Here is a 72,089-nt window from a genome sequence, read left to right as displayed (position 1 = left end):
ACAGACATCTTTGTTTTTAACCATACAAATCCTGGCGATGAGGTGACTACCATCCACAGCATCACCCTCCAGACTGCCAACTTAACCACCAAAAAGCCACCACTGCTGCATGCTGCAACGCAAAGTATGATTCATTCCTCAGATGTTAACCCTCCCATTGGGTAGGAAGGTCAGTTTATGGGAGGAACAGTAACTCCAAGTACCTTCTCTGCCGTAAGTTAATTCTTTTTGTACCTCCACCACAAAGTGTTGTTGGAGGCATTATGTTTTGGGGGGTTGTTTGTCGGTCAGTTCTATACACATGAATGGACATTTATTTTTTTTTTTTTTGTCGATTATGTCAAACTGTCAGCTCACAATGCCATGATGTACTCTAGACCTCTTGGGAGAACCATGCGATATGGCGGAGACAACCAGTTGCCTTGGCGACATTTCTAGTTGTTTTTGTTTTTTTGGCAGGTTTATCACATACCACTGAAAATATACTGAGAACACCACATTTGCAGTATTACTGTATTTGTATATGAGTAGTCCATGTTGTAGTGTGGTGTAACTAATCAACATCACATCTTTATTGTCAACTACTGTATCCAAAATGAAATATAGAAGTAATCTTTCAAAAGAGAGAGCTGCCTTCCAGGAGCATTGCTCCAAGTCACTGATATTTGAAAGTCAAGGCAGAGATGAAGATGCTAGTAGAGAGACATAAAAAAAAAAGAAGAGAAAGTTGCTTTAAAATGTGCAATAGCGTTTCCAGCAAATCATGTAATATTTTTGGTGTTGGCCAGAATGATTAGCGGAATATGCACAGGGTTAATTAGCAACCAAGAATTCTTGTCGTTAGAAACTTTTTCTTCTATTATAGCATGTTGTTTTATCCCAAAAGTATACATGTACATGTATAGCTGATTAATGCGTTCTTGTGTGAGTTGCTCATATTGGCTAAATGTATCAGTCAGATATGACTGTGTCAGTAGTTTTATAATTACATCCCGAAACAGGATTTAGACACGCAGCAATGAAAATCTCCAGATTGATCAGGGTTCAGAGTCAGTGATAATTCTGTGTACATCTCGCCAACTGTCTCTATGCGGATTTGACCCTTTAAATGAACCATTTCCTGTATGCGTGTGCCCTCATGCAAATGTTTTGTTTTATCACTGAAACCTACATGGGAATATCGCTTAACAAAGCAACAACAACAACAAACAGGCAAGCATACAATATCAAGGTTCACACAATTTTGCATGTGCAGCTCAAACCACTCAAACCAAATGGAATGATTAAAGTGTTTTGATGTTCTTCAGTTAAGTATGAAGAAACAAAAAAGTCTGTAATCAGTTGAGAGAATACATTCAAGTTGTCATCGTGTGCATAGATGTGGTAAGATATCATGCATCTTGCATCATAATTAGCACTTTCATATACACCTGTTTTGACTTTTGATCAATTTTTCTGTGGTAAAAATGACAAAATGACAGAATTAACTCTAGCTTAAACTAGTCTTAAAGTACTTTTTACCATTGGGAGCAGTGTTTTAAAGACTGTCTCTATGCAAATTTGACCCTTTAAATGAACCATTTGCAGTATGCATTTGCCTTCATGCAAAAGTTTTGTTATATCACTGAAACCTACATGGGAATATTGCATTAAACAGCAACGACAACAACAAACAGGCAAGCATACAATATCAAGGTTCACACAATTTTGCATGTGCAGCTCTCAAACCACTCAAACCAAATGGAATGATTAAAGTGTTTTGATGTTCTTCAGTTAAGTATGAAAAAACAAAAACAAAAAGTTTGTAATCAGTTGAGAGAATACATTCAAGTTGTCATTGTGTGCGTAGATGTAGTAAGATGTCATGCATCTGGTATTATAATTAGCACCTTCATATACACCTGTTATGACTTTTGATCAATTTTTTTGTGGCAAAAATGACAAAAACGACAGAATTAACTCTAGCTTAAATTGGTCTTTAAGGTACTGTTTACCATTGGGAGCAGTGATTTAAAAAATGTTAAAGATACCACATTTGATGCATATGTGTAGTACAGTTGTATCACAAAACATCCTACCATGTAAGAATTTCGCCATAAAGCATAAAATATAAGGAGATATCACTAGAGTGTATTTTCTCACTAATCCATAACTAGAGACGGTGTAGTGTAGAAACATTTTCATTGTAACTATTGTTCACATTTTGTATATTTAACAATACTTTACATTAATTATACTGATGTACAATTTTTTGCAATGGTTGTTTCTATCACTCACTCACATGTTAGAATTACATTGTATTTTGAAACACTAAATCTAGGTTTTTGTTTCTTCTGCAAATGGTAAACAATGCCTTTAAGACCCTCAGCATACCATCACACCCATACAAATATCAATAGTTTATGAGTTGAATAATCTCTCTAATGCTACATTTTGATATTAGACCAAAATAAGGTTCTGTCACTGGTCAGTTGATATCAAGAAATTTCATGGATATCAAATGCTCATTCCTTGTAAGTGTAGGCTGCTTCCTCATATTATTTTCATACCACAATGAGTATACGACAGTGAGTAATATATATATACATGTATATGTGTTTAGATGAAGGTTAAAAATGAGACATGGTTCTGAATGAAGTGCAACCACCCACATCACTCCTCCATTTCCTGGAGTGTGTGTGTGTAAGTTCTCTCTCCTCCTTTTTCCTTTATTGTGATGTGATCATTTGTGTACATTAAATTTGTATACTAATTTTGTAACACAGGAAGTATATTTACTTCGCATTTGAAAATGATGCAATGCTTGAAAAATGGGTTTTGATGTTAATATTGATAAGGTACTTAATGAAGCTTGTAATTTGTGCAACACTCCACAATCCAGGTATATACCATATATCAGCAGTACTTATGTCATAATTTTGACCATTTTAATGTTTTGAAAAGCTGCCCGAATTCCATGTCACATGGCAATTTTTCACCTTTCACATTTCTTTGCCTGTCCTCAAATTAAAATCACCACAAACATTTAAGTTCAAAGGAGAAAGAATGACACTAACAACAGTTTTTTTGATTTATCATATGTTTTATTTTTGCAATAATAATCATATTCTCTAGTATTTTACACAATGTACAAATACAAAATTAGATTTTTTGAAATGTATTATAGCTAAGGCTATGGTCATCGTATGCATACATTATGTATGAAATAGTTACAAACATATTGTAGTACTGTGTACATGTCTAATTTTCTTACAAAAAATTGACAAAACATCGAGGGCGGAAGGAATTAATGTGTTATATTTTGAGATGCACTCGAAGACCAATACATGAAACAAATTCCAAAATCTGTCTTCTGAGTTTTCTGTTAATTGTCGTATTCATCTGTGATGTGTATTTCGTTGCCGGTGTGCAAGAACTTTCCCTAGTCATGGTTGAAAGTTCACATGATGCCAGACAATGCCCCCATGTGCTGTGTACAAGCATGCATGCAAAAATAATGTCAGTCAATTATCAAAATATTTTAGTCATTTGTGAAATCACAGGATGCCTTTGAATCAGGCGCAGCTCTGCAACACTTCCAAAATAAAAGGGACGATATGAAATGTCACAACATTTATTGCCGGGAACCACTGGAACTTGATAAAAAACCTAAAATATCCACCTTGTCAACACCGGTCCGATCCATTCGGGCACCGCTGACTTGTGAATAGTTTATTGCAAATGCGTGTCTTCAGGTTACCAACGTCGATTGGTTCATTACGATACTAGTTATCGGCATCCACATTCTTCCATGATCGTGTCTTCATGAATGTCGAACTAGCACAGAGCCTTCCTCGAAATAGAGCATGTTGAACGGTCGTCGATTCCTTCATTTATGATACTCGTTATCGGCATCCACATTCTTCGACGATCATGTCCTCATGGTGTCGAACTAGCACAGAGCCTTCCTCGAAATAGAGCATGCTGAGCGGTCGGAGTTTGGTAGGCACGCAGCACGGTTCGGGGGTTCTCCTTTCCGGTTGGTGGAGTCGAATCAAGTCCTGCATGATAGCGTGGTTGCTGGGGTTGTCACCGCTGTGGAGCGGGCCCGAACAGGTGCCGATACACTTGAACGCGTTAAACTTCTTTGGGTAGATGATCCACTCGTCCCAGCCAATGCGACCGAAATCGACAGACATGTCGGCCCGTCGGCAGGGTCCCGCCATCTCCTGCTCGCGTCTCAGTTTCTCCTCGTGCAGAAGACGTTGTTGCTCGCGCTGATGTTTTCGGAGGTCCTTCTGCTTCTTTCGTCGGCGTTGTTCCTCGGTAGAGCGACGAACCCTCAGCGAATTTGTGGAGTCTCTGAGAAGAATAGGCTTTGTGTTGGCGCGAGAAAACACAACCATGGTGACGTCCTTAATGACCTCCTCAAAAAGGTCGAACTCGGTGACGGGCGATACGACGAAGTCGAGATCAATGTTGTCGGTGACACCATTTTCTAAGTTCTCTGCAGCAAGGAGAGCCTTTAGCACATCCTTCTCGTGGTCAACGTCGGAGTCGTCGTGGGCAATGCTCTTGACGCGCATCTCGATGTTGTACTCCACGGGGTAGGTTGAATCTTTGGCACTCGCAACCCACTGCTGAACGAGGTCGGTGATGTCAAACACCTCGCGGCCGTCGAAGTCGTCGTGATGAGCTAGAATCTCTCGGGAATGGAGCAGACGATAACAAGGGCCGCCGCCAGAGTGGTCGCAGGTTTCGTTGACACGCTGGTGCAGCTGCATGATGAATCCTCGGTTTGGTCTCGGGCTTAGGGTCGAGTTGAGTTGGACACGAAGCTCGGCGAGGTATATAGCTTCATCTGCCGGCTGGTCGAAAGTAGGAAATGACGTCATCCACCTCGTAACGTTCTTGACCGTTGAGTTTACACCTGGAATGAGAAGAAGAAACATTCAGTGGTTAGGTTGGGCTGAAGAAATTCACTGACAAATATAATATCTTCATGTGTGTATGTAAATGCATCATTTGTCATTTAAACTATAAGACAAAGCTCAGACGTTGTCCTTGTGAACAAATTGATTGCACAAATTAACAATGAATTCAGCATTTCAGACCAGACAGAATTATTATCACGCCAGCCAGTGCCGAGATCAAAGCATCAATACGTGAAGTGTGTGTTGAAAGCGTTCTTGCTGCTACACCCCCATTCAGACCCCTATTCATTTAACCCTACCCGTCTCATCCATGAAAAGAGGAACAACAAAAGACGCGCTGTGGTTTCCGAAGCCGCTGACAGAAATACAATGTCCAGACCTTGCCACGATGGGCGACCGAAAGTTATAACAGTGCGTCGTGAAGCGAACGCCGAAGGGAAAGCGCTTCGGTCGGTTTTTCTCTCTTCGCACCAAGCACAAAAGAAAGGCACGAATGGGTTAATGGTTTCTAGCTGAATGGTCCTTTTTAGCTTGAAGGATTATCTGGTAACGGAATAGCTCAGACTAGTTAATTAGAACACAATTTAGAGAAGAATGTGGGGGCTTCGACCAGGTGTTGCGGGAAACCTACTTTCGAGAGATGGAAACAAACTTTACAGTCCGTGTACTTCTAACACAGCGTAGCAAGAGAAATTCGCCTCGAGTTTCACGCACATGATGCAATGACAAGTTAAGAGCGCGACACATCTAACTGACAAATTAACGTCAATATGTGACATTGCCGAAATTTCTGATATCTTTGAAGTAATTTATGGCTTTCGAATACGGTAAACAAACAAATTCTCATCGTGGTCTCTCCCTCCCACTGTGCCCCCAACACACACATACATACATGCAATAGCTAGTCGAACTTACAGGACCCCTTTAACGAAGACGGAAAAGTCGGGTTATATGAAGAACTATACAACCATGTGATGATAATCGTTTGATGTAATCGCATACTGGCGAAAGGGATATGAAAGTCAAAGGCAAGGGATGTAAGCACACATATTGTTGCCATAGATCTCTATACGACACTAAACACGTATGATGAATCAAACCCCACATATTCAGCGATGAAAATAAACAAGTGCATTGTCTGATCGTACTGCAAACATCTTACGGCAAGACTGACTTTTCCCTATTTCCATTATCCAATCTTACCAGTTTTATACGACACAAACACACATTGCAGAGACATTCCGGCAGGTAGCATGTTGATGCGCGACGAACGGACATATACAATACATTTTTTTTTTATTCCAACCGAATCTTTTAAATCATTTTCAATACGGGCGGAGATGAAGGAAAATTCATCATTATCATCATGATAGTAATAATGACAATAATATTAATAACAATATTGATAATGATACAGTAATAATAACGATAATGGTAACGATAATGACAATGATGATAATAATAATAATAATGATAACAATAACATTAACAATTACAACAACAATAGCAGTGATAAAATCTTACCTTTGATGCTTCCTTGGAAACTCCGGACGGTATCGGCACTCTGGATGGCGCGGCACTCGGCAGGGGAAGGATCTAGTAGGTTATGGCCCGTGTGCAGCGACTCGAACAGCTCCATCATGAACATCGACGACGAGTTGTGGTGCTGGTCAACGGCGAGCTCATGGTAGCTGGAGTGAACTAAGGCGCTGGGTGTGATGACGTTCCTCCGCGCTCTCGATGCGGACCCGTGGTGGTCGTCATCCCACGACCTCGGTGGGAGGTGCAAGAACGGTGCGAAGAAGCAATGCGCCGAAGAGATGAAGCAGACAATGAGTGCTCCTCGAAGGATGGAAACTGGAAGCGATTCCATGGTCGATTCCGCTGGTATTATCCAAGAAAGTATCTCCTTCCGAAAGTGTTGGCGATGGCAGTAGATATTCCCGGTTGATGAGTGTTCCTCTGGAGCTTCTGATGCTTCGGCTGATGTGTCACCTGACTGGAATGCAGAACGTGGATGTCTTCCGGGGTCGTCTAACGATGAGAGGTAATCCAGATAAAGCGAATTCTGATGATAAAAGTGATAACTTCCGCATATAACATATGATATTGCGGTAGCAGTGAAATTATAAATGATATGTCACAAGTATTCAAGTATATTTTGAAATGATGTTGTCGCGGTTAGTTTCGATTTGGAAATGACAGAAGTTGAAAGTTTGCCAGACATCTTAAATACACCAGACGGGACCCTCCCAGACAACCCAGTGCATTTGAACCCCAATCAGACAGCCTTTTCATCTTGCCTTGGTTCCACATGCGCGCGCATTGTGCTGGTATCTACATATTCATGACGAAAACCATTGAAGTGAGGGGCGCTAAATGGAGCAACGGTCTCGAGTCGCGAACACAAGGGACTCGGTCCGCACGACAAGTCCTGCATATCCAGTCTAGCTAATTAACATTGAATTGCTGCCTTTGTGACATCCTAAGTACACGATAATTAGTCGTAACGAAACGACAATAATGATACAGTGCAGCAAAGTGTAATGTGTTAGACCACTCCTTTTGAATCCCCGAGTTCCTCAGCTGAGTTTGAGAATGATGTTTTGGAGGGTTTCAGACAGGTTTAATTGGCAGCTTTACAAGCTCAGAGCTTCCATGCGCCTCTTCTGATATGGAGCTCTATATCCTATTTTACTTTTTTTCTTCTATTTTTTATTAGATAATCACATAAAAAACAACTTTGGCACGTAACTGAAGATTTAGTACATAAATTTGCATATTTAATTAGAATTTTGCATATATTTTATCGCCAGCATTTACTTTTCATAATAATAAAGCAAAATTAGCCAAGAGATGCTTAATAAAACCCTTGATGTTTCGCAGAGTGTTTAACTAGCGTTAATCGCTACAGAATGCACAATGTTCATTCTTTTATCCTCACGGCAATATGTTAAGGTTATGTAAACAAAAAGTTAATTTTTCTTTGTGATTTTTATTTTGTTCACAGATCTGAATTGTGTTTCACCTTGCTCAGCGTTTCTTTACTTTCCCTCAATTGTGACAGATGACATTTTCCTATCCTTTCCATCGTTTTTCCTATCATGCCACTAATCTAGCCATTCACATCCATCAGTAATTTTCTCTTTCTTTTACTTAGCTCTCCTTTATTGCCGATAGAGCGTGATGGTTTATTTCAGTAAAATTATCAGAATTTACGACAAGTATTTGACTCCATTGCAGATATTGACTTAACCAAACGTGTTGATGGAAATTAGTACGGTACCGAGAACTTTGCTGGAACTTTGCCGGAAAAATTAGACAAGATAATTATCGTTTTGCTAGGAATTCAAACCTTTCGTATGCTGGGGATAAGAACGACAGATGGGTCTCGCCAACATTAACCAAAAAGAAGAGTTTCAAATGCGATTTAACTACAGTGTATCAAGGCATCAATCACATGTGGTCAACATAAACTATGCACGATAAAATTACTAAAAGTAATGACTAAAAGTAATTTGCGAATAATGAAAAATAACAGACATGAGAAAGATATTGTGAAAAGTGTATCCTATTAACCGTGGACGAACAAGATATGGCGTGTAATATTGCATAGTGATTCGTCATAGGTTTCTTTCTTTGTTCCAACCTCCCTCGTTGCACTGTGTAGTTTTATCTAGTTCATAATGTATACCATGTACCTATCAATCATAACCACCACACGGGCAGCAGAGCGGTAATGGAAACTTGCCTCACACAATGTGTATACGCTCAACGAACCGCATTTCGGAAGTACTTTTTCAAGTTCAAATTTACACAGCATCATGAGAAAGGACGCTTATAAACACACTTATCATCGTACTGCATTTAGTCCAGATAAATCTCTGAATGAATAGAGTGCGTAGAAAGGCGGAAACCAAAAAGCACGCATCAAGTTAAATGGCTTGTGAGCAATAAACGATTAGACAAGCCTCAGATTAAGAAATAATTCGCTTTTACGAGTTTGCATATTTGCAGGATTAGCCCCTACGAAAGGGAAACATGCACAGTGAAGCTGTTTACCGCACGAAAATAATGATTGTTACTGCGACCTGATAACATGTACCTTTCTCCTTACTTCTTAATGAGAAGCAAACAAAAAATGTCGCTTAATGAACCCCCAGGCAGTTGATTATTGGCTGTGTCAACTTCAGGTCAACTTAATGCACGTTCCTTTGAAGGAAGGGATCACTATATGCGTTTATAGAGGATCACGGGTACTATCATTATCGAAAAAGGTCCAGTCTATAATGATTTGCATTTTATAGCACACCATCAGTCTTCATTGTATATAAAAGACAAGATGAGCATATTATGATAAAATTATCAACATGTAAATCATAGCAGTACTATGCAAACTTGGTCTGTATTTGCAAATTTGTGATGGAGATCATACGTCCTAATAGTGAGATATCACTGTCTTATCACTGTAGGCATGTTGGGAGCAGAGGTTGGCAGAATATGATCGATATAGAGAGCGAGAGGGGGAGAGAGAGAGAAAGTGGTCATTATTTGACTTCTTCAAAATAATGATGAATTCAAGTTGTAAATCACGTTCTCTTTTATTGCAACGTGACGCACTAACACTGAAATGAGGCTTGTCATAATGTCAACGCTGAATGCCTTTACGGTGAGCGCAGTGGAAAGCTTCTGTGTCTTCAAATCCGCGCACATTGTGCTGGAAACATCTAAACAGCTCGTAGAACTAAACTCCTCAAAAAGTTCAGCAAGTCCAATTTGACGTATAAAGATAAGTAATCACGTTTTCTGATGTCACATTTGAATGAAATAATATAGTTTTGAGGGAAATATGATACGTCAAATTGGACTTGCAGATTTTTTTCAATTTTTTTTTTAGGAGTTTATATCATCGTCGGAATCTATCACAAAAGTACCTGTCACACTGGGTTTGTCCCTCTCTCTTGAACATGGCAAAGGGTAATTGTGTTCATCTGCTTGCACTAAAAAAGTCACGGTACCGGATTCTATTTTCAACCAATACTGGATACTTTGTATAATATGCGAATATTATACAGTGCATGGGTAATATACCATTACTTAGGGGCTTCCAAAATAATGGGAAAAAATCAATGGGTCATGTTTTTGCTACGTCATCCATATATCTTATTATTGTTAGGCGTACTCAAGCCCCCCCCCCCCATTATGCCTAAAATAGATATTAACCTGAAAATAATAATTAAAAAAAAACAACACGCAAACCGAATAGGCCTAGAGTTAACTGACTAATAAAATAGAGCCTTGTGTCTTAATTAGTAGCTAATCGCATTGGGATATATCATAACTTCTAACATTACACATTATATGCTGAACGTAATGGATGTGAATTGGACAATGTTTCAGGACATGGACAGCTTATTCACGAGATTTAAAGGTGAGTGTATATTGTACATACTACTATACCGTATATCAGCAAGTATGCCTCTTACGAAAAAGATCACCGGTCAAGATGAAATAAGTACCCATATCCATAAGTTTACTATTGCAGTGATCAGTCCCTTTTTGTTTAATTCTTTTTGTTCTTTTCAGAGATACGCAATATGCAAGCAGGGGGTGGGAGGGGTCACTCAGACAATAATGTGTTATGCACTATACATGTAGTTATCCACTAGCGCATCGTCTGAGAAATGAACAGTGAATGGCATCTTACCTGCAAAACATATACCATCAGCCTCAACAGGGCGTGATGGTTGTGATCCCTAATGGTGAAAGCTCGTTTGCCTATAGTTGATATGACACTTGTCTAGCAATCAGTCCATGGGTTCGAATCCAACACCCCTTTTTGTGAAATCGGACTCCTGTAATATCGCTAGAAAAAAAAAAATCCCATTTTCAGGGAAAACCCGAAATCGCACCCTTTTCGACGCTTTTTTTTTTGGGGGGGGGGGGAAGGGGGTGGGGGTGGTTACGCGAGTGAGTAGCAAGTTATATGGAGAAGTTCCCCTTTTGTGTGTGTGTGTGTGTGTGTGTGTGTGTATGTGTGTGTGTCTGTGTGTGTGTGTGTGTGTGTACGTGTGTGTGGTCACAGAAAGAATACCTTAAAACATAATGCACCTGTTGGGTTGGTAAACTGGTCCCACATGATGCTGCTTCTGAGAACGCCATGTTACATCCTGCATGATGCTCGATCACGTCCGGTAGACCTATACAGTGTTTATCTTGTCCTAAATCCCGATCCTGACAGGCATTTATACGGCGAATAAAGCAAGTTTGGGGTCAATCATTGTGGAAATGAGATAGAAACATAAACTCCAAATTTGGTGTACCGGAATAGTACAATGTACGTGCAAATTGCCTCTCGAAAATCATGACAAGCTAAACTCACGAAGCGACTCGGAAGATTCTAGAATCACGCTCAAGAGGTAACTAATGTATATGAAAATCCAGGAGACAGAGTTGTGTTACGGACACAATCGATGACTTTGCTTTCAGTAACTTAACTTGAATTTATTATGATTATACATGTACAATAGTGGCGAGGTGAAACTCCTCACTACGGAGTTAAAAAAGACGACAGCAACATGGCGTGTATGCTGTAAAGTTGCTCGGGCTTTACCGAGGTTCAAACTTTTGTTAGTACAAGGAGATCTGAAGTTCCAAAGCAAAACGCTATCAATGGGCTAGCATTGTTCCAAATGGCAGCTTAATAGTTTCAACACCATGCAAGTGGAACATGGGTTGAATTCGATGTTACTGGCTTTGTTCATGGTGGGACTTTAAAGGGACATTCCGGACTATTTTCATAATTTCACATCATGCAGTACATAAATCAACAGCTCTATGTACAGATTCGTGATATTGTTGTGGTCCTCGAGCAGAGAAACCAATAAATTGAAAATCTTAAACAAATCACACTGAACAGTGTTGATAACATCAGAGCCTCATATATTTCAGAAATGTAGCTGTGCAATTCCATTACAATACCACTTGCTAAACAAGTTCACCTGTGAAGAATCTATTCATGCCTTTTTCTTTTGTTCTGCTAATTCCTTGAGCCCCAGCTCATGCATTCTTATGGCGAGGGTACCATGTCATTATCCTTGTTCATTGCAATTTGTTATAAATTTTGAAAACATTCTCATTCCTCATCCCAATCACTATAAATTCTGAAACTCTGTACTCAGTTTAACTGATTTATAGTTGTTCAAATGTAAAAGCCTGAAAATCATCCGGAGGTCTCCTTTAAAGTCATCATTAAATATCCGATTTTCTCATCTAACCCACGCCCTTACCTCCAATCATCGAGATAGGTCAAAGCCATGTTAGCAAAATCTCTGCTCTAAGGAGCTACTAGTATAACAATTGCATCATCATGAATGAAGAAAACTATTGACAGTCGACAAAGAATATTATGAGTCTTTAGAAATGGAATTCGACCATGTTTCTCTCGTATAGTACATGACTTGTAAAAGGATGTAACTATTATGAGCCAAGACCCCGTTTATACAGTGCGAGGCTCGGCCGCGGCTCGGCCGCGGCTCGGCCGCGGCTCGGCCGCGGCTCGGCCCAGCCCCGCTTCACGGTGTAAACGCGCAAAAGGCCAAATGCGAGACCAAAATTGGCCTCGCATTTGGCCTAGCTCTGGAGGTGGTCTCGGCCTTTTCTCAGTGTAAACGTAAAATGGGTCAAAGTTTAATGCGCGGCCAATTTTAGTCTGGCTTCCAAACCCTCTGCCTGTACTATTTCGCTGTTGAGGATATTAACCCCCTCAACGTTGAAAACTAGTATAGTTTAAGGTGATTTTGTCCTGTAAAGGATTTTTTTTTTTTCCCTTCGGCAAAGGCCTTTGCCCGAACGGCGACTTCGTCGCCACGGAATTCATTTGGCAAAGGGTCTGAAAACCAGACAATACCAAATTGCATTTGTTTAAAAGCAGAGCGCCACTACGACAACATATTGAAAGGTTTGAATCAAAAGCGCGGCCGAGCCCGGCAGTGTAAACGGACAAAATTGCGGGGCTCCGGCCTCGCAATTGAGGCTGGGCTCGGCCGCGGCTCGGCCCAGCCCCGCACTGTAAACGGGGTCTAAGAAAAAAAGACACGGGCACTTGCATGTGCCGCATTGAATGAAGGATAGACCTGCATTGAATGAGAGCACAGAGACAATTCAGTGTGATCAGAAGGTTCGCTGATGACAAAGGTAATAATCATGTTTATCTTTCCTTCACATAATATTGACAATGTTGCATTAAATAGTATTGGAAGAAACATTTGTTAAAACATTGCTAGCAGTGAGTGATGTGATATCCAAAACATATGTTATCTTTTAGATAAACTGGGCCCCGTTGCAAGAAAGTTGCAATCAATTGCAAATAATTGCTAATTTTGAAACAACCATTTTGATTGGCTCAGGGTCTGCCCTATTAAGAAGACATGCATGCAACAATGATTTTGATTGGCCAGTGACAATCAGTTGCAAGTTGCGTTTAAACGCAAAGTTTCTAGCAACGGGGCCCAGGTATACAAAAGCAAATGGTCACAAGTGTGACTTTGCAAGATTTTTTTCAAGGTCATTCAATGTGAGACGAGATAGAACGTATGATAACATCTTTTACCAACTTTGAAATAATCTTGTGTGGTGAGAATAAAGACTTACACCTTTTTCTTCAAGGCCTGAATAATATATCAACGGACATTTCTGAGTGAGAAGCGAATGGTGAGCTGCGAGTTTGATAAAGAGCCTATATTGGAGTAATGTGTAATTGGTTGGTGACGTCAGCGTGTACTACGGTATCCAAAGCTCGGCTGCATTTGCTCCCTCAATGGTGTGCGTGATATGATACGTTCTCTGTAAATGTCATGTGATGAGCAGTCGACTAATCGGCTAATGCGAGAGTGTCTTCTATCTCTGAGTCGCTGCAGCTTGCTGCCATCACACGGGTTAAGGAGACGGGACCTCCTTGACCAAAATGACAGATACCGAGTACCTGGGCACCGTTTCATGATAGTTGTCAGCCCTGACAAGTTGTCAATCTCTGGTAAATTACCATAGTAACGATGAGTGACCGGAGCTTCTCAGCCAGTCAAAACCAAAGATTTTACTGGAATTGCCAGAGACTGACAAAATTGCCTGCTGGGGTCCGTTTCATGAAGTCATCACATAAAAGTCTTCACATAAATCTCAGATCGGTCAAAGTCGCTCATATATAGCTATGAGAGACTTTTGAAGTGAAGTAAAATTACTTTCAAGAAGTCTCTCATAAGCGTGTCTTATGAGCGAAAAGTCTCTCATAATGGACTGACAAGAGGTACGCTTTGGGGCATTTCCCCAAATACGTAATAAAGAAACCAGACGCGTGTTATGATTGTTACAAAATATCCGGTCAATGTGCGCACGCGCTCACATCTGAACGCTTGTTGCTGCCATAGCGCGCAGAGGGCGCATTCCAGCGTGTTTGCATAACCAAGGCGACGACATGCCTTGAAATTGTTTACATTATCCTGCTCCCATGATCAACTAACTTCACTGCGGAATTAACTTAGAAAGTCTGTGGACAATATCAGAAGCTGGTTGTGAGAAGCCGAACAAGCCCGAAATTTCAACTATTGCTGGAAGTGGAGTGAGTAAGTATATAGGACAACTGTTCTTTGAATTTGTTTGTTTGCCTTTTTCCGGATTTGTCTATAGCGACCTCCAGAATATAAAGTGTCGACTACTTTACTTCAAACAGTCGATTCTAACTTTCAAATAAGTGTCCCTTGTATGACAAACCAACTTATAAACAATCTTACCAACTTAAACCGATTAATCCCGTGGTTTGATATTGTTTCATGTAAAACTCGAGTGTTTGTACCTGACGACGGTTCGAATATTCGTTGGGGATCATTCATCACAATCACATTACATCTGATACGGAAGTAGAGGACTGGTCCTGTAGTATTCCGGTCTCAACATAACATACAACTGTAAATCTTCAACTCTGTTGCTTTATGTGCGTTGAGGAGCATGTAGTTTTGAATTTCTGCCCGCGCCAATGTCTATCCAATAAATCTTGGATATTATTAATCGAGGAAGCTTCAACAACACTATGGAGGCAATCTGTTCCAATCGGCAACTACTCTCTAGCTGAGTGCTTCGCAGTTCTATTCTTGAGCGTTTGGTGAAGAGTTTGAATTTATGACCTGTTGATGAGTGAATGGCTGGTTCGAAGAACGTCACATTTTTTTTTTCATTCTTTAATGCATTTAGAGTCTTATTTCATTGCTCACCTGATATTTTGATATATCCATGCAAACTTCTTGTCTGGTCTCGTTTTTGTTTTGTTTTGTTTTGTTTGTTTGTTTGTATGTTTGTTTTAATGCGTCGAGGAGATAAACCTTCGCTCATATTTTTTCCATCTTCTTTCCTCCGAACTTGCGTCTCATCTTTTTATGGCAATCACGAGCACGTGTAGGTTATATACCGACATTATTTTGTGGAATGTGTAGCTTATCTGCTAAGCCGTCGTTGAGGCATCGCTCATTTTCTTAATAGAATCTAGTTTCCACGCAGAGACACTTTTCCTTTTTGTATTTTCTCTCGGGGATCCTTCGAAGTACATTATAGGCCTACACCTGTCTATTATGTTGACCGTTTAAAGGGATCGAAACTTCTTCACACTGTTTGTTCAAAATTTTCACTCGCCACCTTCTTTGCCAATAAAATCCCAGACGAAACCAGCTTGAACGGACTTTAGCATTTGACGCTGATGGCAGAATAATCATCTCTACAAATCAGCGACAAAATGACAGTTTGAGCGTGACCATCACCACTCTCTCCAGTAGATGCCGATGAGTCGATGACGAATGACAGTAATGGCATAGACACGTATCTACATACAGCTGTAGTACATGTACATTCAATGGGAACGTTGTACTGAACTTCGGAAATTTGCAATGATTTCTGCAGGCAAAGCACACAATGCTACGATCTCGGCCACTAAAACTATGTGAAGTCCATCGATCGAAGTAATCCTCTTTGTGGTCTGCATATTGCGTGGCGTCTATACTATTTTGTCAATAACAATACTTGGCTGCAAATGACTAGTTCCACATTCAGCTGACAATACGGTGGTCAAGTTCTGCTAGGGTTCTCAAAAAATTTCTATGATGTTATTTTGTGGGGCGTCACTACGTTCTGTAATCAAATTTCTATGTCTTTCTCAATTCCTGTACACTTCATTTCATTTCATGACAGCTTCGCCTCCCTGATCCTTGCTTCCATCACATCAGAGGGTACTTAGACTGTCCTTGTCATGGAGGAAGGAATGAACGCCAGCGTGTCAACGAGCATTGCGTCTCAATCCAGCGGCTGCACAAGCGACGGGAGTGCTGGGCTTTCCGCTCTATTCAAACCCATTAGCGCATCACTGCCTGAAGATGTTGCTGCCATCGCGCTACCAGCGTCTCAGCCGAGTGATTCCGGGGAATCACTGGTGAAAACTGCAGCCACAATTCCCCTGAGTAATTGTGACGACGTGGGCAAGGAATGCAACGCATTGAGTGACAGCGACGAATGCTCTTCAGAGGCTAGTGACGACGGGGAGATAACGAATGACGAAGGGTCCGTGCATCTCTCGGAGTACGACAGCAACGACGCCATCTCTTTCGTGGAGAGCTGCTCATCCGTCTCCAACTTCAGCGACTCCAGTAGCAGCAGCTGCACCAGCAGCACCAGTAATAAGCAGACCAAACGGAAGAGAAAGAGTAGTAGCTGCATTAGTCGCCGCCGCACGTCGAACAGTGATTCCGAGGATAGCGATTCGGAGCACGAGCCCGCGGCAACGAACAAAAATGATAGTGGGCAAAAGTTCATTGACCTGGGCGAAGAGGAGGTTGAGTCTGTATCAAGTGACAATGCCGATGAAGGTCGCTCGCCTACTAAAGCTGCGACAGAGAGTGACAGCAAAATAGCCTCTACGACATCAAATGATAAAATTGTCAGCATCTGGGATGTCGATGTCGATGATGTGCCGCGAAGACCGGTCAATAAGTCCCGGAAGCTCTGGACCGACCGAGATCATCATGAAACCATGCCCGGACAGCCCCGCGGACAGACTCCTCCGGGAAGGAACACACGATATCTCGGCGCTTCTCACGGATATCAGAGGGGCTATGGCCAGCAGGGCGCGCCCTTTGGACGGTCTGCCTACCCAAATAACTGTCCAAAGTTTCCATCTCATTTTGCCTCCGGACTGGGTAGGGGGATCACGAGGAATGACTCAAAGCGATTCGATGCCAATATGCGGCCACCAGGACCTCCGCAAAATACATCCTGGAATTACACGCAGAACCGCCGTCAGAATAACCCGTATTGCCACTATCAGCAGCACCAGCGGTATTTTGCGATGCCGCGAGGGTCTTATGCCAGTGTTGTTCAGCGTGCACCGCCCACAAGAAATGTACATCAGGATAACCCCACCTCATCTTCACAAAAGGTTCATAATGCGGCTCGAAATCCCAACTATAAAAATAATTCCAAGGAAAACCAGTCGGTACATCCCTACTCGCACACTCAGAGCTATAACCGCGGAAAGGCGACCGCCGCACAAATTCTCCAGCAGCAGCGTCATCAGCAGGCACAATGTCAGCAACAGAACGAAGCGGAAAAACAGAACCAGGATAAGCACACCTCTCAGAACATGAAATGTTGGCAGCCTCCGAGTGGACCGGGTGTCAAACCAATTACGATCGGCGAACAGAGATTGTACATCGTCGAGCCATCATCAGGTAGACCGCTCATTGCCGAAGAAGACCCGGCTATCATTCGAGCCATTCCTCCAACGCCTCGCCCCTTCGTCATGTTCCCTGGAGGAGCCCAATTACCTCTCACGCAGGGAGACGCGCAAGGGGATAATATGATCGTTGGGGGAATCCCCCAAGCAACGCCAGGCGGAACGTGTCGCAATGATAAGCACTGGTCGTCGCAGACAGTAAGCAATGTTGGCTCGCACCGCTTCGCTCAGAGGCCTGCTAGACAGAACTCGTCAATACACAACCGTCTCTCGGCATTCAGCGCACTGCCATACTTATTTTCTTAGTACTGCACCTTGACAGCTGACGCAACCTTGCATTACGAATTGTATACTTACATCATTCTAAAATTGCGAATTGAAGAACGAAATAAGACGTAATGAAATTAAAAGTCCACCTGACCTAATACAAACCCAATTAAGGAAAACAGAGCAATTCAACAGTGATTTTGGATATTGGATATTTAACTATTATGCATAACCACGTGTGAAAAGAGAGGAATTTTACCCGTTTGTTACTGGATAGGCTGTTCCGTCCGAATCGCTGACTCAACACCCTGACGTGGGTGTTCCATACACGCCTGTGATTGATTATTTTATACGAAACAATTCATGTCATATCATAATAATGCGTAATTCGTCCACATCGTCATAATAATTCTGTGTAGGTGATGGTCTCATTTTTCCATGCGCTTGTAGAGCGTTCTTCAGTACCCCATTAACATTCAAATGGAAACACAAAACAAATTAGACAGCACTCCTATTGCAACGTTTGCCCTACACGTTTCGATCGAGAAAGATATAAGCAAGAGACTTAGATACGTGATTGTAATGTTACTGAAAGACTCCTCTCTTAGTACACTATTCAGTCTGATAGTAATGACATCCCATATGACAATCCCACAACACGTGGGTTGAGATTGATTGTGTCTACAATCCCGGTCTAAAATACGAAATGTGCAATCTCTATAACCTCAACTTGGAATTTCCCAAACTATACAAGACAATATAATAATAGAGTTGATAACGTTCCATTGACACGCTCTACACCAGTGATATTAACAATGTTTGTATTGTCGCAATGACAAGGCAAAGTATGGAATATGGAATGTCAGTGAGTAAGCATAGCAAGAGTACATTTCCACATAAGTGTATCTCTTCATAGGTATGAGACGTTAGCACATGCTACTCCACTATAGTATACACTCGTAGGACCTTTATACTTCGCTGTACAGTATATCATGAAACCACGTGGTAAGTCGCCCGCACCATTATCATTGTATTCTGTGCAAGTCACACATTACGCTAATCGTGTGGGATTATTATCTAACTATATGTTGTCTATTATGCATTTACAGATGAAATAAACGATGAAATCATCTTTGTTTCTTCATTATTCGTATTTCATGTCTGCAGAACTTTTCGAATTATTGTTTGTGTCGTCTTTTATCTGTACCTATACGTATTTCATATATTTTACGAATATCTATATGTAATTAATGAAATAGGAATATCAAAACTTCTTCTCATGTTATGGGTACTTATGAATTCAGCATATACAGGGTGACTGATTAGACAAGAATGACAACATAATTTACTATACTTTGTAGTAATGCACAATTGCATTTATAGCGTTCTGTGACACGAACATTTCACAGACTTTGTCCTCCAAGAGGTACGGATTGCGCAAGGGGAAACGAGATATACAACGTAGAGGCGCAACTGCAACAGGATCCATTTTAATCCATCTTATCAAGTTTGTGGAGCCTTTGCTGGTTACTGTATTTCTAAATTGAACCGATTTTTATATTCTGTAAGCAGAATAAGCTCAAACAAAATGAAATGATTTAAGTTTTATTTCAATAGAATCGACGAATGTAGAAATTTAGAGAAAAGAATTGAATTTCGAAGTTCCATATGTCTTTAGCAACACAATAATACTGGACGTAATTACAATCATGTCTTTTATCATTTGGTGAGTTGATGACGTCATTGCCACACGAACATTATTCATTGGCCCGTACACAAATTTATATAGGTTTCCATTTGTTGAAATGAAATGAATAAGAATACATGTAGGACCTATAGTTCCTTGGCATAATATTATACTCATTGCGATGTTGCAATAACTTGGCAATGATGATTCAGCTGATTTGAAGCATAATCAAAATTGATGTCAACATGACTGAGATAATCCAACGCAAGCTTGATTCTGATGACTGACAATGTCGTTGCCTCTGACACAGCTTTAGAGGTAAGAATATTGGATGTAGTTCTATCATGATTTTATGTTCCTTCTCTTGTTGTGTTTTATTCATTTCCTTGTGGTCAGGTTTAAGACGTTTCTTCTTTGTTGGTAACAGAACTCATTACAAGAAAATTTGGCCCAAAAAAGAAGAGTGAAATAGTTATACATTATTGCACCTAAGTAATATTCTTCATCATATGAACGGACATGCGAGAAAATCAATAATAACAAGATCATTATTAATCCATAGAGGGGCTCCACATAGAATGTCACAGCACCGCAGATGAAGTTAAGTCAGAGCACTATCTGTTTCCATTTCCACAGTTATTTCGTTATAATTTTTTTATACCCCTGCTGAGGTCGGGTGGCCGGTCGGGCGGCCGGTCGGGCGGTCGGTCTTTGGCAAAGTCTTGTGGAGCGAAATGCTCCTTCAGATTTTTTACTCAATTAACCCGAAATTTGGCACATGTGACCGCCATTATTAGTAGATATGTGAGACACCTTTTTCGTTAGTTACTAGTAATACGTTGCCATGGTAATGGCAAATTTGTCTTAAGAATCGGACGAAAATATATGGATCGAACTACATGCACGCAGTTTTAAGGCAATTCTGTTGAAATTTGACACGTGATTAATGTAATATGTACATGTAGTTGTGCACGACATCTTTCTTGTGAGTGTCAAGAAATGTGTTGCCATGGTAACAACATTCGTACAGAAATCATGCAAGCTATTTTTAAAAAATCAAACTACTCTCTTTAGAGCATTCGAGTTGGAATTTGGGACATAACGATCGATCGCTGTAATATCATGCTATGTAGTGCAGCATACCTTTTATGGATGTCAACAAACGTGTTGCCATGGCCACTATTTTATATCAATCATACAAAAATTCATTGGTCGAACTACTCTTAAACTACTCCAGTTCTTTAAAGCTTCAAACGAAATTTGGCACACTGTTTGTGTAGCTTAATGCTAAGTCGTGCAATACATTTATTTTCAACAGGAGCGGAAAGTGCGTTGTCATAGTAACTGCGCGTTGTGGCCCTGAGAATCCGGTAAAATCCTTGTGGATCGATCTCCAGTTTTTGACCAATCTAAACAGCATTTTGCACACATGTTGGGCTTACAGACTGCACTGTAAAGGTGTGCAAGACATATTTTCAACAGTATTGAAGAGTGCGTTGCCATAGTTATATTCACAGCGCATTGTGGCCCTATAATACGCATCATGTAAAAGGCTTTTGGATCTTCTGAAGTTTTAAAGCAATTACAACAAAACGGTACACATAATATTGACCTTAAAGTAAAAGTGCAAGAAACATTTCTCATCAAGAGCAGAAAGTGCGTTGCCATAACCACAGCACATTATGTCCTCCAAATCTGGTAAAAGGCTTGCACATCAAACCACCTCTCCAGATTTTAAGCAATTCAAGCCAAATTTGGCACTTGTTCAAAACACCTTTTTTCAACACTAGCGGAAAGTTTGTTGTCACTGAATAGTATATATAATATATAAGCCTACATAAATGGCCCTCAAAACCAGGTAGAAGGCTTGCGGATAGACGTACTCGTTCCGTTTTTGAGCAAGTCAAACAAAATTTTGCGTAACCAGTGATAACGTCGAGCTCAACGTGAAAAATGTGCAAGACACATTAACAGAATAATGGAAAGTGCCTTGCTGTCTGAACAGTGCATTATGACCCTTAAAATCAAATGAAAAGCTTCCTGCTCGAACTACTTCTCCAGGTTTCAAGTGTTTAAAAAAAAATTGACACACGTGTTGACCTCGAATGAAATTTGTGCAAGACTCTTATCGCGGATATCTAGTATATTGCCTTGGTAACAGTGCATTATGGTCCTCAAAATCATGTTTCAAAGGGCTTGCCGATCGAACTTCTCCAGATTTTCCAGCGATTTACAAGGAAATTGGCACACGTTGAAAACTCGATGAAAAGTTGTGCTGGACAATTTTTCAGAAGTCCTGAAGAGTAGGATGTCATGGTAACAGCACACTGGCAAAAGATCACGAAGTTTAAGATCGCGATCTTTAAGATCTCGAAGTTTTGCCAGTATGACCGCAAACATCCCGCGTAACTTTTCGAGGAACTTCTCGCGAAACTTCCCACTCAAACTAGGAATATTTCCCGGACCCTTGCCAGTCATGCCAATCATGAACACGATTAACTGAAACTTTGCAAAGTTTGTCACATGACAAGTACTCAGAGGTGCCTCCGAAGGGCGCGGCCTTTGTGATGGACAGGTGTTCATTGTTACGTCACAATCACTAGCCATCAGATGGCGTACTCTCTCGTCTTTCTTGCGCACGCGCACTAGACTGATCCAAGCTGTTGGTGTGGACGGACGGCGTGTTTTTTTTAGACGGCACAGATTGGGGAAACTAAAAATCTATCGGGGACCCTATCCCTAAACCTAACCCTAATCCTAATCCTAACCCTAACCATCAAACCCTAACCCTAACCCTAACCCTAACCCTAACCCCAACCCTAACCCTAACCCTAACCATAACCATAACCAAAAACCCTAACCCAACGTTTTTCCCATAGGTTTAACACGCGCCATGCCCCAATCTGTGCCGTCTTAAAAAAAATTGCGGACGGACGACAAAAGATCGATAAGATTTCGCTGGACCGCGGCTATTGTGTGTAGGCCTACTCTGAGGTTGGGTGTCCGGTCGGTTGGTCGGTCCTTTGCGAAATCTTGTGGATCGAACTACTCCTTTAGTTTTTAACCCTATTAAGCCCAAGCTATTCTGACCCCTCGCAGGCCCAAGGGGGGGGGGGGGGGGGGGGCACATTGGCCTCCTATATAACTTTTTTTATTATTTGATGTATCATCGTCATATTTGGCACATGGGTAGAGTAACTCATACTCTACATGACCGTACATTTGAATTTTGTCAAGGTCACCCATGGAGGGCGCTGTTTAACAAAATATAAAGAAATACATAAGAAATATGCCAAAAACATGATTTTTCCGTCTAATTTCTTTATCCCCATTATACATGTCTTATTATAGACCAATCATCTTCATATTTGCCACAAATGATGAGCAAGTGGAATCTTATTATTTGTTATAGTTGAAATTTCTCAAGGTCACCACAAGGGGGCGCTATTCATATCAACATAAAGAAGTAGGCCTACATTATGAGACCCGAGATGAAATGTTTGGGATGGGTACATGCAGTTGTGACATTTCATATTTGCATAATAGTGGAATTTTGAGATTGCAAATTGATGATAACTAAACTAATGATATTAGAGGCATAACTTGGGTGAAGGAATAAATATAACACAAAATAGAAGGGCAACCTTTAGAATATATTATTGTTTCCAATTATCTCTATTATATCTATTGTTTTATACCTTTGTCACATAAAAACAAAGGAAATAATAAGAAAAACTTTCCACAACCATAATTACTTCAAGTTTTGCTCCTTCAACAAATTTCAGCCAAGAAACACCCATTTCATACACTGTAATGCTGTTAAATGAAATGGGAACAGAAAAAAATGCAAAATTTGACTGACATGGTTGTCAGTTTATGGTTGCCATGGCAATCAGCAACATCAAATATAGCTAACTTATACATCAAAATGTTCGCAATAAGATTTTAGGAAAAGTCACCAAATTTGGTTGAAATCGTATAAAGGGCTAAGGAGTGGCAAATGAAAATCTGGTAGGGGGCACAATGTGCCCCCTCCCCCCGGGCTTTATAGGGTGAAGCAATTAACCTGAAATTTGGCACGTATACCGGTATGTGACCGCTATTACAAGTGATGTGCCAGACACAACCCGTTAGTTTCGAGTAATGTTTTAGCATGGTAACGGCAAAATTTTCATAATAATCAGACCAAAATGTGGATCGAACTATGCACGCACACAGTTTTAAAGCAATTCAGTTGAAGTTCGGCACATGAGACCATCAAATCCATGTATATAGTATGTCGCTGTGCAAGACACATTTTTGGTGATTGGCAAGAAACGTGTTGCCATGGCAACATCGTTCTTATACAAATCATGCAAAATTTGGGGATCCTCTTTCTCTGTTTTGAGCATTTGAGTGGAAACTTGGGACATAATGATTGTGATTACAGTTGTGCAAGACCCCGGTGCAAGACAAAATTGTTCAAGTTTGACTGAAGTGCATTGCGATGGTTACAGTGCATGACTTGTATGGCTCCCAATTAGGGGAAAAAAAAACCCCTTGTAGATGTAACTTCTCAAGTCTTTACGCAATTCACATGAACTTTGGTAAACTTTTTCAACTTGATGAAAAGTTGTGCAGGACAAATTTATAAGAGTAGCGGAACGTTTGATACCATGGTAACAGCGCATTATGACCCTCAAACCTGGAAAAATCCTTGCAAATTGAAATTCTTCTCCAGTTTGTACACGATTCAGAAAAAAAAAGAATGATGCGCGCGGTGATTACACCGTCATGAAATGTTTCTAGTTTTCCTTCCAAAGAGTAATATATCAGCACTTTGATAACTGAATTCTTCGTCTACACAAAATAATGAATATGAATTATTTGTAGTTAGATATGAAGCCATATTTTACTGGTGTTGGTGCAGAGTTTAAAGAAGATTCTTGTCCTCTGAAATGGTGTAAAGAGGAGAAATTTTCACGATTACGATGAAACGGGGGCACGTTGTGACCATTATCCCCATGCATGGAGTTGAGTGACATCTACTATAGGCAACTTTCCAATAGCGAACTAGGAATGTTAGCTTCATTGGAACAATAGAAGTGTACGTGTGCGTTTGTATGACCGTGTATGTGTATGTGTGTGTATGTGTGTGTGTGTGTGTGTGTGTGTGTGTGTGTGTGTGTGTGTGTGTGTGATGTGAACGTGTTCTAATATTACAATAATTAATCACTATCCTTTCTGCAACCCCCTGGGATGGTCTGCCAGGGCAGGCAACTCTGTGACTGTGTATAACCGATATTAATAGGTCTCACCATCCGCATCACACGAAGATCCATGCAGTGAATTTAAACCTCAGCCTTTGGACGTGTGTGAACGCTTATTCTCTCTCAAAATAAACAATACATATACAATATTCCAAAACATGCGTCTCTAATACATATCATATTGTTGTGTATTGGTCATGAATGACAGAGGCACCCTAAGACCAGATACCTCAATGGAACATGGAACACTTGGAACATAATGAAACCCCTCTCCAATACAGGTTGTTGTGTGATCGAACAGTAGCTGCATCCCAACGTGGGCTTAGAGCATACTTAGAATATGGACCTACATGTGTAGGTCCATGCTTAGAATAAGCCCACGAATGTTGAAACCGAAAGTTCCATCCTCAGAAATTGCATGGGATGAGAATTGGTCGCCTCGTCATGCCCATGGCATCCATTCTCGGGTTTGCCAACATCGATCACGAGGGGAAATAATCAGACGTTGATGGACGTCGCATTCGTCCACCTGCCGCTGACATCACAGACGCGAAGCAGGTCACGTGCATTGGGCAACAGGGAGCTGTAGATTTTTGCGACGCGGACGTTCAGAGGGAGAAAAAAGAAAATAATGGTCTGCACATGCGCAACATTGCTTACCAAAATAGATCTCGCGTCGTCTGAGTTTTCACTGTCGGTTCTGGGCCATTGTAGCGTCTGCTCAAATTCACGACGCAGAGAGATGCACTGATCGTATGGGGCGCCATTTTACTTTGTCTAGGCTGCGTCTTCGCGTAATCTAAAGCTACTTTGCAACACGACGCAGGTAGAGCGGAGAACGGTCAATGCAGTCGTCGTCTGAACGTCCGCGTCGCGCTATCTAAGGCCGCGTTCATGCGAATTTCGTAGCCAGAATCACAAACATGAATCATGATTCAAAACGGCGTTTCAAATCACGGTCTCAGCGGCAGAGCGTTCATGCGGGCTTTCGCAACGCTGATTCTGGCTCTGCTCATCCTTTGCCACTGCGCATCGCACTGCGCAGTTTGACCTTGTCTCTGCAACTCGAGCCAGACCTCCTTATGCCAACTGATCAGTCAGTTTATTATAGGCCTTTACGTTTTTATTTCGGTGAATACTTTCCAATAAGCTGTGGCATTCAGGCTCTGCCCACAGATCGAGGAATAATCTTAATTCTTCGTCTCTCCAATTGTTTCCCTTGGTAGACACAGCGCTGCAGCCATTACTATTATCAACTCAATCGGAGAGTAATTACATGTATTATTATATTAAACAGCTAGGTACTGGCATTGATGTAAACAAACAAGTGCAAGTATGGTACCGAAACACACGATTCATAAGACGTATACAAGCGCGCGAACAGAACAAGAAGCTGTGGGATACCCCATGAGACACGCATGCGCACAGCGCACAATGACGTCATAGAATCATGATTGAAATCACGGTTGCGTTCATGCGGTTTCTGCGATCGTGATTCTGGCAGAATCATGATTCAAAACGCCCCTTTTTCCGCGTTTCAGATCGGCGTTTTGAAACGCATTTAAATGGAAAAATCGCATGAACGCAACGCAACTAAACACGTTTAGCGACTAAACGTGTTTAGAAACGCAATTCTAGTTTCGCATGAACGCAGCCTAAAGCTCCCTGATTTGCAAAGATGAGAGCGTCAGCAGCTGTGCCTCATGACAGTTGTAACACTCACTTATGCTATCACGTTATGTTCAGTCAGGGAGGTGGAAGAAGTTTGTTCCACCTCCCTGGTTCAGTGTTATAAGTTTTGCTTACTTTCGTATACATGTATTGATTAAAGGGATGAGTATTGGTGGATATGAGAATTGGACTTTTCAGTTTTTGCAAGATACCAATAAAACACTTGTGAAATAGTGCAGAGCATACCATTTTAAGAGGACTAAAAGTTTATTTGAGGAAAATCGGGTTTGAATTGACTGAAACATCCAAAAACAAAGTAAAACAAAGTGATCGTAATAAAATGTGGGTCCCACACTTTATTAGAATAGCTCTGTTTTGGATACATGTATCTCAGCCATTTCAAAAACAATTTTCATCAAATAAAGGTTGAATTCCTCATGAAATTACATGCTCTTTCATATTTCATAAGAGATTTCTCATTATCTCACCGAAAAATGTTAGAAACCTGAAATTAGGTCTCAACCAAAACTATACGATCCCTAATAAGTTTTGGGTTACGTAACTAAACATTTCGTTTAAATGCTGTTAGTATGCATGTCAGTACGAATAGAACCGGTAATGATGCTTCACATCAAAACAAATGTATGCACAGGGTGATCATGGAGAAGAGACTATACTACACCTAATATACGATTTTTAAAGGCCCTGTCACACCTTTCCGGGTAGCGTATCCGGGTAAGCTACGCGGATTTGTTGCGAGTAGGGATTTTTCCAGCACGCAGGAGAATTTTCTGCGGGTGGACAAGGATGTTGGCGAGTTCCGTACTTGCGTCTTACTACTATACGCGTGCTATCTACCTGCTACTTGCGTGTATTCCGTGTGACCTGCCTGAGAGCTTTGAAACCGATCCATTTTCAGCTACGCGAAGTACCTTGGTGGGAGTTACCTGCGAGGTGCTGCCGCCAAGGGCCTCCTACTGGTGTTTTGCGTGCACCTCTGCAGGCAACCCCCCGCGACTCACCCGGAACGAGTTTTTGAGCATGCTCAAGGCCTTGTCACATCGTGTCTGGGAAAGCCTTGCAGGTTGACTTGCGGGGAAATTTTTTTTTTTGCTACCCGAACCTCCCAGCAGTTGGTCCGCACCTGACAGTACCTAGCGCGTATCTCGCCCATTGTTGCCCGGAGGTGCGCACGCAAGTCCGATTGATCCGCAGCCAAGTTTTGAGCATGACCAGTAAGAGGCCCTTAGCGGCAGCACCTTGCAGGCAACCCCCACGCAGGTACTTCGCAGCTGTAACGCGGGTACTTCGGAGTTCCCGTATGCGGCCAAGATAATGACATTCTGTGGGACTTCTGCCATTCCTTCAGAAGGATTCCTTCACCGAGTTGTCAGCCCTCACTCGCCTCCCATGCGCCTGACACGCAGGTCACACGGAAGTAGAACGTAAGTAGCATGGGTCCAGCAGGTAAGACGCATGCGAAACTTGCCCAAATCCTTGTCCGCCTGCAAAAATTGTCCTGCATGCTGGAAAATCCCCACATGGGCGCAACAAGCCCGCCTAGCTTGCCCGGAAAGGCGAGACAGGGCCTCTGAAAGTTACTTATTTAGTAACCTTGGGTGAATGAGACTTGCGTGAGCAACCCCTGGTAACTACGGGTGAGATACGTGCTAGGTAATGTCATCTGCGGGTCATCTGCGGGACCTCCGGGTAGTAAAAATTGTTCTTCGCAAGTCGCACGCAAGACTTGCCCGGAAAGGTGCGACAGGGCCTTAAAGGCTGTAAAACAAAACACAGAATGGATCGGCCAGCCCATGGCATGACAATAAAGTAACAATAACAATTGATAGCAATAAGAAATAATGCAAAATAACTGATAATATTTGGGAAACGATAAAGGTGGCAAAATTGATTTTCAAACAAGTAGGGCCTACATGAGATGGAAATTGATATTAAGAAATTAAATGATAGTAATCATAAAAGACAAAAAGAATTACTAAAATGTTACAAGTGTTCAAATCATACTGGGACGAATACTTATTCAAATTGTGGCAACTTTGTGCATGACGATGGTAGTACTGGTCTGGCTGTTGTCTATGCATCAGTGACGTGCTTCAAACAATAACACAAATTTTACATTTTCGAGTTGTGATTGGTCACGTATTTTTGCAAAGAAACAACAACAACAACAACAACAACAACAACAACAACAACAACAACAACAACAACAACCAAAACCCGAAGGTGTGGGCCCTATTGTACATTCTGCGATTGCGCGAGTGGGAATTCCCACAGAATGTAGGCCCACATTACAAAATATTATATTGATTGCCTAACGGCGCCAACGACATTATTGCACTTTGAAGGTACAGGGAGGTGAAACGTAACCAGGTGGGCTCCATGATGGTGTGTACGTGAAAATTAGTAAAGAATAAATGAACGTTGTTTAGAACTGTTCACAGGATTGACTTTGATAGCCACAGAAGACTGTCACTTGTAACGTGTGTTACCACCGACCGAATCACCGAGGCCCTGAACTGGATGAACGCCATCCATACTATCAAGATGAAAAACCAATTTGGAATCTAGCATAGTAAGTATAGGACCTATGTATTGTCATTATGTCACTGTAGACATGCCTGCTACCGTTGTCCCGATTAAGCACATTATGACCGCTACAAAACAACGCTATACAACCCATCCCTACCCCTCCCCCTCCCCCCGGAAAAAAAAAATAATGTGCTACGTAACGTGAATGCAAGACTGCTGCGAAAGTTTAACAGCGAAACCTTGTTACTGTCTAATCTGTTGCTGATGGTGAGAGTAAGGAGATGGGATCATGCCGCTGGACATAGTCAATGACCAATCAACTTTGCGCATTGAAGTTGCTATGCCGTCAATGGCCGTTGTGGTGCAGTTCTCACGATCCACAAGTATATTGGCCCTAAGATGTGGAACAGTCTCCCAAATAATATTAAGCAGTGTGTCTCTATATCTGCATTCAAGAGAAATTATAAAGAATATGTTGTAAAATCATATACGTGCAATAATGCCTTCCTGTAATAATTCCCTTTATGTTAATATATATATATATATATATATATATATATATATATATATATATATGGTTTTCGTTTTGTCTTGTTTTGATTTGTTTTGATTTGTTTTGTTCTTTTGTTTTGTATTGTGTCATTATTGTTACTGTTTACTAGGGAGAAGCCTTGACAGGTCAACGGCCTTTGCTTCTTCCTCCACACTCTGTATTACATAATGATTGACATGTTGTCCTGCATTGTTCATTCTTTTTTTAACCAGTTGTGCAAGTTGTGGAAATAAAACATAACTTTTTCGGCATTCACATCATATTGGTGTGGCATGTAATTACAATTGAAATCACCTAATATAATACAACTCATATGTTCCGAGAGAGCAGAGTCCAAAGTCCTGTCTAATTCGTCAAAGAAATCGACGTGAGAATTCGGAGGTCTGTAAAATTCCCCTACAAGGATGGAAGGCTTATTTGGATAATGCAATTCAAACCAAAGGCATTCTAAAGTAGATGAATTCAAATCGTCTCTTATTTTATAGTTGAATCTTTTGGAAAATCAGCCACACCGCCACCATGTCTTGTACGGTCTCTACGTAATAGGACATAATCATCGATATGCAATTCAGAATCATCAATCATGGAATCACAAAATGTCTCATTCAAACCAATGACATCAAGTGATGTATGTCTCAGAAGTAATCTAAGTTCATCAATTTTAGAAATCAAACTACGAATATTCAAATGGGCAAATTTTAGACCCCTCTTTCTGAGCGGAGGAATTGAACCATTCATCAAATTATTAATTTTACTTTTGATTAGTTCATGTGGTCGCTCCTGAAGAGCATTTTGTGCTTCGCCAGTGTTAACACTATCATTGCAATTCAAATTTTCGGTGCAAACTTTCAAAGCACTGTTAGAAATTGGTTGTGGTTTTGACTTCAATAAACGAGAACCCGCGCAGTGTTCACCGAAGTTAGAGCGGGAGGTTAACAGCATGTTGCCGTCACGAGACGTAGATGATAGTGCCACCCCTGTTGAGCTTTTGTCAGTGGAAGCCACGGGTGTTGATATCACCAACTAAGAAAATAGACTGAACATTTTTCTGAATACAGTAATAACATAACACAACGGTGAGACACAGGACGTGCATGAATGTTATTCTGACTATCAAATCGATCGGTGTTTCGAACTTATAGATACAATGTATAAGTTTTCCGATATAGACCTACACATTGTACAATTTTGCTTTTTAGAGCAAACTTTGTATCCAAACAGATATCTCGAGTTCTACCTGACCAAACTGGGTCAAAATTGCACAAAATGTTTCCAAAGTGTACAAAATCACCTTGTGGGATGATTGAGGGTTTCAATGTCGTAGCTCAGGGCCCTGAGGTGGCTCAGTCAATATACGTAATATCTGCCTTGAATGGCTCAGGTTTGGGCGAGGGTTCAAATCCTATTAAGTGAGTATTGCTGAGCAATGTTACTTTGTCCCTCGGATAGGGCATACAATCGAGGAGCTACAACGGTGTAGCTAAATGATACAATGGACGCCCCGTGTGTGAGAGAGTCAAAATCCAGGCATGTAAAAGATCCCGCTTCTTTCATCTATCGCAAAGACAGAGCAGGTGCAGAACCCGGTGAAGTGGTCCGTCCCAAATACTTTTACACAATACAATGGGATCCCATGGAAGACCAGCATGTGCAGCTGAATATGGGCTATCTCGCCATCTTGTACAGATGAACGATGAAAACAAACAAACAAACAAACAAACAAACACACTTACGATAACATACGACCGCGTTTGGTACGCTTGTGCATGTGTTAAGAAACTAAAGCCAAATATTGGCGATTATAAGCAAACACATCAGTGATGAAAATTTTGGGAAAATCGGGCAATCGACTCATAACTTATGCATTTTTTTTTTACAGTTTCTATGCTGTTATCGCTGAATAAGTATACCACCTAACTTCATGATGCCATTTGGACCACGATATAAAGACAATAAAAAGAAAAATCAACATTATTATTTTCACTTTCATTGCATAACGAAAGAACTCTTGACTTACCTCTTTCAGAAAGCGCGTGATATTACCCTTAGTGTCAGTAATAAGTTGATGGAATGTGTACTTCTTGAAAATAAGATTTTTTTTTAATTCTCCTCATATTTTCTTTGTTGTCCATAACGACGTCCTGAGGTTACTGTAGTAGTCTTCTTGTCCAGCAATGAAAGCACCGAAACTTAAAAAAAAAAATCTTTTGAATCGATTGTCTCATTTTCCTCAAACTTTCACTGATATTATTTTGTTCTACTATAAATTCTATGATATTACTGTTTTCACTCAATCCTCCTTGATAGTTGACTTTTGGTTTTTCTATAAAAAAAAAGAAAGCTTACTGTTAATGTTTCTCTGTATATCAACCCAGAGCGATCGCAGTGTCAATGGGCGACAACGTCTAGTATCGCTGCGGAAACCCGACTACTTTCCGATATTCGATGTAATCTAAAAGTTGACATGTTGGAAAATATGTTGTGTAGGTTTAAGAAATTGTTTAAGAAATTCTAAGAAAATTACAACTCTGCATAAATGTGCTGTTTTAGGCTAGAATCTTGCAAATGACAAAAATGTAAAACTTTTGTTCATTCTATATACAACGGGGAATGCAACAAGAGCAAAGAGAAGATTCATACGATATCTGCCGTAGTGAAAACACTTCGGATGAATTCGGGAAAATTCGGCAAAGTTTTTGCTGACGTACTGTATAGAATGGACCAATCAAACAGCAGCAGACTATTTTGCCATAACTAAAAACAAAATTCATAAGTGCATTCATTGCTACTGAAGAAGAGGTTAAATTACCCCGAATCAGGCTTATTGTGATATTCTTCTAAAGAAAAAGTGGCACAGAACGCTAATGTACCAGTGCCCAGATTAGAAAACATCACTCGAAAGGCATGCATATTTAAGTTTTTAGAATGCATGGGCCATCGCATTTTCGAGTTTGAAAAGCCCGCCTATAAGATGGTAAAAGAAATGTCCACGATCAGCACGCCATCCGTCGCGGCAATGCCGCAGCGGCTGAATGCATAACCCGAACAATAGCACGGCATAGGGAGCGCTGATCATGACTTTGGCCAAAGTGTTCGGGCGGGCAAGTGCATGAGAGACATGGAAATTTACCTTTTATTTGATAGATTGTCGTTACTGTTGATGTTTTTAAAGGAAATTATTCAAATGACTTGGAAAGTGTAAGAATCACTTTGCATTGGTATGGCATTTAACCTGGCTAAATATCAACACAACGCTCACCCAGGAAAACAGTTACACCTTTGAGTCTGTGCATTATAACACTATAAATGGTCTGTTTTGGCTTGCCGAGAACATTCCAGTGACGTCACAAATATCAGGCGTGTTTGAGTTTCGGTAGGTTTTAGAAATTATTAGTGTTTAGTAGGCTATCTTTGAATTGAGGTTGAGCACATGCTGTTTGGGCCGGCGGAACTTTAGATGTTTGCATGAAGACGAAACTGCACTAGCGCCCTCCTCGATGAGACTTTTCATCAGAACAGTATACCATCAAATCATTCTTCTGCTCATCTGACCTTTGATTTTGATGTTAGTGATGTTATTACCAAAGCACTATCCGCGACATCAGCTGTGGCCATGCTCGTCTATTTGTCTGTCTGTTTGTTTGTTTATTTTTTCCCCACACTACTTACTGTATCCGATATTTCTGGTTTGTTGTCAAGGCGTGTCGTGGGGCGTCGCTGGTTCAGAAAACCCGTCAGAGGTCCGACAAAACCAGGCTAGTAATTACGAGTAACACATGCCCACCCCCTCCAAAACAACATCAACAACCAAATCAAAACAAAGCAAAACATATACAAAACAGCAACAACAAAGCAGTTAGTCATCAAACAAATGCAAAAGTGAACGAAGAAAATTATCACAAGCTCTTAAAGGGGATGGCTAGTATTCGATCAGTGGGAATCAGTGGGAATGCTGGGGGATGAGTGTTCCAATTCTTGTGGGATTCATTTAAGAGTACATTATATATCTGTTGTTGTGTGAAAATTATTTGCTTCCGAACGGTCTCATATTCAAGTAATGTGCAGTTTAATGCTTCGTCATTGTACAGGCATGCTAACCTGGAAACATTAAACTGCACATTACTTGAATATGGGATTTTTTTTTTAGACGTATGATTTTTTTAGACGTCACATATATACAAAAATTACCAGACTAACCCCTTTCCCCCCCCCCCCGCGAAAAAAATCCTCTTCGTCTCCTTGTCCATCTCCATTTCCTAATTCTTCTTTTTTTTTCAAACACTATACGCAAATCCCTCGTGAAGTGTATTGGAATAACATGCCATTAATGGTAGGAATATCTAAAAAAAAAAAACACTTTTTATTCAAGTCAATTCAATTCAATTCAATTCAATTCAGTGTTTTATTTCATTTTTCGACAAAAACATAAACATCACTTTTTTGGTAACAGAAAATAAGGTGCGTAAACTATGTAACATGAAAAGAATGTACAATAATTGTACCACCTTACAATAATTATACACTATCATAAAACTCAAGTGATTAGAAGTAACTAAACAATATGCAAAATTCGAAAAATGGAGGGACCCACTAAAAAGACAAAGTTTTATAGAATGTGGGCCCCTCAGAGGAAAAACATCAGTTGAGAGCAAAGAAAAAGTCTGGAAGCCCACTAGAAAGAGAGATCAACAAAAACATGCAGATATACATACAAATATAAACATGACACGAGACTGGAGTAGGAGTAACAGTACAACGGAGAGACAAAATGAGGCAAAGCTAAAATGATAGAAAAGAACAAAACAGACAAAAACGTTCCACAGAGAGCGATCTCGTAAGAAGTATGTCGAGAGAGTGGGGAAAAAAGTGACGCGAGAAAGAACAGGGTAATAGACATAATAATCGGAGAAATATCGTAGCATTATATGAGTATGATATACAGGAGCTAAAGTATACTTAGCAATCAATACGTGAAAACGTATAGGTTCTTAGAAAAGGAGTTATAATAGCTGATTAATTCTGTTCAGTAGAATTATAAGATTTCAATAAAAAAAAACTTTCAATTTCCTTTTGAATGAATATATAGAGGGGGCATTTTTAATATCGGGATGCATGGAATTCCAATAACTTGGGCCAGTATAGACAAATGTGTTCTTGGCTAAAATCGAACGAAAAAGAGGTAAATGATATTCATTAGAGCGTCGAGATGGATATTCATGGAACGACTGGTTTTTTAGGAACATGGAATGGAAAACATCAGGAAGAGAGTTATTGTTATACAATGTCATGTAACATAAATTGCCCTAAATTAAATAAACACAAATCTCTAAATTCTAACAACTTATTAGAGGCAAACAGTGCATCTGTATGAGAACGTGTGGGAGAATAACAAATAACACGAACAGCTTTCTTTTGTAAAAGAAACACTCTATCCAACAAATTCTGGTGCGTGTTGCCCCAGACTAAAACTCCATAATTAAGGTAAGGCAATATCAATGAAGAGTATTAACACAAGTAATAATTTTTTAGGTAAACACAATTTTAGTCTATTAATAACGCCTATATTACGTGAAATTATATCACAAATATAATCGATATGCAATTTCCAAGAAGGTTTCTCATCTACAATAACACCAAGGAATTTAAAATGTGAAACTCTTTCCAAAGGAGTGTCATCCAAAACTATGTCAGTACTTAAAGTGCCAACAGTATTACTAAAAAGCATATACATGTACAATGTATTTTGTTTTCTGAACATTCAGCGAGAGCTTATTAGCTCTAACCCAATTTGTTGCTTTCTTCAATTCGCTATTAACTTTTTGTACAAGGACATCAATATCGCTGTGAACTAGAAATATATACATTAGTATCATCAGCAAAATGAATAAAAAGAAAGAGCTTCAGATATTTGACAAAAATCATTGATATAAATAATGAATAACAATGGCCCTAACAGACTTCCCTGAGGAACCCCACTTTTAACTTATCTGATCAATGAGTTATCATTTTTAATTGTGACAAACTGTCTTCTATTGAATGAATAACTCTTGAACCACTCCAAGGCCTTCCCGCGTATTTCATAATGTGATAACTTGTAAAGCAAAATAGCATAATTGTATCGAAGGCCTTGGAGAAGTCCAAGAAAATGCTAATCAAATGAGAGTGGTCATCAATTGCATGAGCCACTCTTTCAACAAAACTTAAGAGAGCATGACTGGTACTGTGCTTCTCACGAAAACCAAACTGAGAATTTGTAAAAATTTTATGTTGTTTCAGAAAAATAGACACTGTACAGGATGACTGCAGGTTCCCATAGTACATGTGATAACGAGGTTCATTATCTTGTGTTTTTGTCTAATTTAGAAATAGTACATTAACCAATATCACTACCAATAACGAAAACGCGTATAAAAACTGTACAATTCCTTTGCTTTCTTATCTTTGTTGGGACATTATGAAACGTTAATACAAGATCTGTTTTTAAGCACAATATTATATAAAGAGAGACAAATATATATAATCATATTTATATCGATATGCTTAGCGCCCATGATGGAATATGGTACCTAGTGAATCCCTTTCTCATTTTCATGTTTTTCTACGTGAGGGATATGTACATTTGAATAGCAAGACAAGCAAAACAAGGTGAAGAAATTCGGCTGGTTCCGGTATCGCGGTCAAACTGAATGACGTCACTTTTGGGGAGCGACACGGCGACCCCTTCACAGAAAATTTTGCAAATCGAAGTTCCGTCTTTCCCGGAATACCTTTTTTTTTCTTTCAAAGTTCCCTCATATTGTCATTCAGGAACTTTATTATCATCCGCGGTTACCAAACGCAGTGATAAGGAACATGATATATCAATGGTCGTCACCAAACGGAGTACCTGTACATTGTCGAAGAGAGTGTTCCATTTGAATCTCAGAACATTTTGGTGCCGCGTCAGCCAAAACTAGTCACCACGAATTAAGGGGTTGGTGATTGATCATGGATCAATATTTCATGACGAGATAATATACACGCAGAACAGTTCTCGCAAGTGCAGAGTTCTTTTGAAACACACTTCCACATTTCCTGAAGGTAAGTCAGTTTTGAACTGCATGGATACACAAGATCGATACAAGATAAGATTTTTATACCAGCGTAAGTAAAGAAAACTTCAGTCAAGACTATAAAAACATCAACGATAAGTCATTGGAAATCCCCTCTACGCATCCCGTTTCTCTCCCTCCCTTCAACGCCCTTTGGATAAGGAAGCTATTTCTTGGTTTGGCAAAGTCCACAAGCATGGTTTCTGAACATGCGAAACTGTCGTTATTAACTTAACTCACTGGCTCATTGATCGCTCAGTATATTCCGTGCAAGTCTGTGCTACCATTTCATATCTCTTAGCCTTAAGTCTGTCCCTTTGAAACAAGTTTGCAATAGGAGTGTCTTGAACACGCAAAAATGCGGAAATTAGGTGTTTGTTATTGTTGTTTGCGAGCATGCTGCCACAAAAACATCTAATCCTCTCAACTAGTCCTGAACCATACTAGATGAAGCAGTTCCGAAGGAAAAACACAAAGGTGAGGTATAAACTTTTATATATTGATACAATGTATACCACCATGTGTTGTATATACACTATATAGCTCTATACTATAAACTACCAATGGCAACGTGTTGTGTTCAGAGTTGATAAGAGGAAGCGATGGGCTAACGGATAGACACGCATTTATTTTGTCATGAAGTCCAAGCTTCTCACTGTTGTGTAACTTAGCATACCACCAAAATGAAGATTCGATTCCGTTCAGGACAGATTAGAAAGATGCAGCGAACTGTTATCCGGTTTCAAAAGAGCATGGTGCTATATGATTTACACGAAATGTCTACACAATTTATATCAAGTAACATACATTTACAGATCAAGGCATATACATGTATAATCTTACAATAATTATTTGAAATTCAGGGAATACAGACTGAACTTTAAGTAAATAGTATTTAATGATACAGCTTGGATTTAAATCAGTGTAGGGTATGTCATACGACATGGTGCAGTGTCATTCAAATGGATTTAAATTGCACAATGTGGACCGCCTTTATGATTTTTATTGATAAACGTATTCACGAAAGACGTATACTCTTGCGCTTATTCAACACTTTAATCGATGATCTTTTCATTGTAAGACCTACTATTATAGTCTATAACCAGAAAAAAGTTCAACACGGCATCGCTTGCCATAATCATGTCTTCCTCGAACTTTTAAAAGGAAACTAACAAAGTATTCATTATTATTATGAAAGTGGTGTAAAATTACTCTGAAATACAGTGAAGGACATGTTGATTGTGATTAAGAAACAAATAATATGTTTTCGCGATATCCGTGACTGGAAGTGATTGAGATAACGACGTTGCAATAGCCTATATTATAATATAGTCGACAGTGGTTACATTTTTAAAAGTTTACACTGATTACAGACTATAAATACCGTCAAAAAACAAAAACAAAACAAAACAAAATGGAAAACGGTTATGACCTGTTCGGTTTGGGTGTTGTTGTTTTTTAATATTATTGTTTCTCTTAGGCATGACAGGGGGTGTCTTCAGTACGCCTAACAATAGCTAATTCATACCGACCTATTATATATCAGCATCATTGCACCTGACTCGTTGCATAACCCATTGTATCATCGTTTCGTCATAATCATTTTGAAACCTCCACTCATGGCCGACATATAAGTTACAATTTAAAACCGAATAATGTCTCCCGGATTAGACCCTACAATAATGTGTATAGCTTTTCTATATACGTGTACGTTCCATTAGACTGCATGCCATAACATGAATCACGCATGATTATAAATCCGGGTACATTTCTTAGAAGGGCATTAATTCATTGATAATGCATTTCTTATTCAGCATTTTTGTAGAATCAATCTGAACGTATGTGAAGGTCTTTATTATTGAATCGCAAATCATCTTAGAACCATCCCAGTATGGTAGGCCTATCATACATCAATGTTTTCCCACGACAGGTATAACTCGGTGTCCCACGAACCCATTCTGATGTTGGTAATTCGTGCGAGTTTTCTTTTATAATTCCATACTTTTCATTAGCCCATAAAATAATATAACGGAAGGCATTAGTAAATTCTTTTCGATTTTGTTTTCCTTTCCTTTTTCTCAACCGGAAATTAGACAATATTGCAAAGTCACTGCGTATCGCTCATCTTAAGTAATACTTTTCAAATATTTCATGTTCAATGATTTCTTAGAGGGCAATTGCATCATCGCCACTGTTGTATCACATTGCCTTATCAAAATTTGACAGGATACCGAAAAGTCCGGAAGGTAATCGAGTTTGTCTTACCATTACTTCTCCGAAAAACGAAGAAGCGGAAGAGAGAGGCTTACCTTCACTCCTTTGTACGCGAGTCACAACGGAAGCTTGTCACATTTCGTGCGCAGGGTGTCCTGGCTTGCCCGCACCCCTTGTTCAATTCCATAATCCACATGGCGGTAGTAGTTCGCCTTGCGAGAAAATTGTCGTGTTATCCACAAGAGAGAAACATAACTTGGCGAATTGTTTACCTAAAATATCTCATTCCGCTAACAGGGAAGATGCTCAATGAGATACAGCGATCTTGAAGAAAATGACTCCAAGTCGCTGCAGGTGGGATAATATATCTCTTTCCACCATATCCCTGGTTGGATACTCTCCATGCGTGCCAGCTAGCGAATGATCGCATCGGGGAATCCCCTGACTATGGTTGTGTTGTGACGTAGCATGCAAAAACACAGCTTGCTTCTGAGAGACGCGAACGTTGCAAAAGGGGATCTTCCCTACGGCAAGCCAGGGTTGAACTGTGACTTTTTTTACGCCTTGAAACATTGATCATTATGGGTAAGGAGTCATTCATCACTTGATTATGGGAAATGTTGAGTCATGATTTGACCAGCTGTTATTATAGGTGTCTGATTCTCACTGATATATATGCACCGTCACTTTATTTTCCTAGACAGTAGTGAACTATTACATGATGTAGGCCCTACTTATAATGAAACACGTATAGTGTGGCGCGAATGGCGTACTGTGTGAACTACCACGGTATTCGAAACAAAGCTAGATCCATACAAAGCAACCAGCACCAACAGGGCGTATTTTGTGACGTTGCTGTAGTCCATCGCATATGATTTGTGCTGGCTTCCGGCCACCGTTGCGTTGACGTTCATATATTAAGTGCGGCCATCAATGACAATGCCATGAAAATTTGACTGCACACGTCTCTGTATCTCTGTAAACAGTAAGAAACTAGTCTAGTGTTGTACTCGCTAAATTACATTTAAATTACTATAACGATGATTATTAAAGATCATGTTGTGTACAGACAGCAAGCACTTTTTAAAAAGATGAATACAAAATCTGATAACGTATAACATTACTAATTTAGATTAGTTTAACTAAGCCAACCGGCAACTCACAAGAGCAGGCAGCACCTACATTTGTGGTAACAGAGCATAGATATTAGAAGTAAAGTGGATTTATGAAAACACTAACCAACAAAAATAGCAATTACAATATCTATAGTGGGATGACAAAACTGTTGTGTGTTACATTTTTTTTTTCTTTGCAGGTATTTCAAGGAGGGGGCAGGGCAAGGAGAGATTTTTGCTTGCACTTTTCAAATGAGTACCCTGAATATGTAGCTCTATAGTCTTACACTCACAAGTAACAACGGACACCTACATGAGTAGATGTTACACACAAGTCATGCAACATGTCTGAATAAGGCACACTACGTACACAGGAGGAGTAAACAGCTTGCCCAAATTGACTTTGAACCCATAATTGTAAGAAGTTGTCTATACACCCATATTCAAGATAGCTGAACATGTACCAGCCTGTTTTTACATCTTGTGTATGTATATGTTAGGTTAGGTGGTGTGGATCTATAAGTTCAGCTCAGGTTACAATACTCTTCTCTAGTTGCAAACAATGTGAGAGGTTTTTTTTTTTTCTTTTTTTTTTTTGGCTGCATATTTCCGAAGGTGGATTTCATTATCCTTTTTTTTTTTTTTTTTTGTACCGGTACTGAGAAATTATTGCATCAGAGTTACACCATATTCCTTTTTTTTTTTTTCCCCCACATGTTTTTTAGTCAGCTTTGTGAGTAAAAATGACTAAATCTCTCAGTGTACATGTAAGCTGAGGCTCAGACCCCTATCCTTTGCAGAGTTTGTGATATGAATTCATCATGAACTATCCAGTTTGGCCCATTTTCAGGCATACAGGTATGACCCAATGATTGATGGTAAGTTTACAGCATTGTGTAAGTATTCTTTTGAAGTATAGTTACTCATATACAGTGTAAGTTGCAGTATTTTTTGTGTACGTATGTCATAAGAGTTAAAAAGACAGTAAAAATTTGCTTTATAAGCATTGTTGTAGTTTACACTGGGTTTAAGTGTGATTAAGACGCAACCGCAAATTAGCAATAAATACATTGCAATTATCATACATTCTGCTACAAGTACCACTTTATGAGTGCCACTAATACTGTTGTTTTTATCAAAAGTCATTGCCCGATTCAAGAACTAGTAATACCCATTAAAATCAGCCGTAGAATGATAGGTAAGGTTAAAAAAAATGTTTTCACAAAATACAGCAATTGTTCACAGTTATTTTATGCTTATTAGATGAGTTTAGTGTGACCATACAGGAATTCAAATTCGTCTGTATATGAAAAACAGTACTTAAATCAATTATTGAGGCAACAATATTTGATCAATCACTCTACAAGGACTGCACACTAACCCATTTTTTTTTTTTCTGGTCTGACATATCTGTGGAGCCAATAGGTACCCATTTTTTTCCCATTTTTACTGGTCAATTCCTGAAAAAGTTACTGGTCCGACAGTGATTTTTACTGTTCAGGAATGGTCGGACCAGTGCCAGCATGCAGCGTTGACTATACATCGTATATTATGTGAGGTTTTTATTTTTTGCAAATTTTGAGTCGGGTGCTATGCGCAAATTTAAAAACACACGAAAGTGTTAATTCTGATCCTAAGAGGAATGTGACGTGCACACACACATTTCTCCGTTCAGTGGTGTACTCCACAATCGCGAATTTGACCACTCGGAAAATTGTTGGAAAGTCCCGATTTACAAAAAAAAAATAGACTCGCTAAATATAATGGCATACACAGTGTGACCAATCATCACTATTTTGTGAAAAAATTGAACTTTCTGATAGCACAGAATTCCTCTCTTACTTAACCCGTTTAGAACGAGTCATGATCTATAGATGTGAAATGCATGTTGTAGCAAAATCAGTCTGTCCTCAATGGGCTTGTGTCCCATTTTTGTGAATTTACCATGAAGTACATTGTAAACATCATTTGAAGTCATCTTCTGAAATGTGGGGTCACTTTCACTTCAACTATTATAAGTAACTGCCAATTCTCGTGTAGGCCATTTGGGTATTTAGTGGCAGCTGAAGTGAAAACAAACCCACCATTGGCATATTTTTTAGATGAAATTATCTACATTTCTTCAATGATTAGCTTTGAAATTCTATGAAACTATAAGATAATTGTCTGCCTTTACTTTTCTAATAACTATACTAATGCAAATGGCATACAATTCCCTTATTCCAGTACACGATATGATAACATCATATTTTATGCAGTCTATTTTTTTATTTTTTTCATCAGGCACACAAACCAAGAATCAACAGCCTGAATAAGAGAATAAACGGCTGCAAGCACACAAGATGTCAACGGATTCCAAACAAGAAAAGAATGACACCAAGATGGAGGAGAGGGATGAACCATCTATAGATGGTAAGTCTCTGTCTCATTTGCTGCATTTGAACACTCCAAAGCAAATGAAATTGTACCGTACTGCACTAGATTAAAGATTCAAGTGCTTTATTTTTGGACTTGAGTGAGAGGGTCACACATTTTGTATAAATGGAGTCATTTACCTTACGCGCATATTCTACATACAGTGTGTCCCTAGTGAAGAGAATCTACCCTTTTATTATGACATAGTGTGTAATGTGTACCTTCTTCTCATGTCAACTTCTGGTATGGTACGCGTTTGGACCACTTTGCTTTTTGAAGCTCACTGGCACAATATTTTTGCGTGGTATGGTACGATACACGTTAGGAGCACATGTGGGCACAGTATAGTATACCAGTATGCTTCAGGAGAGCGCTCAAATGCACCCTTTGTCTCTGTTAGAATTGTCATTCCCTGCTGGTTATGTTATACTTTGTTGCAGGGTGCTCATCAAAAACTTATTTGATGTTCCTATCTTTGTTGAAAGTGTATCTCATTACCTAAATTCTGAATCCCCCCTTTTTTTTTACACAGGTTTTCGTGATAGTGTGGTTTTATTTTACCAAGGTAGGGCCAAAAAAACATAAAGGAAGCGATTTTCAAAGATCAAATTTTTATCGATTCACAAGTAGTACAACAAAATCAAGTTTTATTCAGATGCTTTAAGAGTTGAAAAAAAAATGAGTTGTAGTAACAATGGCAACCATGTCCCAAGTGAGGACCTTAGGGGTGGGGTTCAGGTGGGGCCCAAGGATTGAAATTGATATTCTTAATTTCTTTTAAATGCAAACTCAATTTTTCACCAAACTGGGCAGGAATGTCTTTTAAGAATTGGTTCACCTGCTTCAGCAAGCTCTGTTGAAGGCTAGGCTCGAGTATACTCGAGTATACGAGGTATTGTAGCCCATCCTCAACAAGTTAAAAGGGGGAGGGGGACAGCACAGGTCCAAAAACTTTCTGAATTCCAGTCATGACCATGTCATCAAGTGGCAGGGACAGGGAAGTTGCATTAAAGTTTAACCCCCCCCCCCCCCCCCCCCATTCTGTTCTCATTTTCATTTTATTTTCAATATCAGGGAGGACAAATTCCGAGCGGGGACAGGAACTGCTGTCGCTAGCCTCGATCCTCACTAGCATGGTGGCTCCCAAGGCCCTGGGGCTGGCCCTGGACTTTTCTGAAGCCCAGGTGGCTGAGATTGATGAGGGGCTGGTTGAGGATAAGAACAAGATCCTACGTCTCTTGGAGAGGTTCTCAGACAGGAATCCGAATTGGCATGAAAACTTAATGGAAGCTGTACAGGCCAAGCTAGACAATACAGATCTAGCTAGTCACTTACGGAATGGTGAGTCTTCTTACCTCTTTGTAGTTTTTTTTTGTGTGTGTGTGGATTTTTTTTTTTCTGCACACAGTTGCTATATGGAATGGTCTAACTCAAACAACATAAAACTAATGAAGAAATGAAAGGACTGATTCAGTGACTACAATACTTCCCACTTTATTTCTCATACGAATGCCAAATTTTCTTGAGGACTTTTATTTTCGCAAATTTTGCAATTTGACCGTCGCGTGTATGCTTAACAGCTCATGAATATTGCCTCCCATAACATTTAATAATGTGCTGGATATCATATTCAAGGTTCTAAAATCACTAACTTTTCATCTGAATTTAGATGATACTTTTATTCTGATGCTTTTTATTCTTTATTTCAAATCTAAAGAAGTTCATTTGTAAGAGGTATTATGAGGATGTACATTGTAAAGCTGTCCAGGAATAATTTATGTACAATTTCAGCAAGGTTGCACATGGACTGATAGTAAACATCTTGCAAAAAAAAAGAAAAAAAAATTGTAAATGATGCCATACAGAGAATAAATCAGATCAAATCAAATCAAATCAAATCTTTCTTTTCCTGTGTCGACACAATCCCAACTGACGACAGCTTTGCAAGCCAAAAGAAGTGAACCAACATCCAAAGAGGATGCAACCAAGGAAGAGAGTCAGAAAGGTCACAGTGGCATGTCATCCTGGGATATGACCTCAGGAGGTCATAGTAGTCATGGTAGCCGTGGTAGCCATGGTAGCCATAGTAGCGGAGAGCCCCCTTCGTCGGACAGCTTTGAGAGGGTGTCGGAAGAAAATGTTTTCTTGCTGCGAGATGGGGAGCAACCATCGAGGGAGGACGTGAGTACCTCGGTACCGGTAGTTGCCTTCAACACTTGTGGTGCATGGTAGCTGGGAGGCATAGTGAATGTATTTCTAGAAACGATTCTGAGCATGTTTGTAACCGTCTTACCAATCCGTGTCAAGTGATGATGTCTTTTTATTCAATGTGCATGGGTTTGTGTGTGTATGTGTGTGTGTGTGTGTGTGTGTATGTGTGTATGTGTGTATTTGTGTTGATGATTATAATGTAGAATACAATACAGATAAAGATTTCATATATTATTGGATACTTGATGTACAGTGTAGTAATCTCGTATGGAACCTCATGGACAAAGACATATCAAGAGGTAGGGTTTGTGGGGATGGCAAAAGGTCCAGTGTCATTGGAATGGTGCCATGAAGTGTAGAAACTGTGTAATTCATAGATCTCAGATTGAGGGGTATTTGATAGTAATAGTTGGATTACACTGTACATTGTCACCTCTACAAATGTGAAGACAGAACCTCAAAAACTACTGTTACCAATTCACATAAAAATGTTACAAAATTAAGCATTTCATAAATTTCTTTGCTAGGTATAGTTTTGATGGAACTTGTACCTTTATGTTGATGTGGCTTTACTCTTTTTGACTTACACTGTGGATACGAAAGTAGTCTTCCATTGTACTATAGGTGGGGCTCAGTAGCTAGTAACGGTTCATGATGTTATACAACAATTACCTTCACCAAGCATGCATGTTGATTTGTGTGCTGATGAGATGAAAGCCTTTAGGTATGTTTGTGTTTGAAAGGATGAAATATTGTTTGCTACCACTAGTCTGTTTCCTTGTTGGTTATGCCAATCATAGCTCTCTGAGGGAGTACATGCATCAGTGGATCCACCCGAGACATCGCTCCAGATTGAAGAAGTGGGCAGAGCTCTGCAGGTGGTATCCAATCTCCTTGGCGACATGGAGGGCATCAAGCAGCTACCGGAAGTGATTCCCAGAATTCTCACAGTGGCCCGGCAGATGAAGACCCAAAAGGTGAGCGGATAGGAACATTTTGCTCATCAGTCACCTCTGTACCAACTTATCGAAGCAGCTCTTTTGATACTTACCTTGGGGCGTGGTGGTTAGCTGTAACTTTACTGTTAGACATTTTGACAACAACCATCTACAAGTAAGATGCAGTATTAGATCCTTTAAGTTCATCACTTGGTGTACAGTCACAGTTAAAAACAAAAACTTCATGGTGACCTATAAAGTGACAATTTAGTTTTGAGTCTGTAAAATGTGCAATTGTAAATAGTGAGTTTAACCACAGCTGCTGTATTGAATGCTGGTACATCATTCGAAACCTGTGGTTTGTGTAAGTCAATCAACTACTGATTGATAGTGGTTGTGTTTTAACAGTTACCACTAAAAAAGGAAGTTGAGGCATGAAAAATTAAAGTGAAGGCTGTTTACATGATTCAGATTATGAAGTATGCAAAAATAAACCTTACTGAAGGCACAATACACTTGTGGCAAGAGCAAAACATTGCAATATGCATGGATGAAACCAGAAATGGGGGTGTATGTTTGCTTCATGTTTCAAAGAGTCAGTGCACTTGGCATAGTGGTATCTTAATTGTTGACAGGATACTGTTGTTGTCAGGTACGTTATGATGCTAGGATGTGTTGTGTTATGATTGTCTTGCCATGTTTCAGGTCCAAATACTGTTTTGCAATGATTGTTGACAGTTTAAAGGTCAAATATGACACATCAAATGTGATTAAATGCACTAGTTTATGGTTATGAAAAGCGATATCTTGAAAGTATTGCACAGAATGCAAATTCACCTTGAACTATGGGTTATGATGGCATTCACACAATATCAATATCTTTTGCACCTTTTTCTCCTGTGTGTGGATAAGGTTTTTATTTTATTCTAGTGTCAGTAGTAACAAATCATATAGAACTTATTAGGCCTATTCAAACTCAGAGATATGGCAGTGTAGAGCAGAAATGTGCATTGTATGTCATCGTGTGTTATGTAACTTCCTGTCTAATTGTGTTAGTCTCTTATTCTCTCTATTTTTCTATGTCTGTCTTTCTGTTTGTCTGTTCCTGATGTCCAGGTATTGAGACATGTGTTTGAAGAGGAAAACATCAATCTGAAACAAGATCTCCAGAATGCTAATGAAAGTTTACGTAAGGAACGGTGAGTTGCTATTGGTTTGGAAACTTCTGTGGTGATGGTATTAAACTCCTTCAGGTTAGATCTTAAATGCAGTACAGACAACTATTCACATTGCGCTGTGTGTGCTGAATATTTTGTGAGCATAAAATGTGGTGTATCGAGACTTGTTAAACAATTTCACAGGTGGTCGAATTCATGGCAACGGAATCAGAAATAAGAACCAATTTTTCCCCTCTTCGAGAAAAAAAAAAATTAGTGATATCCCACATTAGAGTGGATATACAATGCATTGTGCAATTCCAACTTGTGACACACTGATGGTTTGTTATTGTTTTGTCATTCCTTGACAGGGAGAAGATTGAGAAACTTGAGGCTGAGTTGGCGGAGTTGAAGAAGGCTGCTGAAGATAAAACCCTGGCTGACTTTGATTACGTCACACGGAAAGAAGCAGAGGCAATGAAAGATGAGGAAATGAAGGTACATGTCTGATTCAGTGTGTGTCATTGGAGAGGAAGTTTACGTATGTATTGATGATAATCACAACAGGAATACTGATGAGGGTGATGATATTAAAGGTAATCATCTAAGAAATGAAAGAAATCACATAATTTCAATTTCAATTTTATGTGCAATTTGTGTTTGTATTGCTCAATTAAGAATAGATTAGAGATAATAAAAATAAGATGATGTATGATATCCAGCATTGGATATACAATAAAATATTGGCAACATAGGGCTTGGCGGTCAATTCTTCTCGAAGTTTACAGCTAAGTTAAATGATGATGATAGTGATTATAGTTATGATAATGTTATTGTTATTAGCATTAAAATTATTATTATCGTTATCTGTGTTTACATCATCATCATCATTGTTTATTATTGTTGTTATTATCATTATTATCATTATCATTATCATTATTATTATTATTATTATTATTATTATTATTATTATTACTACTACTATTATCATCATCATCATCATTGTCATTACCTTTATCATAAGTAGTATTATAATATGATCATTGCATCATGTGATTGTCACAAATTTTTAAGGATTGATAATGTTCATAACTCTACATTATGAATACCCTAGTAGACTCTCTTTGTATATATATTTGGCCTCAATGCTTTGCTTTCAGGAGCAGGCCAAACAACAGCAAGCGTCAAGCTCTCAGACAAGCCCTTCCACAGACTCGGCCTCAAGCGAGGGCGTCTCTCTTCAGGCTTATGAAACCCTCCAAAAGAAGATCATTTATCTGAAGCAAAAGCTCTCGGAGGTATTTTCATTTTGTCATCTGTTTCACACTATTTGAAAATAATCCCTACGGAAAGAGGGCTTCGGCCCTTTCACATGGCAAAAAACAACTTCTTGTGTAATGTGTGTGTAGAAACACATAAGATACCAGGCAGGTTTTTTTGTGCATTAGAATTCATAATAGAATTAGGAGTTTATCATTGCATCATTAAAGTCACATCTGATATGCCGTATGAAACTTTCCAATTCCAACAATCCTTTTCTGGGCTAATGCTACATGATGTTATCATAAAACTCTCCATCTAATGCTCAGTAGACAAATTATAGTTGTGAGGTTGAGTTTAACTTCAATTTGGGTACACTTTGTCTGAAATGCTTTACCTCTAGAATGTGTTTGAGGAGGTGGAATATAACTTATTTTTTATTCACGACTGGTGCTCCTCAAATCTATATCTGTGGTCTATGCATGTACCTAGGAATCTAACACATCAAGTGTACTTGCATTTATCCTTTTGAGCATAATCATAGACATTAATTCAGTCAAAGAAATAGTGAATTGTACGATGAATTGCTGGTCAGATTCATTGGTATACAAGGCAGCTGTTTTTGTATTTACAAATTCGTAGCTACCATAAGTCCTCCAAAGGAATATTACCTAGATGTAATTTTTGAAGCTCTGAAGTTTTTAAAGCAACCTCCTGGTGCATGGCTCGTAGGTTGTGAAGCTGAATCACATGTGGGATGAGCAGTATCATCGCATGGAGACTGCCCTCAGGCAGGAGTTAGAGAATGCCAAGAAGTTGTTGACGGAGAGGAGCGCCGAGTCCGAGAGGCGGGAGAAGGAAAACAGCGAAATCCTGAAGGCAATGAAGAGCGAACTAGAAAAGTCCAAGGTAACTCATAGCATTGGCATAATATATGTAATTTTGAATGTTTCATGTTATCCGATGCTGATGAAAATATCTTTGTTCTGTCTGTTTGATTTTGATTGATCAAAGTCAGCTATTAAAAAATTGGGTGATTGTAAGGCATCAGTGTCAACCCTTTGTGGATCCAAAGGGCAATGAAGAGTGAACTAGACAAAACCAAGGTAACTCAAATCACTTGCACATATGTAATTTTGACTGTTTCATGAGCATGACATAACACTTCTTCTATCTTTTTCGATTCTGATGAAAATATCTTTGTTCTGGCTGTTTGATTTTGATTGATCAAAGTCAACTATCAAAAACATTGGGTGATTGTAAGGCATCAGTGTCAACCCTTTGTGGATGGTGTTGTAAAAGTTGTGTCTGTCACCTCCTTGGCTGATTGGGTTGCAGACGGAGAAGGCAGAACTTCAGAAGACAAGTGATCAGGTAAAGCAGCAGCTAAGCAAAGCCAACCGGTATGCCGTGTCCCTGCAGAAACACAAAGTCGACCTGGAAGCAGAAGTGGGGAGATTGAATGAGGTGAGACACCATCTTTGTTGTTTAAAAGCAGACAAACAGACAATCAAACACCAAAGACACACTTATGAATGAAGGGGAGGGGAGGGGTGGGGGAGAGAGGGACTACTATGTAGCCAGACTTTGCTCAATGCCATGTTTCATGCATGATCTCAGTTTAATTCATGAAACCTTATTTTGTTTTGTTTTGTTTTTGTCCCTGCCGAACGAGTTCGAGCAGGGGACTATGAAACGGGCTCCGTACGTGTGTGTGTCCGTGTGTCCGTCCGTGTGTCCGTGTGTGCGTCCGTGTGTGATCAAAATCTTCAATTTGCTACTTCTCTGTCATTTATGAGCCAATTTTGATTCTGTTTGCTTTATATGATAGCACTATGTGGGAGTTTTGAAACTTCTACACAGAATTTCAGTTGTGACCTTTGACCTTGACCTTTGACCTATATTGTACATTTTGCTACAAAATGCTACTCCTTCGCCATTTCTAACCCGATTTCGATTCCGTTTGCTTTCTGTGATGGCACTAGTTAAGGGCTTCAAAGCTTCTACACAGAATTTTGACCTTTGACTTCTTTGACCTTTGACCTTGATTTTTTTACCTTTATTGTACATTTTGCTACAAAATGCTACTCCTTCGCCATTTCTAACCCGATTTCGATTCTGTTTGCTTTATGTGATGGCACTAGGTGAGGGCTTCAAAACTACTACACAGAATTTTGACCTTTGACTTCTTTGACCTTTGACCTTGATTTTTGACCTATATTGTACATTGGCTACAAAATGCTACTCCTTCGCCATTTCTAACCTGATTTCGATTCTGTTTGCTTTATGTGATGGCACTAGGTAAGGGCTTCAAAAGTTCTACACAGAATTTTGACCTTTGACTTCTTTTACCTTTGACCTTGATTTTTGACCTTGATTTTTGACCTGTATTGTAGATTTTGCTACAAAATGCTACTCCTTCGCCATTTCTAACCCGATTTCGATTCTGTTTGCTTTATGTGATGGCACTAGGTGAGGGCTTCAAAACTTCTACACAGAATTTTGACCTTTGACTTTTTTGACCTTTGACCTTGATTTTTGACCTATATTGTACAATGGCTACAAAATGCTACTCCTTCGCCATTTCTAACCCGATTTCGATTCCGTTTGCTTTATGTGATGGCAGCAGGTGAGGGCTTCAAAAATTTCTACACAGAATTTTGACCTTTGACCTCTTTGACCTTTGACCTTGATTTGTGACCTGTATTGTACATTTTGCTACAAAATGCTACTTCCGGTGAGGACATATATTACGCACCGCGTAATTTCTACTTTTCCTTGTTATTATTATTTTTTATTCAGAAGGGTTTTTTTTTTATTTGTTTTTGTTTTGTTTGTTTGCTGTGCAGTATAATTACAGGGAATTTTATGTATGTATATATTTTTCTTTCTTTCTTTCTTTCTTTCGTTTTTTGTTGTTGTTTTGTGTTTGTTTACTTGCTCTGGTTACCTGAGGAATGTCCAACAATGCATGTCACTGTTTGAGAGATGCATAGCCCAGGCCAAACATGCAGAACTGATTGGAAGAGTGTGTTTGCTTTAAATGATTTTAATGCAGCTATTTGCATGGCTATATCTTTCAACGAGCCAATTTATTCTCTCCTAGAATTTCCCTTTGGAGAGCAAAAACTACATGAGCTTGGCTAAAGGAAGTTTGAGTCATTTTAAAGAGGAAATTGCTTAATCTAGGAACAAGGACATCAGGGAAAGTAATGTGATTTTGTTTTATTGTTCATACTTAAACTTTTGTTCAGAAGTGATACCCTCCTTTACAAATGTACACATTTGTCAATACCATACTTCCTTTCAGTCCCGATTGGCCAATGTTGTAAAGGACTGTTATAAAGACATGCTACAGGGCCTAAGCTGTATTTTCTTTGCAAAGGAATCCTTTTTCTTCTACTTGTCTTGATTTTTATGGTAAAGTGCTTGTGGCAATTTTTCCTGTGGCAGGAAAGAAGGAGCACAAGATTCTGCCTTTTGCTTTTGGTTCTGTGGTAAGATTTGCCAATAAAAACGTGGAATGGTTCTTTTATAGTCCAGTGATTTCCTTCTCTGGTTTGTTTGCACTTGCCAAATTTGTAAAGTTTGTTTGATATTCTAGCCATAGTTTGTCTCTACGTCTTGAGTCATTCTTCAGTCCTTTAAGTTCAAACTATTCCTCAGTCAACATAGGTTCAAGTTGAAGTGTGATTCTTCATCAGGCATGCAGATGAATGTGCTGGTTTTTATGTCAGCTGACAATTTTTGCAGAAGTTCCTTTTTTTAACCGCAAAAAGAAGTCAAGAAAGACTCGCAAATTTAGCTTAGATAAAATATGTCATAGAGACAATATACACTGAATGTGGTGCATTTCTGTAGCAGTTTGTAAACAGTGAGTGACATGAAATGAAGATGTATTAGAAGAAATTTGATCAGTGTTGGTGTTTTTGAATGGAAGAGAAATAATTCAAATGCTCTTCCATGCTATTTCCATGAAATTGTGTGAAATAATGTCAAAAAATGTATTCTCAAGAGGGAGTCCAGTCCAAGTCACAGTCATATGACCTTTGAACTCATCACTGTGTAAAGAAAGATTTATATGATGGCTTTTGTTCATCCACTCAATCGTCCACGTCCTTAGGAAGCAAAGTACAAACTGCAGTGGTAAATGAAGCATCGCTTGAATGGTTTCTGCTTAATAACTTCCTGTTTACCGCACTGTAGAATACATAGGGCATATGACATGCATTGCCAGCTACTCAGCTGGCATGGCTGTGCTAGATTTGCATTTACAGAGCAAACAAAGCTGAATACGTGGTCTTAAAGGGAATATCTCCTGAAATGCTGTGGAATGTAAACTTTGCTGAACTCTATTAGCTAGGCCAACGTATTGCTGGTGCTTATGATCTTGTCAACTTTTTACAGGAATCATTTGTGTCATGTGATATTTCTATAAGAAATGACACTGCTTTGAAGACCAAAAAAGACTAACTTCTCTTCCGATGCAGCAAGACATGCATGTTGACCTACATAGAAAGAGAAGCCATGTAGGGTAATGGGATCACTGCCCTAATTAATGGTAGGTATTTAGATGGGTGCTTCCAAAGGGGGAAGTGCTTTAGTAGGCAGCATCGACAAAAAAGAAGAAGAGATAAATGAATAAATGAAAAATAGGTATTGTAACAATACTTGTGAATAACTGGGGTTAAAATCAATTTAGATATCCATTACACATGTGGAAAGAATCTCTCATCACTCTCTGAAAACCTGTTTTAAAAATGTGCAATTTTCTTTTGAAAAAAAAATTGTAAATGTCAATTGAAGTAAATATTTCAAGATCATGTATATTTTCTACTCAAAGTACTCTGCTTCTAATATACATTTTTGCACAAATGTTCACTCTATCTTCTTGTAACATTTGGGTAATACTGTGATCTTATTGTATACTGCAATATGACAATCTTTTATCTTAAGCTAACACATTGATAGCAGCAATTATTTTGTGAAGGGTGGGATAGATGTAATTTTCATATCGCATAAATGAAATGTTATCTTTTTTTAACATTGCCATGAATAAAATCAGTGTATAGTATACATGATAGCTTTTCTGTCATCATGTCGTGACATAGGCTCTTGAGCAGAAACTCCTTGTGAGCACCAAGCCAGCTGTTGTAGGTCCACCAGCAGCCTCCCACAAGGCCCTAGAAAAGATCCAGGGCCAGGGGCTCAATAGAGGTCTGAGCAACCAAGAGGAGAGGTCTCTCCTGACCAGCCTACCCCAGGAAGCCCTTGTGGAAGAACTGGAGCTCCTGAAGCAGCAGGTGAGAATGTGCGGTAGATAGAATGATAGATAGATAGATAGATAGATAGATAGATAGATAGATAGATAGATAGATAGGTAGATTGATTGATTGATTGATTGATTGATTGATTGATTGATGGATTGTCCCAAATGACGTGCTGATGGTGATGATGGTGATGGTTGTGATGGTGATGATGATGATAAGGTGGATGGTGATTATGGTGATGATGGTGATGGTGGTGACAGTGGTAATGATGGTGGTTATGATGATGGTGATGATGGTGATGGCGATAGTGGTAATGGTAATGGTTAAGGTAATGACAGTGTTGATAGTGATGACGGTGACGATGGTGGTGATGGTGGTGAGTGTGGTGAGTGTGGTGGTGTGGAGGATATTCTCAGTGGTATCCATTATGCTGCCGCTGGCAACAATAATGACAATGAACTGCATCCTATTGTTGTCTCATAGCTGGATGTATACAGGAGTGATTTCTACCGGGAGCAGAGAGACAAGCAGAGGACGATGGGAGAGCTGGAGGAAGTCAAGACAGAGCTCCATCGCACTCAGAGGAAGATGGAGAGACAGAAAGCTGAAGTGAGTGTACTCTTGCTCTGCAGCCAATTCAAAGAGGAATTATTGAATAAACCATGAATTAAAATCACCAGTTATTAATGAATAAGCAGTGGATTACAGTCACCAGTTTATCTGTTCATATCCTGATAATTAACGGGGGATTTGAGATGCTTCTTTCAGTTCCATCTTTTTTTAATTCATTGGGATATTTTCAGCAATCCTTCACTTTAGGAGATAAGGGTTAATTGTACCCTTCATTTTGTATTAAAAGTTCAGTGTATGGATAATCTAGTTCCAGTTTCAGCTATTTTTCTACTTAAAACACTCAACATAGAGCTTCAGTCACATACTTTGTATCATTGGTATAACTCAGCTGTCAGGTTCCCTATCATCCAACGAACAAAACTTTGATAAACACAATGATATTGTAATGACATGTATAATATGTGACCGGCGACAACGGTTTCAGGCAAAAGTCAGGCATTTTGAAAATTCATTTTTTCACTGAATCACATTGCCCATTTCCTAAGCTTTGCATTGATATAAAACACTTGCATTCTTCGGCACCATAAGTGGGCATGGAAAGCGAAATAAAATGCACTTTTTAAGTTGTTAGCCTGACAAAATTGCGAGAAAACGGGCTTTGAAGATTCACCTCTTTCTCAAAGACAATGTCCGAGCGGCGATGCGAGGTGAGAATCACCCATCCGTATGATGGTGCCAATCGATGTTAAGCTCCGCCTCTAGCAACCACATCGCCTTCTGATTGGCTCACTGAGAGAGTCAAATTTCCCGGGCACCTTTCCTAGGAGCTCAGCGTATGGAGCCGAAAAACAATGCGGTTCGCTCGGGTTTGTTTTTCCATTACGTCTTTCAAGATGGCGGATAGGATGGATGATTGCACGTATGGTGTACATGTGTATGGTGCACGCATTACGCAATGGCATCCACACGCCATGACCATGTGCATGTAACAGGAGCGGGTGGCGAATCCACACATTTACAAATCGCGTTTTCATTGTTGTTGATTTGACTTTATCATTGCCGACCCTTTTGAAGGCAGAAAAATGCCAGTGCTGGCAAAGGTCAGGCTTCCTGTTTGTTTTGCTTTTACAAGCCGTGCATATGTTGCCTTGTTTGGTGGTGTTAAGTATATTAAAACAAACAAACAAACACGACTCGTTTCGTGCGATCTTGATGTGTAGTATTTGAATATAACTGGTTTCATGTGACCTCTCCTTTCCTCTCATCTACCTTCCCTTGAGTCAGTCTGCTGTCATAATTTTTACTACATGTACAAGTAGACTATTGTTTTTTTTCTTTTCACACGATTATGTCGTGCTACGTACATGATATTTGTTTCAATTCCGTTGTCGAACATTGCGGTAGAATAGTTTGGATAGAAAGCCAAACGAAGAGCACGCACTACAGCGTATAAACCACTATAGCAAGAACAGTGGAGCAAGTAATCATGCACGCGTGGACAAAGCATTCCCCAAACGCTGCAAGTGGTGTCTCAGAAAGCCGAATTATGTAAATGTGTGCGACGCACCAGCCAATCGCATGCGAGACCTTGCGCCGTAGCAACGCTGGGGATATTGGCGCGGCGTTCGAAAGAAGCTCAAAACTGACGAGTGCGATCCAACATAGGGTGCTTAAAATTCCATTTTCGATAGGAAAAACGTAGTCTTATGCTACGAAATTTAGTGTAGATGTAGAAAACATATCAAAGATTTGATTTCTGCAAAAAACCCAAATCGACAAAAATAATGGTAAAGATCTTTGTACCCCGCCTAGGAGGAAATTTGCTATTGCGACTTTTGCCTGAAACCGTTGTCGCGGGTCACATATGATTTATTTTTCCAACATGGTCATATTCAGGGGCGGCGCAGCCGTGGGGGCCGTGGGGGCTCAGGCCCCCACACTTTTTGTGCACCATACAAAGGAATACATAAGGTGTCATCACTTTGGGCCCCCACACTTTTTTGAACCCGGAAGTACGTAAGAGGCACTACAATGGGAGGGGAGAGAATGAGCTGAGGACCCTTTTTTTTTTTTTTTTTTTTTTTTTTTGCTTGTTAGCTCATGAAATCCGGAAGTGGGCCCCCACACTTTTGAAAACAGTGTGCCGGCCCTGATATTATCCATATGATATGATGTTTTCCAAGTAGGATTACATACATCTTTTCAATTTTTTCTCGTCTGTCTGCTTCAAAGGATGTATTTTATTGTGGTTTCAAATTCGTCTTGTGATATACTTTTTATGCCTCCGCCATGAAGTGTCGCTGGAGACATTATTGTTTTGGGTTTTTTTTTTTTTTTTTTTTTTTTTGAACTGTCTATTCCACCATGTGTCATGTCATTGTTATATAATGTGGGTGGGTCAGGCATTTCAGCTGTTGTAAAGTGAGTCCTTTTCATTCTTCTCTTCATGGCAATTGGGACTGCTAGAAGGGAGTAAAAACCCAAACATGAAAGTGCACATATATTGATGCAATTTATGCCTTCTCTTCTTTCATCTCAAAAGCTTCAAATTTTGCAGGACCATAACCTTGCATATAAATTTCATACCAAGGAGCTCATTCGTGGTCCTCCAACAACCTCGCAGCGGGAGAAAGTGGGCCAGAAACCGCGCTCTGCGGTAATTACCAAATCACTTGCTCTGTTACTGTACTGCTTTTTGTCTCTTTTCTTTGCTGCATTTATCATCCTGTTATTCAGCTTGATTCTTCAGCTTCATCTTACTCACCACTCTTTACCATCATTTCATTTCATGTTTTTCATTCACGATTTAGAATTATTTACTTGGGAGAGTGGGTATTTATATATGTATGAGTGCATGTGCATGGGTGTGTGTGTGCTGTCTGATTGTGTGTTGTGTGACTGTGTTTGTCAAATGCTTATGACCTTGCACATGTAGTTGCGTTATTCTCAATGCATGTATGTCATCTGAAATCCTCTTAGCTTTATTATTACCTGTACAGTATAAGAATTGGCTTCATTTGTGCCTGAAATTTATTAGCAAATATACTACTTATATCATGCTTACTTTTTCAGGAAATTTGTCATACTAATCAGTAATACTAACTTGGGTAAGATGAAGAAAAGGCAAAACAGTTCAAAAGCTGACTTGTGCCTGTAGTAGAAGTTCTAACATTGTCGCTGCATGTACCATAAGATGCTCACACAGCACATTATTTACAATTCCACACTGATTTGAAGTGAGCTCTAAGAGATATTAAAGTAAAGAAAATGTTTGAGGTGTCATCATGATCTGATGAAAAATGAGTATCAATTTCTAGAGCTTTGCATGTTTGTTTTTTTCAAATAAAAACACTGATATTTTTAGCAACATGTAGATATTCAAAGACACAATACCATCATCTTACAAGTCTTTACCTGCTTGTACATCTGTACTGAATTTTCTTTTCTGACGTAAATGATAGGAATTTATTAAAATCTATTGCAAAGAATTATTGTTGTCATGTAATATCCTAAAAGTTGACAATGTTCAGTTGTTGACCCAAACCATGATTTTTAGGATATTTTGGTGAGAAAACCAGTGTAATGACATCATTGCCTCCATTGGCTGTCTAATTTTATGTTCTATTTTGATGAAACCTCTCAAATTACGTTTAGCCGCTTTGAGTTTGCTGTATTCATTTCATTTAACTTGGACATGGTGTGAAATTGCATGTCAATAATTAAATAAAAAAGATGTACCATATTAGAAAATGACTAACTGATAAGTAAATGGCCTTCATACTTATCTATTTGCTGTTGCTTTCTGCTCGGGCTTACTGATTCTGATATTTTCGACATAACACAATTTTATTTTTTATTGTAGTCAGTCAGTGGTCAGCACTTACGGGTATTTAATGCAGGAAGTGCACCACACAATCTACATTAATATTTATGTTTGTTGCATTTCCATGTTAATGTTCATGGCATGTTTGCTGGAGCAGCTCAGTTTTCAGTTTTTATTGTCATCTTTTTCTTTTTTTCCCCCTTATTTCCGTTTATTTTGCCTGGATTGAATTCTGTTCCCCTCAGGTTATGGCAGGAGTGAGACCCCCTCCCCATTACAGGCATCTTTATAGAAGGGATCTGCAAAAAGTGAGGATACATAAATATTCTCATCACATTTACTGGTTTGTCTCTGGAAGCAGTGTGTTTTTCCTTCAGCATAGAGCCTACCCATGCCTAAGTTACCAAGACATCATAATCATGAAGATGGGAAAAATTTTTAACTTACTAAGTAGATTAATGTATTGTGATATGGAAAACAACTTTATTAGATCGTGATGTACAAGCCATAACCTTAAATGTGATGAGAAAAGGACAGATGTTAAATATCCTTATGACCTGCCCACTTTCAAGAAACATTTCCTTGAAATTGATTAAATTTGGTGTGATGATAAGCTGTGAAACACAGTTAATTGGACATGAGTTTTAGGTTAGTCTGTTAGGGTCTGCATTAAAAGATTATATTTGATGTAAGTAATATTTGTTGAACAGTTTTGTTTAACTTCAGAGAGGTTTTGCGATAGTCTACATACTTGGTGTAATTTCAAGCTTTTGCAGAGCCTTTCCTGGATATTGTTTTAAATTGATATTAGAAGACAGAAGCTAAAGTCTAAACTGTTACAGAGTACAATCTATATCAAAATGAAGCATTTCAGTTGTGTGAGCAGTCGTCTGTGATTAGACATTGACATTGAGAACTTGTAAGCAAGTGCAGTAGATATTTGGAATTTTGCTATCCATAGTTTGAAATGTTATTCCCCCCCCCCCCCCTTCTGCTTTGATTACGGTGGAATTGTGTGTGATATTGCCTGCTATTTGGTCACTTATATTTTGTTTGTCACCTAGGATCTTGTGCCACACGGTGCAAACTATGCGATGAATGATGAGTACGTTGATGCAGCCGAGGACATTGAAATCTACTATCCTCCAGCCAGCCTGAGGGATAGCTATCAAGGAGAGGCTTAAAAAAAAGGTAACTGTCATATGAAGTCTACAGTCCTTGCTAAACCCGAGATGATTGTACGTATACATGAACCTCATCAGTTTTTCAGAGGATGATACAAAGAAAGTTTAAAGTTTTGAAACATTGATTTGTCCCATAAACAAGACCTGAACACAGACATGCATTATGGCACTTAGACGGCATTCTGAATCATCAATTTAACTGTTTTGGTCAATTTTTTGAATCGCAACCAACAATATGAGGCACTGTTATAGTTGTAGAGAAACCGGGTTATCAACATTTCTTATGGTTCTGTGTAAACAATGTCCCATACTTTACATAGTATCACTCTGTTTTACACCACAGATATCAACAACTATTGTTGTAATAGATAGCACAGAGGGGGAAAAAAATTAGTGAGTAAATGGTTTGCCTCTAAAAGTATTTCTTCTTTAAATATTTGATCAAGAACTAACAGCCTTAGGAATAAATTCCCTTTAACCTATCAGATTTTGAAACAAGATTTTGTTACAATAAGAAAATCTCATACAATAATGCTTCTTTAAAATGTTTCTAATCTTATTCAACCTGTGTAGGCAGTAAAAATTGAATGGTATCATAAATAAATTCCTTCTTTGCTTGGATGTGTTTATATTCCACTTGAGTTTGGGGGAGGGCAGGTCAGTCCCCAGTCAGGGACCAGGTAGGGTTGTAAAAAGTTATTAAGATGTCCTGAGCCTCAAGTAAGAGTTCTTGAGCGACTGAAAGATTTTTGTAGGCATGAAGTGTGTGTGTTGGGAAGGAGCTGGGGATTGTCTATTTGCTTTTGTTTGTTTCCTTCCGTTTTATCACATGAAGACACTGTAGTTCTTGAAAAATTTAGAAAATTAATTCAATTCAATTCAATTCCATTTAATGCAATTCAGTTCATTTCAATTCAATTCAATTTAATAGTTGATTTATTTCCATCAAAGAACGAATTAATAATTTATAAATCGATAGTGGTATATAAAGTGAAAGTTTTCCTAGGAATGAGCACTGTCATTCCATTACTGTATACGCCGAATATTTCGCGAGGTTTTTATTTTCGCGAATTTCGCGAATCAGGTGCTATTCGTGAAATTAAAGACACGCGAAAATATTGACTCTGATCCCGATGTGAATGTGATGTATGCATGTACACTTCTCCGTTCAATACAGGCCTCCACGATCGCGAATTTAACCACTGGCGAAATTGTCGGGAAGTCCCGATTCGCGAAAATTTAGACTCGCGAAATATATGGCGTATACAGTATTTGGCTCCTACTATTACTACTGTTGTTATTGCTAGGATTCTTGTCAAAGCGGTAATTTTTGCCACAATTTTCACTGTCATCACGCCCGAGAGTGGCATACTCGAACCGTCTTTGCAGGTTTGATGCTTTCAGTTAATTCCACCTTTATAATTATGAAATTGTTGATGATGGTAAAAAAAAGAAAAAAAAAACAGAGGGCAATATATTAACTTTGACCTTTGTGTTGCTTTTTTCCTACTTCTTTCACAGTGTTTGCTGATCTTCAACGACATTTGATTTGAGATGATTTGGCACAAACATGTGCGTGTTCACTCTCTTTAATAATGAAGATGTGAAATTTTAATTTCCATCTATGAAAAAGATATGTAGAAAATAAAAATTACAAAAAAAAAAGAAACTAAAAGTTTATTGGATAAGTTATGAAAGTACTGTCAGTTTTGATGGATAGGTCTATGACCATGATGAAAAGTTGAAAAAAATTAAATTTCCATTTACGAAAAAGATATTTAGAAAATGAAAATAAAAAAAAGAAACCGCAAGTTTATGAGATGAGATATGAAATTACTGTTAGTTTTGATGCATAGGTCTATGACCATGATGGAAAGTTAATGGAATTAACTTTGACCCAAAGTAAAATACTCAATGGCAAACCATTTCAAGACAGGTAAGTAAACACTCTTCATAATAGGGCCTCTTCAACTCACATTTTTCGACAACAGGCAAAATTGTTTCTAAAAATAAAGAAAATTCTTGGAGGAAGCAAACAGTTCTGCAGCTCTTATTGATTATGGCTTGTGATGAGCAAGGCTTCCTGAAATGTGATGTGCCCTATCTTATGGTAGAAGCCATGCTTGCAAGATTATTAACATTTAAAAAAAATGATACTATTTGTTAGAATATCTTCTCAGATATCTCAGCGGTTTTGTTCCATCTCTGCATAAAGCTGAGAAGTTTATCCAAGGAAAGCTCATTTAAGTTTTGGAAAAGAAAATGGGCATTCAAATTCTAAGACCTTTCTAGTTTCCCTGTGATTCCTAATAGTGTTGCAGATATGATTAAACTTAATCATTGCAGATATGATTAAACTTACTGGAATTGCTGTTACGAGTTCGGATCATCAGTGCACCCAGAATATATTTGCAATATTCATATCATATAAACAGTCATCAACTTCCCCAATGATGAATACCTTCTACTCTCTTTTGGCACTTATCCTCGATGCTTCCCCAAAGACAGTTACTTTATGGGGACAGTTATCCCCAGGACTAAATCATATTGATACAGTAGTGTAATTTCTGTGGCCAAGATAGTGTGATTCGTGACTTGATAGGAATTATTGCCCCTTCGGGGATAATTCCTGGATTCTGTGCTGAAGTTCTCACTATAGATGGTCTCCCTGCAATACATGATATAGATTGTCCATTCATTATGGCCACAAATAGTTCCTGCACTCACAATCTGTGGTTTTCATCTTAGTGGTCATGAATTACAGTTGATTGACAGATCAGATTAAATTTGTAGTTTTTGTTTTCTTTGACTGGGTGAACCAACAGCCACAATATCTCACTGAATAGACACATGGTATTCCAACCCTGTGCTTCGAAGTACATAGTTTGTTTTATAAATGCTCCTGTTGCCACCAATATGTTTGTCAGAGACATGCCAGCCAATGAGATCAGTCTATAGAATAACATGTGAGGACGATTCTTCGCCTACACGACACAAGGGCCCTAGCATGAACTTTCCACCCCCAAATCAAATTTTGGTTTGTGGTAGGATTTGACAGAGTTTTTGTTAGCTATGTATTTCATGTAATCATCTTTGTGGTGAATCTTCAAGTCAAGCAAGCCTAAGACCCTTGTGCTGGGCAGGCGATGAGGTAAGGATTCCATGCAGTGTGCCATAGTGTCTATAAAGAAGTAAAAAGATCGTCAAAATATTTCAACCGATTTTCAGAATTGAAATCCTTCACGTGGAGGATCCTTAGCACTTCCTTAAAAAAAAATGTATATAGAATTGATATGAAATATACCATACAACTCACTTGATTGCATCATTTCTTTGAATGTTTTAATTAGTGGATTATGTCGTGCATAAATGTATAAAAGATTTCTTGTGTCAGTGTCTAGTTGCTCCACTTTACACAGAAAGGCTTTGATACACTCTTAATGTGGTGAAAGCAAAATGAGCATACTCGTTATCTGATGAAACATAGTGTATTGAACAGGTAAACTGGGCACTTAAGATGGCAAAGGTGTTACTTTGTACAGCTGCACTCGTGATCAAGTTCTTCTTGTGATACAACTTTGATAGTGACATTTGATTTGGCGTATAGATATCTCTTCATGCTACTGCCTGAAAGGTACTTTGTTTACTCACTTGTTTTATTTTGTCTTCATAAAAGTCAATATTGTCTGAATAGTATTTCTAACATCATATTAGAACTCCAAATAGGGGACCACACATTTGTGTTTTACAGTGTATGTACCTTGTGATTTGCTCAGATGGAATATCAAAGAGAATGGTACATCCATACCCCAGTGAAAATACCCTCAAGTCAAGTTATTGGCTTCTTAAAGGGTAAATTGGCATTGATATGGTGCTCTACCAACCCGGATATTGGTGTGATTACAATGATCTTCGAAAATTCTTCCAAGCATTTCTAGTTATTCAGTATTGATGGGAGTCACATGTCCTTGAGTGTGCATTACTTACGTTTGCTGTGTAGTGACATTGACTCCTTTGATTAGAAGCTCAGGCAACATGTCAAGTTTGTTCATCATTACAAGCAGTGGCTGCAGAAAGGCAAGAAACGAAGTCTAAAAAACCTAGGAAAACGGGGCAAAGCAAAAATTGGTCCATGCAGTTTGTTCACCTAGCTGCTGTAACGGTGGTATTCCACTTATAAAAAAAACCTGAGAATTGTGAAATGAAATCAAAGACAAAGTTATGGATGATTTATTTGTAAAAGATATCAATACCCCCCCCCCCCAATGAGACTTTTTGGCATTTTTTCACCTTTCTTGATTTCCATTGTTACTGTTTTAATTGCCTTAACACTGTTTCAGAGCACTTTTCAAATTTCATCCAGAATTAACAAGTGTCAAACACAAAGATTACTAAATGTTCATTATGTTGTTACAAAGAACTAAACACATATTGAATGTGCAGTATCATGACATCTTCCATTTTTGATGGGAAATGCTACTATTATGTATTCCTATGTTTAAAACAGCATAATGCCCTCTGGAACCTTACTAACAACAGAACATGCATTTTTGGCAGTAACTGATGTTCCCTTTCCTTCCAATATCTAAAATTCCAGAGCTCATTGAAAATCACAAGAGACCAGGCTTTTTCAAATTTCTTCATTCCCCTTGCCCCAAGTATTTTCCATTGGTTTGACAGACTTACAAAGAAGGGCACAAGCTTATAGTGTGACATTTAATTTGACAAATTGATTGGAGAAACTCGAGTTGGAGTGACAGTGACACAAACTTTGTGACCTTTGAGAGTCAAGTAACTGCTGACCCTTGAACTTTTTGCCAGTTCTCAGAGAGCTGTGCACACCAATGCCACGAAGGTTTGCATGGATGTGATGCTCTCGTTCAAAATCAGAGAGAGAGAAGAAAAAAAATGTGTGGAAATTTCACAAAATCAGCAGAGGTGCATGTTAATAATGCTCGTGCAAAATTTCCAAAACTACACTTTGATTTTTATGGCTTGTGAAGTGGAATCCCTGTTTTATATTCTATTTCAAAAGAACTACTCCATGACCACACAAAATTAATGAGAATGTAGACTTTAATTCCATGAACCTAAATGACCCTATGTGAACAATAAAAGAGTTAATTTTCATAATTCAGAAATGTGAGAATATGTTAGGACAGCTGGCAAGGTTTTCTTATTTGTAGTACGTCAGCTTTCCTGATTATTTTTCACAGCAAGATATCATAGGAGGCACTTGGTCTTGTTTTTTTTTAAGCTGTTGGCTCCTGAAAGGAACTATATAATGCAAATGCATGTGACTTTTGTCAAATCATGATAACCTCAACATCACGTATGTGGCTATATGAATATATAAATATGTGCATATGTTTTATCATATTTTTTCTACTATTGTTATTTAGACTATTTGGATACACCCACAAAACCCTTCCTAACCAAGATTCTGCCTGTGCATCATCTGTTAATCGTTGCTAAAGTGCTGATATGATTTACACAAGACATTGGAATCCACCTCTCCCTTGACTGAGCATAACTTGCATGTTTTCATGTTACTGATATGATTAATAAGAGACAATTCAGGGAAACATGCAAGTTATTCTTTGTCTTGGGGAAGGTGCATTCCAATATCTTTTGTTAATCATATTAGTAATTAAGCAATGATTGACAGGTGATGTCACTGGCAGAATCGGTATGGAAGTTTGTTTGTGTTTCTGTTTGTCTTTTATGGGCATAGAAAAATTATTAGAATATATAGCACATATTTAGATATTCTTTTGGCCACAGAAGTGATGTTTACAGTATTATGAAGCAATGCAAGGCAATGTGCATTTGCATGGCATAGTCCCTTTAAGGTCTCCCGCTCCCTGAGATTTTGGGAAGCAGGTATTTGACTCTCAAAAGTCTGAAGGTGATTCAAGCCGCATGAACACAGAGCAGGTGTAGATGGCTTAGTATGTGATGTTGTGTTATGTATGACTACTTGTGCTTCTCGAAACACAGTACAGGCCTGAAAGGGCAGATGAAGGACAATTGTATTTGTTTTGTGTCTACCAAGTTCATGGTTGGGGCCTGTGGATATTGCCGTGCACAGATGAATTGCAGTGAAGCTTGTTCCTATTTTATATTCTGTCTGCAGAGACACAACAAAATTCAGGTCACATGACGCATGAGTGTGTCATATTTTTCTGTGCCGCAAAATGCTAACAGCGCCTTATTCGTCATGATTCTTGTATAGAAACTGATGAAATGATAGAAGGTTAGTTTTCTTACAACCATCTGTTTTGTAGTTATTACAGTTATCCTGAAATCACTGGATTTCGTGTTTTTAATGGCAATTGCCTGAATATGCAAAAGATCACAGCTGCACCAACGAAACTTCCAGTAGTGTAAACAAAAATCTCTACTTACGGGATTGTGCAATGAAAGCGGTACTATAGATCAAAAACATAAAGTTGGCCAGTCACCAGGGGAAGTGTGTTTCGCTTTTACAACATATTCATTGTTCCGGTGATTTGATGCAAATTTTATTGTTTGTTATGCAAAATGTTCTTTAAAGGCAAGTTTGGCAAAAATATGCATTGCTGTTGAGATATCCCAAAAGTGCCTATAGATTCATTGCTAACGTACGTGCAACCCTAACAAATTGCAAACAATATTACACCACCATCTTCCAGAAATAAAGAGACCTTGAAGGTTATCCTGAGATTTGTCGATAAAGACCTGTCCAAGATATCTTTCATGATAATTGAGTGCATGTACCTTCGAGTTCATTCTCATTCCATACAGGAATAGAGTTGGGCAGATTTTGTTTTTCTAATGGCAATCTTGACAAATCTGTCCTGCATGTTTAATACTATGACCTATTTTCTACAAGCTAGCCAAGGGTCTTATTGGAGGATAAGACACTAGATAAAGGGTAATTTAGTCAATTCATACCAAGAATTCTTCGAAGGATCTGTTTGTTTGTATTGCTTTCATTTGCAAAACAAAGCAAATTTGAAAGCTCATGTATTCCTTATTCTAAGGGATTAGTGGAAAGAGTAGGGTGCAATGGTCGTCCATTGACACCTAAGGTTGCCATTGTTTACAATGGCTCCTGCGTGAAATAGAAGAAAGAGGAGAATTTATTGGTAAATTTGGCTGTAGGATCTATCTTTTTATGATAAAGCATGGGTAGCAAGGATTGCCTGTTTATTGGAAGGGCACGGTAATATGGTATTTTATTCTCATATGTTGTGCATTGGTAAGACACTCTGAACAGAGGTTTATCTCCAGAGAAGAGTGAAAACTCCAGAAATTTGTTTTCTTTAAAAAAAAAAAAAAAGGCAAGTAAAATACCATTCATTGCACTCCACGTTCATATTTAAATTTGGGGTGGCTTTATTTTCTGAATTTAAAGAAATCTCCAAGTGTCAATGTGACAGTGACATGAAACAGATTTATGTGGACTATGGATTGACATAGGTTATTTAGATTGGGGTCTATTTTTACAGTACTTCATAAAATTTCGGTTGTGAATAAGTTGAATTGTTATGGCTATCAAAGGCCTGATTAGTTTGATTTCTTCCATTGTCTACCTCAGAACTTTACGAATTCATCATAAACACAAAGAATTTTTTTTTTCATTTAGAACTGATACACCTTAATATATAGATTTGATATATTGATCAAATGCCCCGTCTTGCTCTTTTTGTCGTATGGAACTCAATTTGAAGAATTGTTAGCCCTAATGTTTAATGTACATATTTTCATAGTATTTTCACGAGTGTTGTGCAAGATGTATACAGTGTCACCGTTACTCCAAGTCGAGTTCTCCTATACAAAGTTTGTTGGCATGATAATGTGAAACGTGAAAGCTCATAAAAGTTGCAGCCCTGCTTGACGTAGTGCTAAGACTGAAGTGTGTGAAAGAACATATTTGTGCATGTGGTGCTATATTGATTGCTGCCTTGTATTGTACTATATAGCATGCATTGACTTTTTTTTTTGACAGATTGATAACACCATGTGTTGATGACATAAGACTGTCTTTATTTGACATAGATGAGCCTTTCGAAACTACAGAAATGTAAATGTTTGACGTGATTTTGAGTGTTGTAGATGTAGAACATTTGTCCCGAAGAAGGAAGCTGAGACCCATGGGAGTTTTGATACCATTGTACCTGTAATACCTCACTGTATGTCGTGTAAATCATCAAATTAAGTGAATATTATGTGTAATGGGGTTTAATAATGTATTTTATTGTTCGTTTACAGAAAATTTGGGATATTAGAATTACATTCTGTAAAAATTCACGATGTAGAATGATGTTTGAAAACTGTTAGTACTTTGAATAGGTCAACCGTGAAAATTTCTTTTTGTCCTTTCTTTTTACCACAGCAAATGCGTCGTGTATAAAGTAATAAGCTGCAGCTCAGACTAAACGATTACCAATGTTTCACAATTAAAGTTAGGTAGTGTTTTCATCACCACAAAAGTAAATTTGTTTCCAATACGAGCGCTTTTAGGAAAACGTATCTGAGAAAAGAAAAAGGTGTTATGCTTTTGTTTTGTTATCTTAGAATATTCTCTTCAATGCGAAATATTTCACAGTTCTAGTTCACTACACTCCAGAATTACTCAAACTTTTTAAATCAGAGGTGATTCGCTTTTCTTACAAGTAAAACAACAAGAAACAGACAGACCTTTTTGCCAAACATTGAAAGCAGAGTAAAGTGAGAAAGTCCATGACATAAATTTGGCATGATTTTCACCGCAGTGACATATTAAGGCAATTGTATGAGTCAATGCTTTGCAAATAATATTGGTTTGTAATTAAGATAACGTTGTTCTGATCGATAATGTGCACCATCAGCGCAAAAGTTAGAATTCTGCAACTTTAACGCGACTAAAAATAAATAATGCTGATTATTTCATTGAAGAACTGACTGGGGAACATTAATTGTGAAGTGATGAAATCATACCCTCGATTATGCCTTATGACCAATATTTTTATTGTGAGTTAGCTCTGTGTTCAACTTCAGGAGACAGAAAACGTAATGGACCTTTCCCCCTACTAAGATTCATGCGCGCGGAATGATGTACCGCCGTACTACCTGCACTTCAACATCTTTTTCATTTGAAGACAGACCTGTCGTAGACTGTCAAATCAGTGTTCATACCCCTCGCTGCTGTTCAAGTCTTTGCAGAACGGTTCACATCGGAAACTGTCAGAAGGGATTAATATTTTGGTTGAGTCTCTGCGTCCATTTATGGTGATCCTCCAGAAGATGTTTGATTTGTAAGAAAAGCTCGGTAGAATAATACAATTACATTGTACATATTACACGGTAACTACCGGATTCTTGCGGAATTTTTCGATTTCCAGCTGTTGGTTCTGATATCAGTGTATGAAAGACACGAGTACATGTGTATTGAGCGGCCTTAACAAGAATTAGAACGGCTTATCGCAGTACAGTTGAAAATACATGTATGCAGATGTTTGCTAACACCGACGAGAAGTCAACAATATCAGATATCGCTAGGGCCGATATACATATTTGATTTTCTTACCAATATAGTATAGTAAAATCTTTCCCCTTTTTATTCCTTCGTAGGGAAGACTAGATAAAGTCACTAAAATGTGTACTGTAGTAGCGTAACTACTGTACAGTGTAAATCGTAGTCGTACAATATTTCCAACATGTTCGCTTTGAAAGTGATGACGTAAAGAAATATACAGTAGTTATCATAATACATTGTAACGATTATAATGATGATACGATGATTCTTATTTATCATGTTGCATGTATTATAATATAATAATTATTTTCATGATGCATGATATTCAACTTGCAACATTAGCACTTGAACATCTAGTCACACGTTATGAATGATTGATGTATAGCCTATTATACGCATAGCAATCTATACGCGATTAATTAATGTAATTTCTTGTCAATCGTATGCATAAACACGAGGCTTTTCATTGCTGTATAAGCCAGTTCGGAGTTCCACTCTGCGCATGAGCAGAAAAAAGGTCATTCGGACCAACAGGCACGTTGGTTTTTAAAGTCACTGGGATAAGCGTCTGTGATGTATTATTATGTATAATGATTATTCATGTAATCGTTATAAATGCTGCTTGCCAGCACATCCACCTGACAGCAAAAGTGGTATTTGGCAATATCGATAGAAAGAGGTTGTTCTTACATTCAATGTAAGATAATGAAATGGATGCTTTCCCAAGTGTAATTGACGGATTATTCTGGCCATCTGGTCTATGCGAGTTCATTCTTTGTTTAAGCAGGATTGATGAATACCATAAATTGTTGCGTAGAGCTTATGCATTATGTCGCTCTGAAACGAGTGAAGAGCCCCTTAACCGACTGAGAAAAAAGAAAGGTCATTCGGATCAATGTGCCCACGAGCTAACTCCGAACTGGCTTAGTACCACTGTTAATACAAAGATTAAAAATTGCTTACGAGTACCAGCTATATTATACAGTCATTTCTGCTCTTTTTTGGAAGGTACGGCACGTAATTTACTCTGTGTAAATCAAGTAAGTGTATATCCGTGAATAGAATGCAGGGTTAATTCCAAATGGATTAATGATGCTTAAAGGGGGAGTCCACTTCAAAAATAATCTTGCTTGAATCGAATTAAAAAAAGAATTGGAGGAACAGGATAGTAAAAGTTTGACCAAATTACTATTAAATACAAGAAAGTTATCAAATTTTTAGACAATGTCACATATCAAACAAGTTGACAACTCCACGATGTAGCAGATAACTCACCTTCCATTTACCTTGTGCATAAAGTTCTATATAATCTTATTTAATCATTGTTGATAGATTATATCGTTCCATGCAGCGGTTGTATAAAAGCACATTAGAATGATTGTAATAATAATAATAATAATAATAATAATTGACAGTGCTTATATAGCGCATAACACATAGTGATAATGTCCCTATGCACTCAAAAAATGAAAAGATTGTAACAAGAACATATAATTCCAATTACAGTGATGGTACCGAGCTTCATTTTGCTTACACTGTAAACGCGTTTTCAAGGCAGACTTGAATCTATTTATATCAGTGATTTGTCTCAATTTCTGAGGTAATGATAGTATAGTAATGATAATAATAATAATGATGTTAATGTATGATTGGAAATTTATTTGATGGGGAAACGTTCTATATTTTTATAGTGTAGGATTTACAGAGCAAATATGGGATGAAATCGCTTGTGACTTTACGAAATTTCCCATTTCTATTCGATTGATCATAACTTCAAAAATCATAAGTTATTTACTACAGTTTGACTGTCCAGCTCCTCCGGTTTATTTTATTTTGTTTTGTGTTTTGTGTTTTTATTTTTGTTTTTTGCTTCTATTCACACAAACTAATTTTCAGGGTGGACTTCCCCTTTAAGGACTATAATGAAGAAAGTCTCGAATGATAACCTGGAGCTGTAAATTGCGATCCGCTGATTATAGCGGAAACATTTTCAAGATGATTTTTTTTTCTTGTGCCAGATTATAATTATTTTGATGTCATTGAAATTGTTACTCCTGTTTTCTTATTATTATATACATGTAAAGTTCCATTTGATGTTCGACAGTCTGCTGTGTATTTTGCTGTCTTATTTTGTGTTTAGAAGTATTGATAACGGTGTATACAATTTGTAGTTGTTATCTCTGAAAATAAATTGAGAAGCAGTTGTTTTGTGGATTTGTTTCTTAAACAAGACATATTGAATATATGTATTTCATTGTATATGATGTAGAGTATTTAATCATTAATTCATAAGTGTGTGTGTGTGTGTGTGTGTGTGTGTGTGTGTATGTGTGTGTGTTATACCGATGTTAGAATGGTCCATATCATGTTGGCGTGACTGGTGACGAGTGTGTAGGCGCTGTGCAGCTTCTTTTTTTTATCAGACATTATTCGAGTATGTGGGGGTATACTTGAGCTTCGTACCCCATCAATAAATTGTTAGGTCTTCTATGCTTAACATAATGATAGATAGAAATCAGACGACAATCAAACAGGGCATCACATTCCACTAATTACGTTTACATTGGCACAGAAGGCTGATTAATTTCGTATTTTTTATATGACTATAAATTCAAGAAAGGACAATGTAATATTGCACTACGTGACGGTATTTGAAAATAAATGAACCTCCGTCTTTGATATTTTCCCGTATTTGCTCTAAATTCGTTCGACATTGCGTTCAATAAGTGGCCCAACTTTTCAAGTGAACTTGCAGTACAACTGTATCACCTTTATAGTGGTATGGGATGTCATCTGGTGAAGACACAAAGGCCCGCAGGGGTAATGCGATGACTCGTGTCAAAAAAATGCTTGGCGTAAGATTGAAATCGATCAAAAGTTAAGCTGCAGAGAGCTTGGACATTCTTGATATTATTTTGTTAGTTCTTATGAAAGAACGTTTCCTGAATTTAAAAAAAAAGTGACTTGTTTGAAAATTGAAGATCTTGGAAACGACGAAGCAGCTATTTTCAATGAACATATATCAAGATAGTTAATTCATTGACTGATTTTGATTTTGAAAGAAAACCAAATTAAACCTTCGAAGAAGAGAGCACTATCGAAAATGTCTGTTTACCTTATTTTTTCCCCAATGGAATACAGAAGCAAAGTGCCATATCAATGATTGTTTTGTCAGACAGCGTTTGGTTTCAAAATCTTAATAAAACAGCGGCAATACCTCGCTCATCAATTTACAAACTCGCATTTTTATAGAGATGTCCCTCTGATAGCGTAACGTGAACGTGCATTCTCTTCATTGCAAGTTTTCCCATAAGAAATTGTTTGACAATTCGTATTTGTATACATTCATGCAAAATGCATTGTATACATTTGTGAAATACAGTCAATATCGCCTAGGTCGAATCTTAAAGGGGCTGTACAGTACTGGTTGAGGTGGGGATTCATGTTTTGAACAATCTTAAGTGAGATAATGAGAAACCTCTTATGGAATATGAAAGAGCATGTAAACTTGAGAAGGATTCAACGTTTATTTGATGAAAATTGGTTTTTCAAATGGCTGAGATATCAAAAAAAGTGATAATAATAAAAGACTACAGGCCACGCTTTAATTAGGATCTCTTTGTTTCACATTGTTTTTGGATATCTCAGCCATTTCCAAACCGAATTTCATCAAATAA

The 72,089-nt window shown here is 38.7% G+C and overlaps 3 protein-coding genes across 3 annotated transcripts in view; 2 read left to right on the top strand and 1 right to left on the bottom strand.

Moving 5' to 3' along the window:
* Positions 1-2,123, top strand: part of LOC139729632 (uncharacterized) — a 7,782-nt gene extending 5,659 nt beyond the window's left edge. Inside the window, exon 5 of the mRNA XM_071640559.1 lies at positions 1-2,123. This exon is cut by the window's left edge and continues 63 nt beyond it. Coding sequence (XP_071496660.1) covers positions 1-165 — 165 coding nt within the window. The 3' untranslated portion in view covers positions 166-2,123.
* Positions 2,124-3,738: 1,615 nt separating this feature from the next.
* LOC139729631 (nodal homolog 3-A-like) lies at positions 3,739-7,211 on the bottom strand. Its single transcript, XM_071640557.1, has 3 exons — positions 7,190-7,211; positions 6,438-6,755; positions 3,739-4,909 (listed from the first exon to the last, which is right to left on the bottom strand). Exons 1-3 carry the CDS (start codon positions 7,209-7,211, stop codon positions 3,885-3,887), a joined length of 1,365 nt encoding a protein of 454 aa, XP_071496658.1. The 3' UTR covers positions 3,739-3,884.
* A 32,230-nt stretch (positions 7,212-39,441) lies between these two features.
* LOC139729667 (uncharacterized) lies at positions 39,442-61,051 on the top strand. Its single transcript, XM_071640594.1, has 16 exons — positions 39,442-39,549; positions 42,363-42,491; positions 43,569-43,835; positions 44,434-44,675; positions 45,506-45,682; positions 46,760-46,842; positions 47,172-47,298; positions 47,961-48,098; positions 48,793-48,969; positions 49,399-49,527; positions 53,172-53,363; positions 53,814-53,939; positions 56,446-56,559; positions 57,972-58,034; positions 58,791-58,917; positions 60,432-61,051. Exons 2-15 carry the CDS (start codon positions 42,422-42,424, stop codon positions 58,908-58,910), a joined length of 2,025 nt encoding a protein of 674 aa, XP_071496695.1. The 5' UTR covers positions 39,442-39,549; positions 42,363-42,421; the 3' UTR covers positions 58,911-58,917; positions 60,432-61,051.
* Positions 61,052-72,089: the final 11,038 nt, after the last annotated feature.

This window comes from Diadema antillarum, unplaced genomic scaffold, assembly GCF_040938485.1.
Source record: "Diadema antillarum isolate AM-2024a unplaced genomic scaffold, OU_Dant_1.0 seq00000248_RagTag, whole genome shotgun sequence".
Classification (NCBI taxonomy): Eukaryota; Metazoa; Echinodermata; class Echinoidea; order Diadematoida; family Diadematidae; genus Diadema; species Diadema antillarum.
The sequence above is the reverse complement of the archived record's forward strand: the minus strand, read 5'-3'. Positions and strand labels throughout refer to the sequence as shown.

What these genes read in the sequence shown, in the direction of transcription:
- LOC139729631 (XM_071640557.1), bottom strand. Translation starts at nt 7,211, where the DNA reads ATGAAAAGGCTGTCTGATTGGG. An exon ending in GAAAAGGCTGTCTGATTGGG is followed by an intron (nt 6,756 to 7,189) that starts GTTCAAATGCAC and finishes CCATCCTTCGAG; the next exon opens with GAGCACTCATTGTCTGCTTC. An exon ending in TTTCCAAGGAAGCATCAAAG is followed by an intron (nt 4,910 to 6,437) that starts GTAAGATTTTAT and finishes TTCTCATTCCAG; the next exon opens with GTGTAAACTCAACGGTCAAG.
- LOC139729667 (XM_071640594.1), top strand. Translation starts at nt 42,422, where the DNA reads ATGTCAACGGATTCCAAACAAGAAAAGAATGACACCAAGATGGAGGAG. An exon ending in GCGAACTAGAAAAGTCCAAG is followed by an intron (nt 48,970 to 49,398) that starts GTAACTCATAGC and finishes ATTGGGTTGCAG; the next exon opens with ACGGAGAAGGCAGAACTTCA. An exon ending in AAGTGGGGAGATTGAATGAG is followed by an intron (nt 49,528 to 53,171) that starts GTGAGACACCAT and finishes GTCGTGACATAG; the next exon opens with GCTCTTGAGCAGAAACTCCT.